The 72,089-nt window shown below is 38.6% G+C and overlaps 3 protein-coding genes across 3 annotated transcripts; all 3 read right to left on the bottom strand.

Moving 5' to 3' along the window:
• Positions 1-38,598: 38,598 nt before the first annotated feature.
• C1H8orf33 (chromosome 1 C8orf33 homolog) lies at positions 38,599-42,551 on the bottom strand. The gene is made up of 5 exons (XM_051988131.1): positions 40,860-42,551; positions 40,565-40,750; positions 40,260-40,356; positions 40,028-40,174; positions 38,599-39,467 (listed from the first exon to the last, which is right to left on the bottom strand). Exons 1-5 carry the CDS (start codon positions 40,863-40,865, stop codon positions 39,304-39,306), a joined length of 600 nt encoding a protein of 199 aa, XP_051844091.1. The 5' UTR covers positions 40,866-42,551; the 3' UTR covers positions 38,599-39,303.
• A 91-nt stretch (positions 42,552-42,642) lies between these two features.
• Positions 42,643-52,202, bottom strand: AMDHD2 (amidohydrolase domain containing 2). Its single transcript, XM_051988119.1, has 11 exons — positions 51,958-52,202; positions 50,245-50,381; positions 49,603-49,742; positions 46,682-46,736; positions 46,318-46,530; positions 46,111-46,199; positions 45,733-45,877; positions 45,535-45,642; positions 45,217-45,285; positions 44,550-44,651; positions 42,643-42,962 (listed from the first exon to the last, which is right to left on the bottom strand). Exons 1-11 carry the CDS (start codon positions 52,038-52,040, stop codon positions 42,874-42,876), a joined length of 1,230 nt encoding a protein of 409 aa, XP_051844079.1. The 5' UTR covers positions 52,041-52,202; the 3' UTR covers positions 42,643-42,873.
• Positions 52,203-52,945: 743 nt separating this feature from the next.
• ATP6V0C (ATPase H+ transporting V0 subunit c) lies at positions 52,946-62,151 on the bottom strand. Its single transcript, XM_051988145.1, has 3 exons — positions 61,885-62,151; positions 54,186-54,369; positions 52,946-53,796 (listed from the first exon to the last, which is right to left on the bottom strand). Exons 1-3 carry the CDS (start codon positions 61,952-61,954, stop codon positions 53,592-53,594), a joined length of 459 nt encoding a protein of 152 aa, XP_051844105.1. The 5' UTR covers positions 61,955-62,151; the 3' UTR covers positions 52,946-53,591.
• Positions 62,152-72,089: the final 9,938 nt, after the last annotated feature.

Below are 72,089 nucleotides of genomic sequence, written 5' to 3'. Positions count from 1 at the left end.
AAAAAGGGCCAGGTGAGAACAATGCAGCTGTATTGAGGGTGTTGGCTTTTAGAATGGTAAGAAAGAGGCTGATGAAAGACATATTTCCATAGCTGAATTGGCACAATTTGGCAATTGAATGGATGTGGAGAAGGAAGAGCCAAAGATGACTCACTAAGAAGTTGGTGTTATTTCATTACAAACTGAGCCAGCAACTCCCACATGGAGGCGTGATCTCTTGCTGGTCCCAATCTGTTTCTGAACTCTAAAAAGATTTAGAGTTTTAAAACTCTAAATCTTTTTCTTTTTAGAATTCTAAATCTTTTTCTTTTTCCACCCATTCTTCCTAAAGCGCCTAACTCTTCTTTAAGCTTGTTAGTCTTTTATTCAACAATTCAAAAACATTTATAGAAATATTTGTAAAATGCTTAACACAGTAGGCACTATATAAGCTAGGCATGATGATGTGCCTATTATGTGTCTCCTGTGATTTTACTGAGCTAAGGAACTATCTAGAGTAACTAGCTAGGTGGCGCAGTGGATAGAGTGCCAGACCTAGCACTAGAAGATTCATCTTTATGAATTCTGGCCTCAGATACTTACTAACTGTATGACTCTAGGCAAGTCACTTCATTCTATTTTGCCTCAGTTTCCTCAATTCTTTTTTTAATAGTATTTTTTTCCCTAAATACATGTAAAGATAGTTTTCAGCGTCCATTTTTTAAAGACTGGGTTCTAAATTTTTCTCCCTCCTTCCTTTACCTTTTCCTTCCCCAAGACAGCAAGCAATTGAAATATTTTTACACATATCATTTCCTCATCAGAAAAATGAGCTGGAGAAGGAAATGGCAAACTATTTCAGTATCTCTGCCAAGAAAACCCAAATGGGGTTCAGGAAGAATCAGACACAACTAAACAATAATAAAAGGAACTTACTGTGATGAAATTTCTTCTTCCCATATAGAATAATAACTCATCCATAATTTATAATTTTAGAGAACTGGCTGGGGGTTCTGAAAGATTAAGCTATTTACCCTGGCCAACACAACAAATATGTGTCTGAGGCAAAACCTATACCCAGATCTTCATAACCCTCTAGCTTACCCTCTTTCCATTGTTCTCCTTTTCTTATCCTGTGCTGAAGATACAAAAAAGAGACAGTTCTTCCCTCAAGGAGCTTACTTTCTACAGAGGGAATAACAGCATAAGTATAACATAAGTTGTAATTCCTAATTTTATTCAAAAAGAAGACAATCCTTCCCTGAAGGAGCTTACATTTCTACCAAGGAAATAATAAACAGCACAAGTATAACATAAATAGTAATTCCTAATTTTATATAGTGCTTTAAGGATTGCAAAGTGCTTTGCGTATATTATAACATTTTGATCTTCACAATGACCTTGGGAAGTAGATTCTAGTATTTCTATTTTACAGATGAGTAAATTGAGGCTAAGAGAGGTTAAATATTTTGCCCACAGTTCCACAGTTAGTATCCTAAGTCTTCCTTGACTCCTAACTGACTTTTCATTGCACCATCAAATTCCACCTGCCTGAGCTGCAAATGAAGCTGAGCTATTCTGCAAAAATATCAAATAATCTTGAGATGAAGGTGGAGTTTGAAGCATTTACAACCAGGCCCTAGAGGCAAGCCTTCAAGGGATCTGGGAGTTCTAAGTCGTGGAATTGAGGAGAGATGGTATTCAGGTCTGACAGCATGACAGATAAGTGTGATATCTTATATGGAGAATACAAAATATGGAGAAAATAGAGTATGTGAAGAGGGGTAATGTGTAATTCATTTGGAAATAGATGTCGAAAATACATTGGGGAGGGATTTGGAAGCAGTGGGAAAACTGCATTTTGATTTAGATACAATAAGGAGAATGACAAGGTCAAATATGTGTTTTAGGCATATCAGATAGTCAGCTAGAGGTTAGATTAGAAGTAGAGAGGCTAGAAGCAGGCAGACCATTTAGGGGGCAATGCATTACCCAGCACTAATTTCTATACTATTCTGGCACCAGTCTTCCAATCTCACAAAACCTTCTATACTTAGCACCATTATACATCCTGTGTACACTTTAATAGTCAAGGCATTTTTAATTCACATGATGTGCTACCTCATCCATATTATGTTTTAAAGTTTGTATCAACTTTTGAAGCTACATTTATTTCTTGGGCAATTTATGAATTGTTGCAATTGCCTGGAGACTTGTGATTGGAAGCTTTTTGTTACATGAAAATAACTTAAAATAAAAACAAAAAAACACCTTTTCCAAGGGGGACAGAAGCAGTAACTTAGAAACAAGGTTTTATGAATTAGTATCCTATCTTTTTGATATATTTCAGTTCTTCTATGAAGTAATTCCCATAGTAGATACAGTTGTGGTTTTGTGTTCTGGAGGACACAGAGTCAGATTTAAGCTAAAATACTAGTTATATGACCCTAAGCAAGTCCCTTAAAACTTCTTTGTAGCTCAGCTTCTGCTACAAAATGGAATCTGTGGTCTCTAATGTCCTTTTTGTCAGAGTACACCAAAGATGTTGGGGTACCAGGGAATAAATTGTAGTGTCTTCTCTGAAAAAAATCAGCTTCAGACAGTCTCCAACCTAAGCAAGAACATTTATTTGGGGTAAGGGGTAATGCACCCTCTGGGTCTCCTCCTTAAGGGATACCGGCAACCCAGCAGAATGAGGCAAGGATTTATTTAGAGAAGGAAAAGCAAAGGGGGGAAAATAGGAAAATTGGGCAGAGCAGGAACATTGGATGATCTGAGGAGATTTTGCATATATTTGGACAATTTCTATGATTGGATTGTTATACACAGAAAAGGTAAAAAGCTCTTTTGTTCTAATGAGGTCCATTACATCTGTGATCTCATGACTCAGTAAATACAAGCAACCCCATGTTGCATATCCTACATTCCCAGACCACATTCTTCCTCTACAACCCCAGCCTCATTTTGGATAACAACTTTACGGATTTAAAGATGAGAAGGACCTTAGAGTTTGATCCTTCATTTTTACCATTGTACAAGTGAGGAAATAGCAGTTCTGAAAGAGAAAATAACTGAACATTACCAAAAACTTCTGCTCTTCTCCCTTCTCATGGTCCTCCATTCCCACCCCACACTTAGCTCTGTAAATATTTCTCTTCTTTATCTTTGCAATTATCCACTAGAGCATAGTTAGGCACAGAATATCTAGATGGCCCAGTGGAAAGAGTGACTGGATTCAAATCTGACTTCAGTCACTTATTATGTGATGCTGGACAAGTCACTTAACCCTACCTGCCTCAGTTCCTCATAATCAGCTGAGACTAAGGATCAGATTAGCACAAAGCCAGTGCACAGTAGTCTTTCAACTCCTCTCCCCTTTGTTTCTTTCTTCCTTCCTTTCTTCTTTCCTTTCTTGACTTGCCATATCTGAACTCGGGTCCTCTTGACTTCAGGGCAAGTAACTGATGCACTGTGCCATCCATGTAGCTATTTCTGTGTTTTATTCTCTACTTAATATCTGGTCAGATTCAGTTTCCCCTAAAAGTGACCTTGAAGTAGAACTCTATTTCAAGAGTGGTGTTTTCAACTAATCAATCAGGATCCCAAACTAAGCTCCTGCACAGCAAGAATGTTTGTCTTTTGTCTATTTTTATATACCAAAATAGGAGAAATTTAAAACATGTTTATTGATTGATTGATCTGTAAATAGCACAGACTACTTCCCAAACTTTCTTTTCTCTTCTTTACAGGAAAGATTCCAGCCCCTTTAAAGCCATCAAGACTTAGGATACTCTTCTTTCTAAAAAAAAACAATAGTAGTTAAAACATGCATAGTCATAAAACAAATTCTCATTCTGCATCGTAACCTCTCTGTTAAGAGTTGAGTAGTATGTATCATCCTTGGTCCTCTGGGAATCATGGTTAATCAATACATTGATAAGAATTTTGAAGGCTTTCAAAACTGTTCATTTTTACAATACTATTGTTATAGTACAAATTGTCCTCCTAGTTCTACTCACTTCACTTTCCCACTTACTCTTCAAGGCTTCTGAAGTTTAAATAAGTAGTGGAACTAAAGTTACAACTCAGGAAAACATCAAAACCTTACCATTTACAAAACAAATAAAGTACAGCTAAGTGACTTTTGCCCCAGGTAGGACCAAAACTTAATTCTCTAGATCCAGGTCTTTTTTTTTTTTTTTTTTTTTAGCTCTTTTACCATTACAACCAGCAAGTAGACTGTGACTAAGTGTTGGACTATAAATTGTTTGGGATAGCTCCCAAACCTTAGGGTGGAGCTGGGAGTTTATCAGAAGGAGAGTTCAATTACCAGTTCTTATTCTGGCTGCATTGCTAAATTTGTTCTTTGTTATTTTGCAAACTTCACCAGTTGCTGAAGTAGCCAGCAAGGAAAAAGCAGGGCCCTTACAGAAAAGTTAAATTTTGATGTTTTCCTGAGTTGTAACTTTAGTTCCACTACTTATTTAAACTTCAGAAGCCTTGAAGAGTAAGTGGGAAAGTGAAGTGAGTAGAACTAGGAGGACAATTTGTACTATAACAATAGTATTGTAAAAATGAACAGTTTTGAAAGCCTTCAAAATTCTTATCAATGTATTGATTAACCATGATTCCCAGAGGACCAAGGATGATACATACTACTCAACTCTTAACAGAGAGGTTACGATGCAGAATGAGAATTTGTTTTATGACTATGCATGTTTGTTATGAGAGATTTTTCTTTTCTTTTCCTGAAGTGTAATGCCGGAGAAACTGAGGCAGGAGAGAGATTAGAGAGTTTTTAATATTTTATTAATGGGAGAGTAAGATTGACTGGACAGGAAGCTTGTCTCAATTTATCCAGTCAGACAGAGATAAAGATATACTGAGACCAAGGAATCCATGTTGGTCCCAGGACTGGAGGAGACTGTCATCTCAAAGAATCCAGCGTCCAACATCCACCCACCAGCCGCCAGCTGCCAGCAATGAATGGAGGAACCCCAACTTCTTAAATATATTTTCTCTGAACAAAGAAAGGGGTGAGAAGTGAGGGAAAACTGTCAGGATGGAAGAGGCTATAAACTCCAAAAAACCCAGAGACAGAGAAATATCTTGGAATATTTTAGAGGTATATTGTAAATTCTTGAGGACAGAAAAGAATCAGGAGGTCTAACTCTCTTGTTTATCTTGCCTGGGCTAACAATTTATAACCTTAGAGTAATTGGTCCTCAGCCTTAATGGACCAGAGGGAGATTTATAGCTTAGGGGAGTAATTAGGGAGACTGAGATAAGAGAAACTTGTACAAGGAAACTGAGTCAGGACAGTTAAAGAGAACTGTGGCATAACAGAAGGAAAGTAGAAGTGAAAAAAAATTAATTGAAAAAATCAAGTGACTCAAAGTAATTGGGGGAAAATTGTTTAAAATATTGAAACCAATCCATGTGAACTTAGATCTGAGGCACAAGCTATATAGTTTTATTTAGTCCTTCCCCATCTGAATGAACGAGATAAGGTGAGATCTTTCAAGACAGTTGTGAAAATCTGAGTAAGGCTTCATCTATTTCAAAGTTTGAGTAGGCCTATAAGGACTTTAAGCATTAAGTCAAGGGCATACTTAAAGTGTCTCCTCCCTGCTATTCTCCTAAGGGCATACTTAAAGTCTCCTCCCTGCTATCCTCCTAAGGACATACTTAAAGTCTCCTCCCTGTAATCCCCTTAAGGGCATACTTAAGCCCCCTTCTTGTTATCTTCCCTAACTGTGCACTTATTGGTCAAGTTCAATTTCTTGAGTAGTTCCCGTGTTTAGAATGTAAGATCCTCAGCCAATAAGGATGAGGGTCAGTAGTGGGAGGGAGAATTTGTGTTAGGGATTAAAAGCATTGACTCTCCCCGATATGGTGCTTCCTCCCTTCGATTGTCTGTTCAATGGGTGTGATACCCGATTCTTGATTCTCGGGAGAAGTATAATAAACTTTGCTTTGCTTCTAGAGATCTATCCAGCTTTTTTTATTAATGGTTTCTGACCCACACGTGAACATCAGAGTAAATAAAAACAAAATAAAAGTCAAGTAGTTCTGTCTTCTCTACACTGTCAGCCATAGTTCCATCCATAGTGAGCAGTGGTCTCATTCCTTTGATCTTCTTACTCCCTATATTGTTACTCTTTTTTGTTTTCTTTAGCAAGTCTAGCCAGACTCAACTTGGATTCAGTCTTTCTAACATGCTAACAGGACTATATCTCTCCTTTGTTTATGTCCTCAGTTACCTGTCCTGGCTTTCAATGCTTATAAATATCCATGGTAAATATGAGTTGGTCAGTGAGCTTTGTTCAGTCTCATTGAGTTCTCTAGAAAATAGCTGCCTGTTTTTTTCCTACTGGATTTACTTTTGGATCACATCATCAGCATTTCATTCTTTTTTTTTTAATTAGAGCTTTTTATTTTCAAAATATATGCATGGATAATTTTCAACATTCATCCTTGTAAAATCTTGTGTTCTAAAATTTTCCCTCCATTCCTCCCATCTTCACCCCTAGATGGCAAGTAATCCAATAAATGTTAAACATGCCCAACTCTTCTATACACATTTCCACCAATATTATGCTGCATAAGTAAAATCAGATCAAAAAGGAAAAAATGAGAAAGAAAATAAAATGCAAGCAAACAACAATAAAAAGTGAAAGTACTCAGTTGTGATCCACAGTCAGTTCCCACTCTCTGGGTGCAGAATGGCTCTCTTCATCACAAAACCATTGGAAGTGACTTGAATCATCTTGTTGTTGAAAAGAGCCATGTCCATCAGAATTGATCATCATATAATCTTGCCATCAGCTTTTCTTTCTTTTTGTTTTCCCTGCTGAGGCAATTGGGGTTAAGTGACTTGCCCAGGGTCACACAGCTAGGAAGTGTTAAATGTCTGAGATCAAATTTGAACTCAGGTCCTCCTGACTTCAGGGCTGATGCTCTACCACTGTTCCACCTAGCTGCCTCTAGCATTTCATTCGTTCATTCTTCTTTTTAAATAGCTTTTTATTTACAGATATATGCATGGATAATTTTTCAGCATTGACCCTTGCAAAACCTTCTTCTAACTTTTCCCCTCCTTCCCCTACTCCCTTCCCAGAAGGCAGGTAGACCAATACATGTTAAATATGTTAAAGTATATGTTAAACACAATATATGTATACATATTCATACAGTTATTTTAGCATTTCATTCTCAAGAGACTCATCTCTTTTTGGACCTTAACCCATGAAAATAATGATAGTTCATAATATAAGGCTTACAAACCATTCTGTATAAATAGATAGGTCTCTCTTTCAAACCATGTTCAAACCATGTAGTTCATCCTCATATGGCATGACCTCAAAGCTTCCTATTTTGCTCTCCTCTCAATGCACATGAATCAACTTGAGACTTGATTTCCTTTGAGCATTAAGTTCCTTTGGAGTGACAGACACAATGGCTCTGTAGCTTTACTCAGAGTGAGACACTTCACTATCTACAAGTGAAGAGGAAAATATTTTTGTATGTATGTATGTCTATATAGGTTATATAGACACACATAAATACAGACATATTTTTTATATAGTATTTACTATATATACACATACATATATATGTATATATACCTTTGTATGTGTATGTGTAATGACTCCATTACAAGAAACAAATTATATATTTGTTTATATTATTAGCCTCTGGTTATCAGAGATAAAGAAAGAATGTATCTTAGTTAAAGCATAGATATTCACAAGAGATAAAAGGGTTATTTACAAAACTTGTAATTAAGAGGTTAAGAAAAGAAGCATAATAGTCCTTAGACAATTAAAAGTCATTAAAGCCATCAAAAGAAGAAAGAAGATTCTGAAGAAAACCTGATATTGCAAATTGATCCTATAGTTTATGCTGGGATTATTTATAGCAAAATGGTGAATTAGGACAAAATGGAGTTGGTTATGTCAACTCTTAATAGCCTATTCAACAAACTACTTTTATTTATTTATTTTATTAAAGCCTTTTATTTTTCAAAATACATGCATGGATAACTCTTCAACATTAACCCTTGCAAAACCTTGTGTTACAATTTTCTTCCCTTTCCCCCCACCCTTTCCCCTACATGTCAAGTAGTCTGATATATGTTAAACATGGTAGAAATGTATGTTAAACCCAATATATACATATATATTTATACAATTATTTTACTGTACAAGAAAAATCAAATCAAACCATGGGAAAAATGAGAAAGAAAATAAAATGCAAGCAAACAATAACAAAAAGAGTGAAAATGTTATGTTGTTAACCATTCTTAGTTCCCACAGTCTTCTCTCTGGGTATAGATAGCTCTTTTCATCACAAGATCAATGGAACTGGTCTGAATCATCTCTTTGTTGAAGAGAGCCACATCTATCAGAACTGATCATCCTGTAATCTTCTTGTTGCCATGTACAATGATCTTCCAGTCCTGCTCATTTCACTCAGCATCAGTTCATGTAAATCTCTCTATCTCTCTGAAATATCCTGCTGGTCATTTCTTACCAAACAATAATATTCCATAACATTCATATACCATAATTTATTCAGCCATTCTCCAATTGATGGGCATCCACTCAGTTTCCAGTTTCCAGCCACTACAAAAAGGACTGCCACAAACATTTTTGCACATGTGGGTCCTTTCCCTTCTTTTAAATCTCTTTGTGATATAAAAGCCCATAGAAACACTGCTGGATCAAAGGGTATGCACAGTTTGATAACTCTTTGGGCATAGTTCCAAATTGCTCTACAGAATGTTTGGGTCTGTTCACAATTCCACCAACAATGTATTAGTGTCCCAGTTTTCCCATATCCTCTCCAACATTCATCATTATCTTTTCCTGTTATTTTAGCCAATCTTAGAGGTGTATAGTGGTATCACACAGTTGTCTTAATTTGCATGTCTCTGATCAATAATGATCCACTTTTAACAGCCTTGATGTTATAAAAGCTTTCCTAACCAACAGTAGGACTGGCTATCTTGGGAGGTTCTCTCTTACTGAAGATCTTCACATTTGAGGTTTTGCAATGATCTTAAGACCTTCACCATCCTGGTTGCATGCTTCTGGGATGCCTTTCAATATCCTTCCTCATATTCTTCCTCAAATGGGAAACCCAGAACCAAATATGTGGTGTCAGATCATGCAAGGTCTTGAGGAGCTCCTTGAGCAGCTTGAATTCTACTCAGAGAGCAGAGATTTAACATTTAAAGATGTTAAATCAGTGACATGAGCAGATCAATGTCTAAGAAAGGTTTTTTTGCTAGTAGTATGGAGGATGTATTTAGTGAAAATAGATAGCAGAGAACATTACAAAAGTCCAAGTAATGAGAGCCAGAACTATGGTAGTAGCAACAGGATAGAGAAGAGTTGACAATTTCCAGAAATGTTTCTGGTAACTAATTGAATATGAGAAGGTAAGAAGAGAGAAATTTTAAAGATAAACCTAAGGGTTTAAATGTGGGAGACCAGGTGAATGGTTTTACCATAAACAAAAAGAAGAAATTATGAAGTTACTATTTCAGAGTAACAAATTTAATGGGAAAAAAATAATCAGCTCAATTGTAGACATGTTAAGCTTGACCTGCCAGTAAGACATCCAGATAGGGATATCCTATAAATAGTTTAGAGAAGCAGTCCTGGACCTCAGAAATGTCAGCACTACTAATACAGATTTGGGGTGAAAGGGTTTGGAAAAGGTAGTTGTTGTTCACTTGTTTTGGTAAGGAAAATCTCTGTGATTTCATTTGGGGTTTTCTTGGCAGAGATGCTGAAGTACTTTGCCATTTCCTTCTCCATGAATGATGAAATGAGGAAGCTGAGACAAACAAATTTAAGTTACTTGTCCAGAGTAAAATAGCTTGTAAGTGTCTGAAGACAAATTTGAACTCAGGTCTTCTTTACTCTAGACCTGGCGCACTATCCACTCTACTACTTAATTGCCCCTTGGAAGAGGACTGGTTATAAATTAAAGAAATGAAAAAGGAATGTTTATAGAGGTAAGAAGAGATCCCCAATGGCATCTCTGAAGTCAACAGATGAAGAGAGTGAATGGTAAGGTAGTAGTGGAGGCATCAGAGGTAGACAACTTTTTTTTTTCCAAGTTTAGCACTGGAGAGGAGGAAAGAAATGAAATAGTACCTGAAGAGGAAAACAAGTTAAAAGAAATCTATTTTTGTATTGGAAAGACCTGAGCATGGTGAAAGGCAGATGAGGAGGAATTAGTAGTAAGGGAGGGATTGTAGTTTTTAATTTAATTTAATTTTTTCACATAATTTTTCCCCTCCCATCTCCTTCAACCTATTGAAAAAAATAAAAAAACAAACCATTTGTAACAAATATACACAAATAAATAAAACAGATTACTTTATTGATCATGTCAAAAAAAAAAAATGTATGTCAATCTGCACTCTGAGTCTATCCCAGAACTTTTCTGTCAGGAGATGGCTAACATGCTTGATTATTGTCCTCTATAATCATGGTTGGATCATTGAATTGGTCAAAGTTCTTGAACCTTGCAAAGTTATTTGACTTTGCAATGATGTTGGTACTGAACAAAGCATTCACCTGATTGTGCTCACTTCATTTTCCATTAGTATATGTAAATCTTTTCAGGTTACTCTTGAATTATCCTTTTATCATTCCTTATAGCATGATTGTATTCCATTATATTCATATCCCATAATTTGTCTATCCATTCCCAACTTGATGAAACCCTTTTTGGTTTCCTTTTCTTTACCACTACAAAAATATCTGTTATAAACATTTTTGCCTAACTGGTTCCTTTTCCTCTTTCTTTGCTCTCTTTGGTTCCCCACCTCCCCATATCCAGAGGACACTGAGGAATAATTTATAAGCCAATTCAGAATGGATGGACAAAAAGAACTTTAAACTTGTAAACTGAAGCATTCTATAGCTTATACAGTTTTGTATGATTAAAGCATTCAAAGATAAGAGAGTTGCTAATCTGTCATAAATTACAGATTACTAAGTAAGATCTTACTAAGATCAATTCATTACCATTCAGGGATCTCTGCTACTCATTTTTGGTGCTGGGACTGTTTAGGCTAATTGTCTTCAATGAAGAACTGCAGCTGATGCAAACTTTTCTCAGCTCCCTGTCTTAAACAAGATTCTGTCTTACCTCGTCTAGGCACTTCTACATTCTTTTTTCCCCTTTCTATGCTCAAGAACTACAATATATTTGTAAGCATAATTAGAAAAACCAAAGACTAAGGGTCAAGGGACCTGTATTATATTTTTACCTTTGTGACTAAAGACTTAGTGACAACTTTTGCATTCTCTTTCCTGAACTACAGTACAATAATAATAATTGTTTGAAAATACAGTACAATAGGAAAACAAATGAAAATATATAAGAAAAAAGACCAAATAAGTTTAAAATAATTTATCCAAATTCTCAGTAGTTAATAATAGATTGAGCTATGGCTAATTGAAGAAAAAAACAACTGGGAAATTTTAAGTTATATTTAAATGATTTGCTTACTGCTATAGTACAGCAATATTAACATCTTCTTGGGTGTTCAAAATAGTAACTTAACTCTTAATAGTTTCTTCATTTGTAAAATTAATGGTTGGAACACTAGATGACCCCAGAGATTCTTTCCAGATCTAAGTCTTGGATCCTTCTCAAATATTATTCTGCTTCTCCTCCAAATTAATTCCTTTAGTTGTAGATGATAGTACTTAAAAAACTTGGCATCAGATTAGCCTTTTATGTTATGTTAAAATATTATCTATTCATAGAATTATAGAGCTAAATGAGATCTTAGACTGTTTTTTTTGTTTCTGTTTTTTTTCTTAGTAAGTTAATTTTAATACACATTATTTTATGAATCATGTTGGGAGAAAAAAAAAGTAAGATCTTTACTTTCTTTGTATATAGGCCTAGTAGTGGTAGAGAGATTGTATCTAATTAGAAGTATATAAAAGACTCCCTTTGCAAGGTTTTAAGGGAAGTATAAGAGAAAGGAATTGGAGGTCCAAATAAAGGATTGGATAAGGGAATATTTTTTATATCTATTCTTCTCTGATCATAGCAGGGGAAAAGGCTATTTTAGTAAGTTGAGAAAATGAAGGCGAGCAATAATGAGAATGCTTGCTGGATACTTTCATCTTCTCATTGAAAGAAAGAACTCATCTATTGGGGTCTTAGAATTAGGGTGGGATTTGTGATGACATGAGGGTAAAAAAAAGGTAGTGACCAGTATTCTAGGGCATGAGATAAGAAGCTGATAAATGCAGAATAAAAAAGATTTCCAGGCTCAATTAAGGTAAAGCATTATAATTTCTAGTAGATGAAATCAGCCCCTTTTTGTAATTTTCTCCAAGGACACTCAATAGCCCTACATTTAGAGAAAAAAATCAGATGGTAGGAGTGAACTATGGCTCAAATGGAGGAAGATTATCTAGGAGAGCGGTGTTAGCTAGTAATTAGTGAAACCTGAGAAAATACTGTTTGAGAATAAACATTATTTAGAAAACCAGTGAGAATCAAGTAGGGGAGATAAACTAGAAGAATAGAGAATGGTTCAAATGAATCATGATTGAGGTCATAATAAGGCAAAAAGTAGCTTCAATGTGAATCAGAGTATAAAAGCTGTAGTTGAGTCATTTATTTTCAAAATTCTGGGTCTTGAAGGTCATATAGAACCAAGGATAAAGTCCAAAGAGTGACCATGTCAGTGTGTGACTTTAATGGACTAGAATGGAGAGAAATACGTGGGGCACAGGAATTTGGGATTCTTCAGGAGGCTGATGAATTGTGTAATCAGGTTGTCTAAGGATTGTTAAATTAAGCATTGAAATGTTGACATTTAGACTTAATCTAAAGTCAGAAAATGGGCTTAGTCAATTTTAAAAATTGAGGAAATGACTTAGATATCAGTATTTGACAATAAGGAGCATAAGAATGGTACATGTTGACAATCCCATCTATTGGGGAGGAGAGAGGTTCTCTCCCACAAAGGTTTTTTTTTTTTTTGTTTTTACTTGGTATGGTCTCTGGCCTTTAGAAATGGTCCCAGTTATATAACCCTTTTAATTTTTTTTCATAGCTTCTGAGGGAAGGAGAAGACTTGTAAGAGTGATTAAAAATGGAAGCTTCATAGAAAAATATTTAATCTTCTTATTTTCCTTTTTACTATATATTTACCTAAGATATGTGGCTGCAATATGTCTTTGAATAAAGTGGTTGGGGAGGTGAAGCCAAGATGGTGGAGTAATGGCAGGAACTCACCCAACCTCTTCCCCAAACTGCTTCTAATTCTTTTAATGACTCCAAATAGATTTTAGAGCATCAGAACATCCCCCCCAAAATGGAATAGAACATTTTCCAATGGAAGGCAACTGAGAAGATCAGTAGAAAAGGTTTGTGACAGTGAGAGTCCAGTGTGCAGTCCTAGGGCAATCCCTGCCCCAGCGCTTGGATCCCAGCCTCAATGAGGCAGGACCTCTGAATCAACAGCAGTTCTAGAGGCTTCTGAATCTCTGGCCCTAGGGACAACAGAGATGACTCAGAAGGTCAACAGAGAGGGTCTGCGGCAATGGGTTGGAGTCTGGTGTGCAGTCTCAGCATGGGGTGAGTCAATACAGCCTTGGGCCCAACCTCAGTAGCCTCAGCATCAGCAAAATAGGACTGTTGCTTTAGCACCTTAGATCTTACTTCTTTAGAGGGACTGGAATACACCTAACAGCTCCAGGGCAGAAAAGAGTGCTTGGGGTAAGATTCCTAGAAGATTTCTGAAAAAAGCTGCAAAAATTCCTTGAAACTTAAAACAATACACCCTCCACCCTGGAAACAGAGCCCTACTTTAACAAACAGTTAAAAGCTGAGTAATCGGCTAAGAAAATGAGCAGATAAAAAAAGTTCTGACCATTGAAAGTTATTATGGTGAAAAGGAAGATTAAAATACACATTCAGAAGATGATAACAAAGTAAAAGCTCCTACATCCAAAGCCTCCAAGGAAAATAAGAATTGGACTCAGATCATAGAAAAGCTCAAAAGGGACTTTGAAAATCAAGTAAGAGAAATAGAGGAAAAATTAAGAAAAGAAATGAGAGAGATGCAAAAGGAAATATAAAAAGCTATAAGAAGAATGCCTTAAACAGAAATTAGGCAAGGACCCACACTTAACACCACATACCAAGATAAGATCAAAATGGGTCCATGACCTAGGCATAAAGAATGAGATTATAAATAAATTAGAGGAACATAGGATAGTTTATCTCTCAGACTTGTGGAGGAGAAAGAAATTTGTGACCAAAGATGAACTAGAGACCATTACCAATCACAAAATAGAAAATTTTGATTATATCAAATTAAAAAGCCTTTGTACAAACAGAACGAATGCAAACAAGATTAGTAGGGAAGTAACAAACTGGGAAAACATCTTTACAATTAAAGGTTCTGATAAAGGCCTCATTTCCAAAATATATAGAGAACTGACTCAAATTTATAAAAAATCAAGCCATTCTCCAATTGATAAATGGTCAAAGGATATGAACAGACAATTTTCAGATGAAGAAATTGAAACTATTACCACTCACATGAAAGAGTGTTCCAAATCACTATTGATCAGAGAAATGCAAATTAAGACAACTCTGAGATATCACTACACTCCTGTCAGATTGGCTAAGATGACAGGAAAAAACAATGATGAATGTTGGAGGGGATGCGGGAAAACGGGGACATTGATGCATTGTTGGTGGAGTTGTGAACGAATCCAGCCATTCTGGAGAGCGATCTGGAATTATGCCAAAAAGTTATCAAACTGTGCATACCCTTTGATCCAGCAGTGTTTCTATTGGGCTTATACCCCAAAGAGATACTAAAAAAGGGAAGGGACCTGTATGTGCCAAAATGTTTGTAGCAGCCCTGTTTGTAGTGGCTAGAAACTGGAAAATGAATGGATGCCCATCAATTGGAGAATGGCTGGGTAAATTGTGGTATATGAATGTTATGGAATATTATTGCTCTGTAAGGAATGACCAGCAGGATGAATACAGAGAGGCTTGGAGAGACCTACATGGACTGATGCTAAGTGAGATGAGCAGAACCAGGAGATCATTATACACTTCGACAACGATATTGTATGAGGATGTATTCTGATGGAAGTGGATTTCTCTGACAAAGAGACTTAACTGAGTTTCATTGGAGAAATGATGGACAGAAACAGCTACACCCAAAGAAGGAATACTGGGAAATGAATGTGAACTATTTGCATTTTTGATTTTCTTCCCGAGTTATTTTTACCTTCTGAATCCAATTCTCCCTGTGCAACAAGAGAACTGTTTGGTTCTGCAAATATGTATTGTATCTAGGATATACTGCAACATGTTTAGCATATATAGGACTGCTTGCCATCCTGGGGGGGGGAGGAGGGAGGGAGGGGAAAAAACGAAACATAAGTGATTGCAAGGGATAATGTTGTGTAGAAATTATCCTGGCATGGATTCTGTCAATGCGAAGTTATTATTAAATAAAATAAAATTTATTATAAAAAAAAAAAAAAAAAAAAAAGAAGAATGCCTTAAAAAACAATGTTGGCCAATTGAAAAAGGAGATTCAAAAGCTCATGGAGGAAAATAATTTTTTTTAAAAAATAGAATTGAACAAATGGAAGCTAATGACTTTATGAGAAATCAAAATATAATAAAGAAAAACAAAAAAAAAAAAAGAAAAAATAGAAAAAATATCAAATATCTCATTGGAAAAACAATTGACCTGGAAAATAGATCCAGGACAGATAATTTTAAAACTATTGGTTTACCTGAAAGTCATGATCAGAAAAAGAATTTGGACATCATCTTTCAAAAAATTATCAAGGAAAACTATCCTGATATTCTAGAATCAGAAGGTAAAATAGACATTGAAAGAATCCACTGATCACTTCCTGGAAGAGATCCCAAAATGAAAACTCTCAGGAATATTGTAGTCAAATTCTGGAACTCCCAGGTCAAGGAGAAAACATTGCAAGCATCTAGAAAGAAAGAATTCAAATATAGTAGAGCCACAATCAGGATAATCTAAGACTTAGCAGCTTCTATATTAAAAGACCAGAGGACTTGGAATATGATATTCTGGAGAGCAATAGAGTTAGGATTACAACCAAGAATCCCCTATCCAGAAAAACTGAGTATAATTCTTCAAAGGAGATCAGAGCTGAATGGAAAATCTGATTTTCAAATACAGGACTCTGAAGAAGCAAAGGAGGTATCAGGGAAATGATATCATAAGGGACTTAATAAAGTTTATCTGTTTACATTTCTATATGGGAGGATGATACTTGTAACTCATTAAAACTTTCTCATTATTATAACAGTTAAAAGAAGTATCTATAGATAGATAGATAGATAGATAGATAGAGGGCACAGATGTGAGTTGCATATGAAGAGATAACATCTTTTTAGAAAAATGATGAAATTAAGAGGTGAGAGAGGAAAAATCTCAGAATTGTATTGTTTTATTATTATTATTATTATGAGTGATTTGGCATATTTTTATATAGCTGTTAATAGTGTACAATTCTTTTGAAAACTTCATATTGAAGGCATAATATCTTTTTTAAAATGATGAAATTAAGGGATGAGAGAGGAATGTACTGGTAGAAAGGGAAAAGGAGAAGTGAAAATGGTGCAAATTATCTGCCATAAAAAAGGCAAGAAAAAGCTTTTGCAGTGAAGGGGAAGAGGGGGAGAAGAGGAGGAGAGAATGAACCTTACTCTCATCAGAATTGGCTCAAAGAGGAAATAACATAGATATTCAATAGAGGTATAAAAATCTATCTTACCTTGCAGAAAAATAGGAGGGGAATGAGATATGGGAAGGGGAAGGAGGGTGATAAAAGAGTATGTTGGGAGGAATGGTCAGTACTAAAACACTTTTGAGGAGAGTCCAGATAAAAGGTAAGAGAGAATAAATGGAGGGAAATATTGTTAGTGATAGTAATTGTACAAAGAATTTCAAAGCAAGTTTCTCTGATTAGGCCTCAGTTCTCAAATTATAGAAGGAACTGAATCAAATTTATAAAAAAATAAGAGCCATGCCCCAATAGATAAATGATCAAAAGATATGATCTGTGCCCAAAGGACTATAAATTCATGCATATCCTTTAACCTAACAATACCAATATTAGGCAGAAATACCAAAAGAGATTCAAGAGGGAAAAAAAAAAGAAAATTACTAATATGTGCAACAAATATTCCTAGCAGCTTTCTTCTCAGGACAGCAAAAACATTGGAAATTGAGGGGATGCCCATCAATTGTGGAAAGGCTCAATAAAATGTGGTATGTGTTTATGATAGAATATTATTGTTCTGTGGGAAATATTGTGAGCAGGATGTTCTTAGGAGAAAAAAAAAAAACACCCTAGAATGAACAAGTGAAATGTATACAAAATAATAGCAAAGTTCTGGAATGACCCACTGTGAATGACTTTGCTATTCTCAGCAGTACAATCAACCAATCAATCAGTTTGAAACATTCTCTCTCTCTCTCTCTCTCTCTCTCTCTCTCTCTCTCTTCTCTCTCTCTTTCTCTCTCTCTCTCTCTCTCTCTCTTTCTCTCTCTCTCTCTTTCTTTCTCTCTCTCTCTCTCTCTCTCTCTTTCTCTCTCTCTTTAACTTAATCTTTCTTAAGGGTTTTATATTCATTAGGGTGTATTTCCTTTTACAATTTGACTTTTATGGAAATCTTTTGCATAACCTCATATGTGATTTTTTAATTGTGGTGGGGATGAGGGAGAGAACCTAGAACTCAAAAAATTTTAAAACAAATGTAAAAAAAGTTTTGCATATAACTGGGGGAAATATTAAATAAATAAAAAAATTTAAAATTAATGAAATGGTTGGGTGGTAGCAGGTTGACTCCACATTTATTAGAAATACACATTTATTAGTCATATCAAGCAACTGCTAAGAGGGCAATTGACTAGCACAGTAATAGTTCCATTCTGACAAAGGAGGTCTGGGAGTTTATTTACCTTTTGTAATGGGGGGTGTGGCATATGTTCAGAATGCCTCAGATAGAATCTCATGTAGAAGGTTCCTAATGATGTAAGGGCAATGCCTTGGAAAGAGCGACTGGGGAATAAGTATAGACATTCATGAAATACTGGTTTCATTTGGCTAACCATTTGTGGCAGAAAAGGGTCTTTAAATGGCTTTGAAGGCATTCAAAAAGACCTGTCCTAAAAGTGCCCAGTTTATGATATGTGAAGATCAAAAGGTCCAGAAAACTCTATATTCTGTCATTTCAAAGCTTGATTTGAATCCAGCACATCATTAATGTCCCTATAAAAGGAGTGGAGCCTTTTTTGGCATCTAGGAATTCAGAGTTCAAATTTGTAGCCAGAGCAGTTTTGATGCCTCAGTAAACAATAAGTGACCTTCAAGATCCCATACCAACAGGAGCTAGTAATAGGGCTCAATATGCTATCAAGGCCATGACTGGATGTGAATTTGGTAAGAACACTCCATTTAGGAATTGAACTGTTTCAAATCTACTTCCCCAGAAATCAAAGTTGGGTAGAGTATAGCCTTCAGATATTGGGAGGAAAATATTTGTACAAATATCTGGTTATATCTTAGAAATAAACATCCCTTTGTAAAAGTTAACTATTGCCAGTCACAGACAGCAATGAGGGCTCTAGCAAGTGGCAGAGAAAAGAGATACCCCAATTTCGCAGGATAACCACTTGTAATTCTGAGAGGCAGCCAATCTGATCCTGAGAGAGTGAGACCAGAGCATATATATTATACTTTACTGAAAGGCTTCTAGAGAATTCTAAGCAATTATTTTATATTACACAAATGGTTTGGGGGCAGCTAGGTATCAGACCTGGAGTCAGACTTATTATCATGAGTTCAAATGTAGCCTCAGATATTTCCTAGTTGTGTGAACCTGGGCAAATTGTTTGCCTCACTTTCCTCATTTGCAAAATGAGGGGGAGAAAGAAATAGCAAATCACTCCAGTATCTTTGCCAAGAAATCCTCAAATAGGATCTTGAAGAGTCGGATATGACTGAACAACAACACAGGTAGCATGAAAGTAACAAATCAATAAGTGTTTAAATAACCTTAAAAGCCATAAGAACTTTTTTTAATTAAACATATGCATGGATAATTTTTCAACATTAACCCTTGCAAAACCCTGTGTTCCAATTTTCCCTCCCTTCCTCTACCCCCACCCCTAGATGGCAAGTAGTCCAATATATGTTAAACATGATAGAAATGTATGTTAAACCCAATATATGCAGACATACTATTATTGCTGCACAAGAAAAATCAAATCAAACCAGAAAAAAGAATAAGCAAGAAAATAAAATGCAAGCAAACAACAACAAAAAGAGTGAAAATAGCTCTCTCTCTGGGTGTAGAAGACTCTCTTCATCATAAGATCATTGAACGTCCGGCCTCAGTCATCTCATTGTTGAAAAGAACCACGTCTATCAGAATTGATCTTTGTGTAATCTTGTTTCCATGTTCAATGATCTCCTGGTTTTGCTTATTTCACTCAGCATCAGTTCTCTCCAGGCCTTTCTGAAATCATCCTGCTGGTCATTTCTTGTAGAACAAGAATATTCTATAACATTCATATGCCATAACTTATTCAGACATTCTCCAACTGGTGGGCATCCATTCAGGTTCCAGTTTCTTGCCACTATGAAAAGGGCTGCCACAAACAATTTTGCACATATGGGTCCCTTTCCCTCCTTTGAGATCTCTTTGGGAAATAAGCTCAATAGAAACACTGCTGGATCAAAGGACATGCACAGTTTGGTAACTCTTTGGGCACAGTTCCAGACTGATTTCCAGAGCCATAAGAACTTGAATATGCAGTTACAGAGAAATGATGAACTCAAGGAATAGGAACAGACATTTTTTGGATATGGTTAATGTGGGAATTTGTTTCGTTTGACAGTGCCTATTTGATACAAGAATTCTATTTTTCTTTTTCTTTTTCCCTTTTCCAATGATAAAGAATAATAGGGAAAGAAAATTGATTTTGTTTATTTTTTAAAATTTAATTTAAAATAGTGTTACCTAATGGGGAAAATAATCTGTTATTAAATCAGAGTAATATGTAGTTACACATAGCCTAAAGGACTCTATCATTAAATAAGGTGTTACATGATCCAAACAAACCATGATTATATTCTGAAGATTGTTATTATCTCCTAGTACCTTACAGCATTTGCTAGTTTGTAATTAATCTTGATTAACGGTCAGTAGCTAAAGTTAGAGGTCTAGTTAATTGTGATAAACATTGAAGCTTTTCTTAATTCTAATTTTCTTATTTCGAAACTCTGAAATTCTACTTCTTCACCTCCTATGTATATTTCAAAACCAATAAATGTGTATTTTAAACTAATTAGCAGATCTGTTTAATCTCAGCCATGGCAAGGTCAGGAGGAACACAACATTGGCTTTTGAAGGTTGAAAATTCTTTGATAGCTAGACTTGATATTATAGCTCTTGAGGAATCTCTTCCATACATGTACCATGGAGACCACTTGACATTTAGCTCAAATGGATTACTACTTGGTAGATAACACATATATTAAATCTCTAACTGAATAGTTAATATGGTGACAAACTACACTTGTGTATGCTTGAGGAAGAGGGGATATGAGTTATTGTGAATAATTTGCAATATAATGCCCCAAACATTATGTGGTACACTCACAGAATTTCACATGTGTACCAGCCTTACATCCCTTACTGAACTGATTTCCTCCCTTAAAAGTGGAGATTGAAAGAGAGAACACTATGGAGACTGAATGTGGATGAAAACATAGTATTTTCACCTTTGTTGTTGCTGTTTGTTTTCTTTCTCATGGCTTATGTCCTTGATTCACCACTCACAGATTGGTCCCCAGGAAGCAACTACTATCTTAAATTCAAGGCACTCTATTAAGTATAAAATATTTTTTTCATTTTTCTTCTTTATTTTATCTTCCTCCTGTAAGTGGCATTTTATCTTTTTCCAATTATATGTAAAGATAATTTTCAACTTCCATTTTTATATGATTTTGAGTTTCAAATTTTTCTCCCTCCCTTTCAACCCTCTCTTCTCTCCAAGGCAGCAAGCAATCTGATATATGTTATACTGGTATAATCACATTAAACATTTCCACATCAATCATTGCAAAAGAAGAAAATGAACAAAGAAAAATATATGAAAAAAAAAAAAAAAACAACCAAGGAATGAAAATAGTATGCTTCTATCTGCATTCAGATCCCATTAGTACTTTCCCTGGATGTGGATAGCATTCTCCATCATGACTCTTTTGTAGTTGTCTTGGATCATTATATTGCTAAGAAGAACAAAATCCTAGTTGATCATCTTCAGTGTTACTGTTACTATGCACGATATTCTCCTGGTGCTGCTCATTTCATTCAGTATCAGTTTATGTACATCTTTCCAGGTTTTTCTGAAATCTGCCTGCTCATCATTTATTATAGCACAATAGCATTACATTACATTCATACACCACAAATCACTACTTGTTCAGTCATTCTCCAACTGATGGGCATCCCCTGAATTTCCAATGCTTTTGCTACTACCAAAAGAGTTGCTATAACTATTTTTGTATACGAAGGTCTTTTTTTCTTTTTTATGATCTCTTTGGAATAGAGACCTAATAATGGCATTTCTGGATCAAAGAGCATACACAGCATTATTGCCTTTTGCTCCTAGTTCCAAATTGTTCTCCAGAATGATTAGATCAGTTCACAACTCATCAATACCCCAACTTTCCCACATCCTCTCCAACATCTATCACTTTTCATTTTTGTCACATTAGCCAATCTGATAGGTATGAGATGGTACCTCAGAGTTGTTTTAATTTGTATTTCTTACTCAGTAGTGATTTAGAGTATTTTTTCATATCTCTATGTCTATAGAGAGATTTGATTTCTCCATTTGAAAAGTGTCTATTCATATCCTTTGACCAGAGCAAAGTATGAACTTTTAAAACTGTAGCTCGTGAGTTCCCACCAAAACATACAATTTTGTTGTTTGTTTTTTTTTCCCCTGAGGCATTTGGGGTTAAATGACTTGCCCAGGGTCACATAACTAGGAAGTATTAAGTGTTCGAGACCAGATTTGAACTCAGGTCCTCCTGACTTTAGGGCTGGTGCTGTATCCACTGTACCACCTAGCTGCCCCAACATTTAATCTCTATTATCAGCCAATAAACATAATTAGCTCAAAGCAAAAGCATCTTCTGAAAGAGATTAGTAAGAACAGTAACAAAAAAAAATTCCCCCATAAACTTGGGGTGTACTTTCATAAATACAATGTGGGAAGAGTAGGCACATACACACTGGAGAGAGAGAGACAGGCAGACAGACAGACAGACATATAGGCAACACATGTGGCCAAAGCAACTATTATTTCAACACTGCAGGGTCCCAATGTTATTTCTCAAATTGGATATGGATAGTATTTTTCATCATGAATCTATTGGAATTGTCTTGGATCATTGTATTACTAAGAAGAGCTAAGTCAATCATAATTGATCATCACACAATGTTGTTGTTACTGCATATAATGTTCTGGTTTTGTTCACTTCATTCGGCATTAGTTTATGTCAGTTTATGTAAGCCCTCAAACTGCTCTCCACTGGACACGCTATCTTCTGGGTAGATTACTAAATTGTAATCTCAAAATCTGTTCCTTTTCTTAGCTTGATTCTCAACCTCCTGAATTCATAACTGCATCTCTTTTCTACTGCCAGGTCATGCTCTTCAAGGGTGTCTCTTGCCTCAACTATTTGTCTGACCTTCTCTCCTGCTAAGTGCTATATTACCTACTAGGTACATAGCTCCACTGATTAATGCCATAGCTAATAATACTAAAGGAGAAGGAAATTGTTCTCTTTGCAACGCAGTGCCCTGGCAGAGGTACAAGGGAAAAGGCAGTTAGGTGGTTATAGCCAATAGGGCACTTAACCTATAAATAAGAATACTTGAGTTTTTAAATCAGCCTTAAATACTTACTAGTTATATGACTGTAACCCAGAAAAGTCATTTCACCAATTTGCCTCAATTTCTTCAACTATAAATTAAGGTTAATAAAAAGCACTATATAAAAGGGAAGGACCAATCACCTCTCAAAAGCTAGATTTTTCCTCTGTAGCTGCTTTTACTTTGGTCTTCCAGGGAGGCCATATTCCTTGAAGCTGCTACCTCAATTGTTTCCAGAGCTGACAAGCTAGCTTTTTTATTTTTATTTTGTGTATCAACTTAAAATTTTTTGGAAACATTTTTATTTAAAGTTCAGAGTTCCAAATTCTATCTCTCTATTCTTCATTCCCCTCTTTCCTTCCTAAAATGGTGATCAGACATTATATAATGTACAATCGTGTAAAACATTTCCATATTAATCATTTTGTGTAAGGAAATTGAAATAAAAAAAAATGAAAAGAAGAAAGTGAAAAGTAGAATCTTTCAGTCTGTTTTCAAACAATATCAGTTCTTTGGAGGTAGAGAATATGCTTCATTATGAGTCCTTTGAGATTGCCTTGAATCATTGTATTGCTGAGAATAGCTAAGTCATTCACAGTTTTTCATCGAACAATATTGTTGTTACCATGTATAACATTCTCTTGGTTCTGCTCACTTCACTTAGCATAAGTTTTTCCAGGCTTTTCTGACATCATCCTACTTGTCATTTCTTATAGCACAATAATATTCCATTATAATCAAATACTGCAGTTTATTTAGCCATATCCTAATTGATGGGCATTCTTTTCATTTCCAGTTCTTAGCCATAACAAAAAGAGCTGCAATAAATATTTTTATACAAAGAGGTTTCTTTTCCATTTTTAATAAATGTCTTTGGGATATAGACCTAGTAGTGGTCTGGATCAAAGGGTATGCATAGTTTTGTAGCTCTTTGAGCATAGTTTTAAGTAGTTCTTCAGAGTAGTTGGATCAGTTCACAACTCTACCAAAATTGCATTAATGTCCCAGTTTTTCCACATTCCTTCATGTTAGCCAATCTGATAGGTATGAGGGGATTCCTCGTGTTGTTTTAATGTGAATTTCTCTAATCAATAGTGATTTAGAGCATTTTTAAATATTACTACAGACAGCTTTGATGTCCTTGTCTGAAAACTGCTTATTCATATCCTTTGACTATTTATCAATTGGGAAATGACATTATATTTTTTATAAATCTATTCAATTCTTAGGGCAGCTAGATGGAGCAGTGGATACAGTACTGGCCCTGAACAGGAGAAACTGAGTTCAAAATTCAAATTTGATCCCAGACACTTAATACTTAACTAGCTTTGTAACCAAGTACAAGTTATTTAACCCCAATTGCCTTGCAAAATAAATAAATAAACAAATACATTTACTCAATTCTCTGTGTAATTGAGAAACAGGGTCTTTATTAGAGATACTTGTTGCAAGTTCATCTCCTCCCCCAGTTTTCTGCTTACCTTATAATTTTGCTTGCATTGATTTTGTTTATGCAAAACCTTTTTTCATTTTATATGATCAAAATTATCTATTTTATATTTTACAATGCCCTCTAAATCTCCTTTGGTCACAAATTCTTCCTTTATCCATGAATCTGACAAATTATTGCATGCTCTCTTAATTTGCTTATATTATCACTCTTTATGGGTAAAGCATGTACCCATTTTAACCTTTCTTGATGTGAGATGTTGATCTATACATAGTTTTTGCCATATTGTTTTCTATTTGCCCAGAAGTTTTTGTCAAATAATGAGTTTTTGTTCCCAAAGCTGGGATCTTTGGCTTTATCATATTTTGAATACCATTCAAGCTAGCTTTTAAAAAACCTTTCATGTTGTGGCCAAACAAACCAGCTAATAGTTAAATATTTTCTAATTTCATCAACAACTTATTTGTAAAAATGGTAACAAAATGGTGCAACTAGGTGGCCCAGTGGATAGAGCACTATTCCTGAAGTCAAGAGGACCTGAGATCAAATCTGGCCTCAGCACTGGCAAGTGCTGGCAACCAGCACTGGTTCTCCTCCGCACCTCCCAGTAGTAATGGTATTTCAACTATATACAAGTACACTTCAACTTGGCCTGGTTCTATCTAGAGATGATCTGAAACATGCTCAAATCCCATTTCTTGATTTAGGACACTTTCCTTCTCTTTCATGATTCCCTCACTCCTAAGATATGACAATCCACTTCTAATGGCCATGTGACTGAATGAAACCCAATAAGGTTATTATGAATTATATCAAACAGATTAAGACATTTTAACTGGTGTGCCACAAGACTAACTCCCCATTTCCTCCAGCCCTTCTCCCTGAGTTGATAAAAGGAAGATTTAGGAGATTCAGCAAATTTTGGAACTTGTTGAGATTTCTTCCAGAGAAACAAGTTGAGAGTAAAGTTGGGTAGAGATCAAGTGGAAGTAATTTGTGCTTGACTTGATTTTATGCTCATCTCTATAGTCCCAACTGATGTACAGGGAAATTCAAAAGATGAAGATGAAGAAGAATGTTCATCACTAATTCCACCAGATTTTTAGTCTTGCTTTGCCAATCTCTTTTTCCCAGACAGCCTCCAGCAATTTGTTGACAATTCCTGTAGGACTCTAGTTGGCAGCCAGGAATTGATAGAAATTATATATTATTTTCTAACAAATACATATAAAGGCATAGAAAGAGACTTTATTTGAGGATGATCAGGAGAAAGTAGGGTCAAAGACATACTAAATACTTTTTGGTTAAACTTAATTGGCTGGTGGTTCAGTGTTTGACATTTGCAGATATAGACTCATGAAGAGAAAAGCTTAACATAGTTAAAGAAGAAATGCCTTTTGACAAGGATTCTTGTCCTAGGTCCATAGACTATGGCTAAATTTCAGGAGGGGCTGTGAATTTGGATGAGAAAAAAATTGCATTATTATTTCAATATAATCTGTTTTATAAAGAAAACTTATATCTTATTTACTCATTAAAATTCTAAGAAGGGGTCCCTAGGCTTCAGCAGGATGACAAAGGGGCCCATGTCACAAAATAGGTTAAGAACACTTGCCTTCTGATAGATAGCTTTTAAGATAGAACTTAAGGTTTGCAAGACATTTTACAAATGTTTTATCATTTTATTTTCACTAATCTGATAATTAGATATATAAGGAATTTTCTCCTTCACTAAAAGAACTGAGGGCAACTAGATGGCAAAGTAGATAAAGCTGTTAGGCCTGAAGTCAGGAATATCCATCTTCCTGCATTCAAATGTGACCTCAGACACTGACTAGCTGCATGACCCCAGGCAAGTCAATTTTCCCATCTGTAAAATGAGATAAAGAAGGAAATGGTAAATCCCTGTCTTCACCAAGAAAACTGCAAATGAAATCATGAAGAATCACACACAAAACTGAACAGCAACAAAAGAACTGAAGCTTGTTCTTCTAGTCTCTAATATAAAAAAAGACATGGCAGAGCCCACTCTTCATTTAGTAAGTAGTATTGATCACATAGTAGGTGCTCAATAAATGTTGTTTGATTGATTGGTTGGGTGGGTGGGGAGTAGTACTTGAGCTAAGAACACCAGCTGAAATGGAAGTTGTTGGGCAAAAAGCAGCCCATATGCTACTGTCTTGTAGCAACTTGTATGACTCTGCAATGCCCTGGTAATGATCGCAAATCCAGCAGAACATCACCTGGAAGAGATAACTTGTCTGAAAGAGATTACCCTACACCCTATAGGGTGATTAGGTAGCAGGCCCAGATGGAGCCATCTAATGACTTCACCAGAAAATATGTGACCTTACAACATCAGAAGTATGAGTTATGTCTCTGGTATGTGTTCTTTTCCCACTGAGGGTTGTGGACTTTCAGGAGTGTGATCCAGTATATGAGAAAATCATTCTATTAATATTCTCCTACCATGATAGATTATTTACTGTTATTGTGTTCTTTAGCTGACTAGTAAAATTAAATACCTTGATTTGGGGCCGTTATGTGGTGCAGTGGATAGAGCACCAGCCCTGAAGTCAAGAGGAAATGAGTTCAAATCTGATCTCAGACACATAACACTTCCTAGCTGTGTGATGCTGGGGTGTTCATTGGAGCGTTAATCATTGGAGTAATTGCTTCATCGAAAAAAAAAAAAAATTCCTTGTTTTTTGCATGGATATGGACTTTCTTTTTTTTTTAATATTTTATTTTATTTTATAATAACTTTATATTGACAGAATCCATGCCAGGGTAATTTTTTTTTTTACAACATTATCCCTTGCACTCGCTTCTGTTCCGATTTTTCCCCTCCCTCCCTCCACCCCCTCCCTTAGATGGCAAGCAGTCCTATATATGTTAGATATGTTGCAGTATATCCTAGATACAATATATGTTTGCCGAACCGAACAGTTCTCTTGTTGCACAGGGAGAATTGGATTCAGAAGGTAAAACTAACCCGGAAGAAAAACAAAAATGCAAATAGTTCACATTCGTTTCCCAGTGTTCTTTCTTTGGGTGTAGGTGCTTCTGTCCATCATTGATCAATTGAAACTGAGTTAGGTCTCTTTGTCAAAGAAAATGGATATGAACTTTCAAAATACTGTGAACCTAAAATAACTTTCTTGGGGTGTCACAGGGTCTACATTTGCAAAAACTTTATATTCCTTATCTCCTTTATGTATTATTCCCATTTTAGATATAAAGAAATTGATCCCCAAAGAAGTTAAGTGATTTTCCTATAGTCTCTCATCTGGTGTCCAAAAAAAAAAAAAAAATGGAATTTAAGTCTTCCCATTTCCAAGTCTAGTTTCTTTTTTATATCAGTGAAAGGATAAAGCTGACTGGAGTACTCAGGTTAGTTCTGCAGCTTATATTTACTGAGGTAGTAGTCTTGATTCTAGCCTCATTCCTATTTCTATTATCCAATGGTATAGGTCTTCTTTCTCTCTGATACCCAGGAGGAAATAAGTTTAGAAATGATAGGATGAGGACCACAGTGGGAAAGGAGTGATACATAATAAAGTTGAAAAGAAATGCTGCTTCAGTCAAGAGGATACAAAGATGTAAAAACAACAGCAACAGCCATGAGATAGACCAATCAAATTCTGCCTTGAAGATAAAGGTAAGTGAAGAAATTGGAAACCAAAACTTTCTAAATTTCAAGAAGCCAGAAGAAGAGCCATTCAAGGTCCAGGACTTCAAGAAATCTTCAGTCAAGCTCATACTGCTTTCTGTAAGCAGCCCAGTTTCAACTATCCAAAGAACTACCTTTCAGTAACTAAGAGAACACCTGGCAGTAATGATACATTTGAAGCAGCTAGATGGCACAATGTATAAAGTTGCTAAACATAACTGAAGGAGAAACCATAGTTTCATGGTTATAAAATATACTTTTATAAATGTTATCTTGTTGGAATTTTAAAATAATGGATCTCACAGAAATTAGTTACAAATCAGAGAAGGTCTCTTATAGACATGAGAGGATTGGATACATAAAATAATTTTCTCAATATCACCATCAGGTATTATAATACATATATATATCTCTTCATCTCTCCTTTCAATGTTTGTTCCATTATGGCACACTATCACTATAAAGGGTTTTAAAATCTTATGTGTGAAAAGAGAAAGATTAGACTGAGAGTAATTCAGCCAAGCAGTAAGGAGGAATATGAAATGAATGACATGGCTAATAAAGCTGAACACAGAGAGGGTTAAAAATCAGACCTTAACAAGAAAAATTAAGATTAAAAAGTTATGGTTTATTGAGTAATACTGTAGACTTCTCAGAAATTGTTATGTCTAAAATTGTGTTAGGGAATATGATCTTTGAGAAATGAAATTACATCCAGATAAGATGACAGAGCATTTTGTAGCATAATTAAGGAAATTACTTAATGTATATTTTTAATCAAAAAAGTTCAATATAATGGAATATGACAAATGGATAGACCGAAAAAAATAGAAAGGATAGGGTGCAGTGGGAAATGGTCAAAATGAAAAGGACAAATGCTTCCTTTCAAAGTTCAAGTACAACTCTAAAAGTAACTATACATACATAACATACATACATAACATATATATATGTCAGTCCTCACATTAACACACAAGACAAATCATTCATTTTCACTAAGTTTTCAAGCAAAGCAATGAACTCTGGGGCAAAACTGAAGGACTAATTAGATCAGTAGTTTTGAATCTGGGAGGTGATACTGATAAAAAGCATTCAAAGTGACTAACGATCTTAGAGAATTTGGGAATTTATACCAGAAGAACACATTTTTGAAAGAAATGGAAAGGTGCTGAAAGATTTTATGAAGGATACTCAGACTGGACCCTGTTTTAGGAAGATTATTTCATCAGCTGGGTGAAGTAAAAATAGATTGGATACCAGAAAGACTGTTAGCAAGAGAGACTGATTAGGAAACTAGTACAATGTTCCATACAGGTAACAAATAGGAGCAAATATCATGGAAAGAATGCAAGAGAGCAGAATCATAGATTTTTAAGCTGGAAGGAACCCTACAGGTCATTGAGTTCAAGCCTACATTTTACAAATTAGGATACTGAACGAAGGGCAAGAGATAAACACTCTAGTTAACATCTGAGTTTAAGCTAAGTCTTCCTGATGCCACATCCAGTGTCCTATATGCTAGACTGAATGGCCACAAGACTTGAAAACTGATTTGAATATGGGGAAAAGGGAAGTCAGGAAGAAGGAAAAGTTGAAATTAATTCAAGATACAAACCTGGATAAATTTGAAATTTGTGGTGCTTTCTGTAGAAATGCACAATTTTGGGAAAGGGGCTGTTATGAGTGGTTAGGGAAGGAAAGGTGAATACTATTTTAGATATACTGCGTTTGTGATGCCATCTGATTATCAGATACAGGTAAGCAGTAGGTGGCTAGAGATAAGGAAATAATAATAAAAGCTAACATTTACATAGTGCTTACAATGTGCCAGGCCCTATGCTAAGCATTTTACAATTATTATATCATTTGATGCTCACAACAAACCTGGGGGGTAGGTACTTTATTATTCTCATTTTATATATGAGTAAACTTGAAAAAGACAGAGGTAAAGTGACATAGCCAGGTCACATAGCTAATAAGTGTCTAAAATAGATATTAATTTAGGACTTCCTGAAGTTCTGGGAAAAGATATATTTTGGCAGTGGGCTGAATACAAATTTACTTAGTTCACTATACCATGCTTCAAAACCCTCATCTTCCCTGATCCACCTTCCACACATCCTTTCTGGGCAGTAATCAAATCAATCGCATCTTAGCTTCTATCACTTGCCTGCCTCACACATCAATTTACAATCCCAGTGATTTCTCCTGCTCAAAATGTTCCCTGGCTACCATTTCCCTAAACATGCAATCCTCTATTATAATACAAGATCTTTAAGGGAAAGGAGTCTCATTTTAAAAATATTTTCCTCCAGAACTTAGTACAGACAAAGCCTGGTGCATAATACTTAATGGTTTTTTATTCAAATGTAGCTCTGTTATCCATATATATATATATATTTAAATTTAAATTTTATTTTATTTAATAATAACTTTGTATTGACAGAATCCATGCCAGGGTAATTTTTTACAACATTATCCCTTGCACTCGCTTATGTTTCGATTTTTCCCCTCCCTCCCTCCACCCCCCTCCAAGATGGCAAGCAGTCCTATACCATATATATATATATTTTACACACACACACACATATATATATATATTAGTAACCCAAGAAGTGATTAGATCCCCAAAGGCAAGAGAGAATAGAAGACAATAGAGCAAAATCTTGAAAGGATATCCGTAAGAAATGGATGATAATCTAATTGATACAATGGAGATTGGTCAGAAGAGTATATTCAGCAAGGAGCAGTGTCAATTGAAGGGAAGGGGATGAGATAGTATACATGAGGAGGTGGTGGTAAATAAACCAAAAAGAAGTTATTAATTATCTACTATCTACCAGGCACAAGCCACATAAAGACAAAAATCCCTGCCTTCAAGGAATTTATGTTCCGTGGCAGGAAACAATATATACTTATGAATGTGCACCCACACACATTAAAAATAATTTGGAGGTAGGGATGACAATAGTAACTGGAGAAATCAAGAAAGGTTTCATGTAGGCAGGTGACATTTGACCTGAATGATCAATTCCAAGAGGTGCAAGTGAGGAAGAAGTACATAAAATAGGCTCTGCAAAAGTACAGTCAGAAAATGGGAGAATCTTGAATGAGGAATGGTCATAAGACTAGGTTGGCTGGGCCATATAAATTAGTGAAGGGGGATGAAAGGAAAGGGTATATAATAAAGCTGGAAAGGCAGGTTTGGGCCACGTTGTGAAGGACTTTTATTAAACAGGAATGTTTCGATTTGATTTTAGAGGGATTAGGGAACCACTGGACTTTATTAAGGAGGGAAATTACAAAACTGGACTTCTGCTTTAGGAAGATCACTTTAGCAGTTGGATGAAGGATGAACTGGAGTAGGGAGAGATTGTAGGCAGGGTCCAAAGTTGTAAGGGTTAAGAAAAATGTGGATGAAGAAAAAGATATCAGATTCAGTTGGCACTCTGACAGAAGAGTTTCACTACATTGATAGGATTGGACATCAGATTTTGTGGCATTGAGAAATGAATGGGTTCTGAGTAAGTTGAAGCAGGGAGCACGGAATACTCTATATTTTAGCAGTGAGGGGAGAAACATAGGATACAGCTTGGGTTCAAGGGTCAATAGGGTCCCTGAATACTTTTTAAGGGTAGAGAAGTCCTGTGTACATTTGTAGGCAAAGGAGAAGGAACAAAAGACAAGGAAGCACTATCTCTAGATATTTGCCACAGAAGTCATCAGAGGATCTTCCCACTGGGAGACTGCCTGGCTCAGCTTCGTTTATGCTCCAATATGATCAGTAAGCAAAATAGAGAGGAGATAGTATATAAGTTTCTTTGAACCTGAGCAAATGGTACCAATTTTTCCTGAGATGGCAGACTTTTCTGTGATTCTGTGATTAGGAAAACCCCCTCCATGACCCTATCCTTCCCCATTATGTGGAGTCTGGATTGGAGTATGGAACTTTGCCCTTGTATTTTAGCAATCCTCACAAATAAGAGAATGTAATATTCACACAGAAGCTCAATCCTGGTGAAGCTGTTGGTTGTGACAGCTGCAACTTGAAATGTCTTTTACCACCTTAGCAGGTTCAGGTAATCAGCCAAGATAGAAAGCCTCTGCTTTAACCACATTATCCTTCAGGTTCCTCGGAACCTGCTTTCTTAGGAGGCACTTCCTCTCAGTCTGTGGTCATTGAGAGAGAATCCTTATTTTCTAACTACTCCATAATTTCATTCAGCAGCCATCCTCTGCATGTCACATGCAGGGTATCATTAGCCCCCTGGCTTGTCACTTCCACACAATTCCACTATCTCAGCTCCACCATCCCTTCAAGAGCCAAAGATAATCAGCTGGCCATATTAGTGAAGGGGTTTGTTTTGACCAGCATAGCACAAATGGGCTAGTGGTGGTTGAAAAGAAGATGGGATTGCTGATAATTCACCAGAGAGATTTATTAAGAGAGATCATGCTTAGCTACCTTAAAACTATATGCTATTATGAAAAGCATTGTTCTGTGACCATTTCTGGTTTCTGTTTTCTATGATCTAACTTTCTGGAGCATGTTAGTTTCTAGAGACTCAATCTTGTGTAAAGTTCACAATGCCCCAGTAATCATGCCAGAATTTTATGTTTTCTCATAATTTCAAGCTGAAATGCACTTTGATTAATCTTAGGAGGAGAGGAACATGCCAGTTACCAAAGTCTCTAGCTTTCTGGGGGTTCTGTACAGGAATTCTTAACCTTTTTTGGATCATGGAGTCCTTGGCAGTCTGGCAAAGCTGAAGACCCTTTTTAGAATTTTTTTTTTTAAATTTCCATTAGCTATGTTAAAAGAAGATAGACTAAAAGAGAAAAAGCATGCTTCAATCGATATTCAGTCTTCACCAAGTCTTTCTCTAAAGATGGAATTGTTTTGTGTTGTTATATTGCTGAGAATAGTTGTACAATATTGCCATTACTATGTACAGTGTTCTCCTAGTTCTGCTCATTTCACTTTGTATCAGTTCAAGTATGTCTTTCCAGGGTTTCTGAGATCATTCTGTTTTTCATTTCTTATGGTATAATAGTATTTCATCATAATCTATAATTCATTCAGCCATTCCACAATTGAGAGGCATTCTCTCAGTTTCCAATTCTTTGCCACCATAAAAAGAGCTGCTATAAATATTTGTGTAAATATAGGTGCTTTTCCTTTTTTATCTCTTTGGAATAGAGACCTATTACTGGTATTGCTGGCTCAGAGTATGCATGGTTGTCTAGCCCTTTGGGAATAGTTCCAAATTGTTCTCCAGAATGGCTGAATCAGTTCCCAACTCCACCAAAAATGCTTTAAATGTCTCAATTTGCCACATCCCCTCCAACATGTCATTTCCCTTTTCTGTCATATTAGTCAATCATATAGGTATGAGATTGTACCTGAGTTGTTATAATTTGCATTTCTCTACCAATAATGATGTAAACTATTTTCATATGATTATAGTTTATTTCATCTAAAAACTGCTAGTTCATATCATTTGACCTATCCATTAGAGAATAGTTTATTTTTAGAAATTTGATTCAATTCTCTATATAGTTAAGAAATGAGGTCTTTCAACTCTGAGATACCACTACACACCTCTCAGATTGGCTGACAGGAAAAAATAATGACAAATGTTGGAGGACATGTGGGAAAACTGGGACACTGATGCATTTGTTGATGGAGTTGTGAATGGATCCAATCATTCTGGAGACCAATTTGGAACTATACTCAAAAAGTCATCAAACTGTGCATACTCTTTGATATGGAAATGTTTTTTCAGTTATGGTCATTGTGTATTTCTCTTGTTTTCCCTGTTTATTCTACTTTTTCTCTCCTTTCATGCAGGTCTATCCTCAAATTTTGCATCTGACTATTCTCTTCCCCATTTCCCCTTCTCTTATTTCACATATGCCCCCCTCTTCTTATTCCCTTCCCTTCCCTTCCTACTTTCTGTAGGATTTCTATATTTCTGTAAAGATTTCTATTCCCAAGTGTCTGTTATTCCTTTTTTGAGCCAATTCCAATGAGAGTAAAGTTCAAGTACTTCCCCCTATTTCCCCTCCACTGTAAAAATTCTTTTGTCTCTTTTATATGAGAATTTATCCCATTCTGTCTCTCTCTTTTGCCTTCCCCAGTGCAATCAATCCTCTCTCCTCAACACTTTTTATTAGATATAATCCCATTATAGTCAAATCACACTTGTCTCCCTGTCTATTTCTCCCTGTCTGTTCATATTCTGTCTTAATAAAAGTTCTGAGGATTTACAAATCTTCTTCTTATATAGGAATGTAAACAGTTTAAACTTATTGAATCCCTCATGATTTCTTTCCTATTTACGTTTTTATGCATGAGTTTCATATTTGAAAGTCAATTCAGCTCTGGGCTTTTCATCAGGAATGCTTAGAAATCCTTAATTTCTTTGAATATTCATTGTCCCCATTCTGAAGGATTATATTCAGTTTTGCTGGGTATTCTCAAAGTAATCCTAGCTCCTTTTGCCTTCTGGAATTATCATATTCTAAGCCCTTCTAGCCTTAGAAATTGTAAAATAAAAACAAACAACAACAAAAAAATTGTGCTATCCTGACTGTGGCTCCACAATATTTGAATTATTTCTTTCTGGCTGTTTGCAATGTTTTCTCCTTGATCTGGGAGCTGTAGAATTTGCCTATAATATTCTTGGGAGTTCTTATTTTGAGACATTTTCCAGGAGGTAACCAATGGATTCTTTCAATTTATATTTTACCCTTGATTGGCTGTGGAAAATGAGTTTTCCTTGTTAATTTCTTGAAAGATAATGTGTAGGATTTTTTTGAAGGGTGGGGTGAAATGGATCATAGCTTTCAGCTAGTCCAAGAATTTTAAAAATCATCTCTCTTAGATCTATTTTCCAAGGTCAGTTGGTTTTCTGGGATATTAAACATTTTTTCTATCTTTTTTTCATTCTTTTGATTCTTATTTCTTGTTGTCTCAGAGAGATAATTCTCATTTTTAAAGAAATATTCTCTTCAGTGAGTTTTTATCCCTCCTTTTTCACTTGGCCAGTTCTGCGATTTAATGAGTTCTCTTCAGGGGATTTTCGTACCTCTTTTCACCACTTGGTCTATTCTTTTTTTTTTTTTTTTTTCCATTATTTTCTTGCCTTACTCTCATTTCTAATGTTTTCTCTCTTATCTGAACACTCCAATGAATTCCTTTTTGGGCTTGAGACCAATTCACATTTTCCTTGAGGCTTTGGATGTAGCATTTTTCATTCTTGTCTTTGAATTTGTCTTTTAATCTTCTCTATCACCATAGTTAACTTTCTATAGTCAGTTTCTTTTTTGTTTTCCAGTCCACTTTTTGACTTTGAATCCTTATGTTAAGATGGGACTGTTCCCCAAATGGAAGGGGCACTGTCCCAAGCTTCAGGCCTTCTTAGGTGCTGCTGTCAGAGGTACTTCTGAGGGCCCTTAAAAGTTTTCAGTTCTTCCAAGGTGGTATGATCTAAGAACAGGTGGGGTCACTGCTTTCTTGACTGTGCTATGGTCTTTTCTGTGGTTTGAGTCTCCACTCCCCTGCAGCTACAAACTCTGTTGTGCTAGTGCTTCTCACCTTGAAACTGAGACATGGACAATGGAATATTATCCTGTACCAAGTGTCAGCAAAGGGACCCATTACCATCTGTGGACTGGCCACAGCTGATTCAGTCATCTCCCCAAGACTTGCTTGCTCATCTCTTCCTGGGGTGTTGACTGCACTTTACTCTCATCCTGGTGAGATTGATCTTTTCTACTGACCTCAACCCATCCTTTTGTGAGTTCTGATGCTCCAGAATTCTTTTTTAAGTTGTCTAGAAGAGTATTTGGGATAGCTCAGGTTTTAAGTCCCTGCCTTTTCTCTTATCTTGGCCTTACACCACACCCCCAAAGTTAGCATAAAATACATAAGAATACAAAGAAAACCAACTCTGTTGAAAACAACTTACTAAAATATTTTTTTAAAATTTTAATAGCTTTTTATTTTCAAAATATATGGATAGTTTTTGACATTCACCCTTGCAAAACCTTACATTCCAAATTTTTCTCCCTCCCTTGTCCCTACTCTCCCCTAGACAGCAAGTAATCCAATATAGGTTAAATGTGTGCAATTCTTTTTTAAATATATGTATAAATTTACATTTAAGTTTTAAATTTAAATTTATGTTTGTATTTTTTATGTGTAGAATTGAATAAAATATATAATTTTTTTTTAAATTAAAGCCTTTTATTTTTCAAAACATATGCATGGACAGTTCTTCAATATTAGCCCTTGTAAAATCCCGTATTCCAATTCTACCCCACTTCCCTCTCGCCCTTCCCTAGATGGCAAGTAATCCAATATATGTTAAATATGATAGAAACGTTAAATCCAATATATGTATACATATTTATACAATTATCATGCAAAATAAAATGCAAGCAAACACCAACATCTAAACACAAAATATTTTTTCTAAAAAGTTCCCAGATCCCAGGTCAAGAAGCCTTGCCTTGGTGCATTTATCAAATCTGGATTTAAATCCCAGTTATGACACTTGCTGTGACCTTAACTCACTTAATTTCTCAATTTTTAAAATGAATAAGTTAACACTATTCCAATGAACTTATAATTAAGAACACAACATACATTCTATCAATGGCTTAATGTAGAATGAGACATTTTTAGGCATAGCTAAAATAGGAATGTTTACATGACTGTTTATCACAAAGGTTTTGATTTTTGATTTTCCTTCTGGGAAGGGGGGAAAGAAAAGCAATATGAAAGAAATTTAAAATGTTTCATAATTTTTTAATAATTAAAATTAAGGGGTTGAAATAAATGATTTCTTTAAACTCAATACTTACAATCATCAAAGTATTACCACTTAAAAGAAAAATCTTTCTTTCTAGTTACATTCTTTGTGGCCTCGATTTAAAAAGCAGTTTCCAAGGAGCTCGGCTTTCTTTCAAAAGATTATTCCTTAGCAGTGATTATCAAAACCATATGGGTTTGGGCAATGCAGCCAAGATTAGAAAAAAAGCAGAAAGCTGGCAATTTTTACAGTCAGTATTTCTGATAAAAGGCCTCATTTCTACAAATTGCAGAGAATTTATTTAAATTTATAAGAATAGAAAACATTCCCTAATTGTTAAATGGTCAAAGGATATGAACAATTCTCAGAGAAATTAAAGCTATTTCTAATCATATGAAAAAATGCTCCAAATCACTATTAATTAGAGAAATGCAAATTAAGACAATTCTGATGACAATCAATCTGATAATCTCAGATTGGCTAAGACTATAGGAAAAAATGATAAATGTTGGAGTTGTGGAAAAAATTGGGGACACGAATGCATTGTTGAAGTTGTGAACTGATCCAACTATGGAGAGCAATTTAGAACTAAGTCCCAAAAGTATATCCTTTGGATCCAACCAACAGGGTCTGTATTCTAAAGAGATCACAAAAGAGGGAAAAGGACTCCTAGGTGCAAAGTTTTTGTAGAAACTCTTTTTGCAGTGGCAAGGAAATTGAGTGGATGCCTACCAGCTGAGGAATGGCTGAATAAGTTATGATATATGAATGTAATGGAATATTATTGTTCTGTAAGAAATGAGTAGGTTGATTTCAGAAAGAGCTTTTAAAAAGACTGATATGTTCCTGTGCAACAAGAGAATTGTTGCACACATATATTGTATCTAGGATATACTGTAAAATATCTAACATGTACAGGACTGCTTGCCATCTGGGGGAGGGGGTGGAGGGAGGGAGGGGAAAAGTCAGAACAGAAGTGAGTGCAAGGGATAACGTTGTAAAAAAAATTACCCAGGCATGGGTTCTGTCAATAAAAAAGTTATAATTATTAAATAATAATAATAATAAAGTTTTTATGTTATTAAAAAAAACCCCGATATGAACTGATGCTAAGTGAAGTGAGCAGAACTGAGAACATTGTATACAGCAATTATGTGATGATCAACTGTGACAGTTGCCATCCACATCCAGAGAGAACTATGGATCAAAGAGTATTTTCATCTTTTTATAATTCTTGCTTGTTGTTTTTTTCTTCCTTGTGTTTTTTCACCCTTTTGATCTGATTCTTCTTGCACAGCAAGATGAATCTGGAAATGTATTTGGAACAATCACATACTTAACCTATATTGGATTGCTTGCTGTTTAGGGGAGGGAGTGTGGGGAAGAGAGGAAGATTTAGAACACAGGGTTTTGCAAAGGCAAATGTTGAAAACTATCTTTGCATGTATTTGGAAAAATAAATATAAATATATTTATATGTTATATATATATATAAAAATATATAATATATATATATAAATATAAATTATATATAAAATATTTTAAAAAGATAATTGCTTGAGAGGGGAAAAAGAGTTGGGAAGGGTAAAAATCCACACTTCAGCTGGCCTGTCTTCCCCAAGATCAAAGCGTACAATGAGGGTGATAACAAAAAATTTTTAGAGAAGGCAAATAACTGACCAAAATGGAGCAAGGGTGCCACTTTTAATCCTTTAAATTCTTAGAAGCAGTTTAATGAGGAAACTCATAAGTGCAAAACTCCCATGGGATGAGCCTTGCCCCAAACCCTGATCCAAGGAGAAAATTTGGGATTTTCCTTTGAGAAAGAGTGTGAGGGCATTTAGATTGAGAAAAAAGGGTTATACAATCTTTTAGAGACACCCTGTGACTGATGGCCCCTAAGCCATGCTGTCCCTACCCAGTTTCTAAAATCCATCCAATAAATACCCTTCTGTGATCCATGCTGTGGTTCCGAAGAGACACTCAGATAAGAAAGTTGGAAGGGAAGATTTTACTGAAGACCTCTTTCCTACTAATAAATAGAGGCACCAAAGCAGCCTCTTTTTCAAGTTGCCTCCATCTTTACCCTCTGATCAGGGCATGGTACAGACTAGCTTCACCTGTCTTTAAGAATTCAAGATAGGGCAACTACATATTTACTCCACAAGTAGTCTGATGACTTCCATATGTCAAGTAAGGGCTTCAGTGACAATGACCATACATATGAAAAATAGCCAGTCTGAGCCATCCTGATCATGTATCTGATACCCATCAGATGAATTTCCCAAACCTTTCTGATACTCTCTCCAGCCCCTAAACTGTGCTGCCAGTGGTAGTGATAGTAGCTTTTCTGGCAGAAATTAGGGGGATTCCTGATGAGCAGAGGATAAAATAAAGTTAAACTTAAATTCTTCCTCTGGAAGAGATACCGAATTCATCCTTCCACCTGGGCGATGCCTGCAGATCCGGCTACTCTTCCTTCGGATGGCCTCTTCAACAGGGATCACCCGAGCTGATCGAGCTGCTACAGAAGAGAGATCAAACACAAGGTCAGAGCTGGAAAAGCTGAACTAAACAAGTGTTAGTCACCAAGTCTCAGGGCACACATTGGAAAGAAAAAAGTTCCTTGCAATTCTTTGCTCATCTCCTCTACCTTTCCTTTCTCAAAGGCTCTATCTCTACCCTAATGCTGGAGTAGGGCCAATACTCCACTATTAATAAGTTAAGACTAGAAGCCTATAAAGTCAATTTCAACTTTAATTTTATAATAATATGAAATCCAGTAAAGCAGGGCCTCTATTACTTCCCACCTGATGGGCAAGTATCTGTAGATCTGGCCTTTTGTCTGTAGGAGCTCAACTGTCCATCAACAGCATGTTCATGATCTCAGAAGTAGTAAATGTGGGATCTTTTCAGCCCAAGCTACTGGGTTTCCCATGAGTCCTCCTTCTAGAAGTTACTGTGATGCATTTGAATCCTAGCTCTTCCACTAATGATTCACACGGTGGTGACCTAGAGAGTCATTAGGAGGACTTGATAGAGTAACGCTGGGAGTGACCAGAGAACAGCTCCTGCCCGGCTCACCAGCTTCCATGGCCTTCAGGGCTGCTTTCCGATCCTCCTCCATGCGGGCCCGGTAGTCCCCAAACAGTGACCGCATCACTTGACGTTTCTTGGGCAACTCGGCTCGCTGACTTCGTAGGGTCTTGACCGCTCGAGCAACCTGTTCAGCTAAGAGGAGAGATGGACACTGGTTGATCCTGCCGAGGCCTCTGAACACCTTCCCATAACCTGGGCCAGGCCTCCTGCTGCGTACCTTGCTTTGGGTTGGATTTCTGTGTCTTCAGGCCCAGCTCCAGCTGTTCCACGCACCAGTCCAGCTCCCTCTGCAGCCGCAGCTGTTCGTCCTGCTCCTGTGCATGAGAAATGGGGGGTTTCTCACCCGCAGTCTTATTTCAGTGAGTTAACAAGCAATGATCCACAAGGACGCTGTGCTAGTTCCCGCCCTCCAGGACCTTCGGTTCCAGCCCTGGCAGGCCCTTCCAGCGCTTGTCCCTCCACTCCCACGAGAACATCCCCCACCCTGAAGTTGTACACAGTTGGTAATTGAAGCCCACCCACCCCATCCTCTGATCTTCTGCTGACTGGCAGCCCGGCTAGCTCCTCAGTATCCCGCTTATGGCCCAGCGCGCTCGACCCGGTCCCGGGACGCGGCGGCTGCTTCTTGCCCTTCTTGTTGGCCCCGCGGCCTCCTCCGACAGCCTCCAACTTCCGCTCCGGCCCCTTTAGGCCCTTCGGCCGCGGCGCCTGGAGGAGGGAGATATCAGAAGTCACTGGGAGACCCGAGCATTCGAGAGCTTCCCGCTCAAGTCCGCGCTCCTCCGCTCCGCTTAGCCCAACCCAGCCCAGCGCTCACCGCCATGCGCGCGACCAGTCACCGTGCGTTCTGCAGTCAGTCCCGGGTCCGCCGCGGATTCCCTTCCTCCCGGAAACGCGACTTCGCTATTCAGTTCCGCTGCAACTCCTCTGCTAGTCGCTGGGGCTCCGGGACAGAGAGGTCCAGGAGACACTGCGCGGGGCAGTCTGCGCACAGGAGGGAAAGGGAAGGCGCCCGAACGTTAGCAAGGTAAGACGGCCGTGGCCGCCTTGAGGTCTCTCTGAGGGAGGCGGGCACATGCTCCCAGGACTCATCCATTCCGGCAGCCCTGACTCCCACCACAGTACGGTCCCCGCCTCCGTCCCCGTTCGTTCTTTTTCTCCCTGCGTTAAAATGATCTACCGTCTTTGCAGAAGCACTGTTACCTGTCGAATGGTCGTTTCTTGCTTTAATTTAGTTGACCCCCCAAACTCCCCCGCTCTATTACTATTTCTGCTCGTCTCAACCCCTCTAGTTTCAGTCCTACACTTCTCTACCCTTGGAATAGCACACAAGCACTTCACGTCTCAACATCCCTATTCCTCACTCCTAAATTAGCCTTCCCTCCTCTAATAGCATTCATGCCTGAAACTTCATTTTCCTCTGATTCATTCTTGTTCACTGATCCCTTGTACTTCCCCATTCTTTTATTGCCTCACAGCATCTCTCCCCTCCTTCGCACTTCTCCCCCTTTCACTTTTTAGAATTGTCTCGACTCCATTCTCTTTCTTCTCCCAGCTTCTCAAAGCCTTGCTGTTTTGTTTCCACACTACCACTTTTTTTTTTTTAAACAAGCTGGCATTTTACTGAGCAATAATAAAGCATGGTAAGAGGTAAACAAGAGTTGTCAAATATAAAAAGTACCACTGCATTTCAAAGTCGGAAGTGATGCACCGTTCACCAAATCCAATGGCTTGCCACATTTGGAAAATTACTATCTATTAATTGGTCATTAACATATCTGGAGTTCACATCACTGTTAATTATATTCATTGGATGCTTTCCATTCTATAGGATTCAGGTTAACATTATTCCCAAATCTATAAACACTCTTGTGTAACACCTTAATAGAGTTTTGCCCTAGGATTTCTCCTTGGCCTTTTTACCAACATCCTAGCAGATTCCCCTCATTCCCATTTGTCAGGACTCCTTATGTAGCTTCTTGCAAGATTTCTTTAATTCTAATTCTGATCAGGTCATCACCCAATGATCTGCTAAACCACCCATTCATCTTAACAAAGTCTTCCACAGACTTAGCTCTCTGACTTTATTCCCTTATCTTGTGGGCAAATTCTCTCTGAAGCTCATCTCATTTTCTTCTGCTTCAAAGCTCTTATTCTACTATTCCCATCTTGAGTAGCAGAAACCTTTCATATTTTCTCTAACTACCTGACTCCTACCCAATCTTCAGGACCCAAGGTCAAATATTACTTTTTTTCCCAGACAGTTCTTTCATCTAACCTTGTTAAAGTTATTATACTGTCTGAACCTAACATTAACATTCCTAACTACTTCATGTTTGTTAATCTTTGCTCTCAAGTAAGACCATAACCTCGTAGTACAAGAATCACAGCTGCAAACTCCTCCAGGAGGAAAGCCAGGTTGACTGAAAGGGCCACACCCATGCTTAAGCTTAATTAAAAACAAAATAAGGAACCCAAAACACTCTTAAGGTGCATGTTCATCTCTGTTGTTGATTCAAGAGGGAGGGGACCTAATTGTCAAAGGTCCCAATCAATACTCATCATGATTCATTATGGAGCAAGGAGTGGTAGCAGAAGGATTAGTAGTAGCCATTTTATTTCGGAGAGTAGAAGACTACAGAAGAGATCTTCCTGTGGAGTCCATGTTCAAGTTCAAGACTTTGACTTAGTACTCCTTCAAGTATAAGGTCTAAAAGGGCCAGGAACTTCTGTCTTCTCAGATATTTAAGACACCAAGGAAGCTGCCAACTTCAATGTAGATGCAACATCTAGTGGAGGGCTGAGCAGAGTCCTGTCCTGACTCCTGGCCATTAGCAACTGAGAGTCTTGTCCTGCCACACCAGTTCCCCTGCAATGTATGTGGCTTTGACATTCAGGGAGTCATCGAGGACCACGAAGTCTGCAGACAAAACACGATGGAAATGTCCTTGTGAGGCATCAATCTCCCAGTATGTAGAGGGTTCATAGGATCAATTACTATTGCCCCCCCATGGTTTTCATCTGGCCAAGATAATCTTCACAGCATTTCAGAACTGAGAGGAACTTCAGAGGCTTTGGACTTCAGCCCAACTCATACTTGGGGAAAAAATCCCTTCTACAAAATAACTGACAGGTGCTGCTCAGCCTTTGGTGAAAGACCTTCAGGGGAACCACTGTCTCCTGCAGCAGCCTCTCTCAATTTCAGATAGCTTCCAGAGTTAGGAATTTTTTCCATTTATCTGGTCTAAATTTGCCTTGTTAACCCCACTGTAACCAAGCACAACACCTCTAATCCCTCTTCCAATGCCTTATTTAGTCAACTATCATGTCTCCTCTAAGTCTTTTCTTCAGGCTAGACAACCTTAGTTTCAAATGGTCATCACACTGCCATCTTCACCCAGTATCTCATTTATCACCATTCTTCCTTGAGAATTCAACAGAGGACTATCCCCATCTGACAGATGAGGAAACTGAAGCTTAAAGAGTATGTCAGGTATAACTGATAACACATTTCTTGGTTTCTCAAGAGGTAGGGAAGAAGAAGGAAATAGGAAGAGAATCTGGAACTCAGAATTTTTAAAAATGACAAGATTTTAGAAGTTGTGAAATGTTTAATGAAATATTAACATTATATGTATATATATATACATATGTACACGCACACATGTTTGTTGTGTATGTGCGTAAATTGAGTGAGTTACCCAATATTAAAAGCATAATTTAAACTAACATACACTTAGGATGAATACCCAACACTAGAAACCAGAGTGGGAAGGGAGGAACGCTTCAGAAAGATCCCAGGATATTTACTCTTAAACTATTTTTTAGTCAATAGCAGGAGGGTTTATGCATGAAGGGAAACTTCCATTGTTCTCCCTTAAACACGGCCTGCTCCTGCCTCTCTCCTTTTTCTCTTATTTCTCTTTATGAGCCTCCTAGAAATACCATGGCAACACAGAGCAATAATATCTGGGCCCTTATCCATCTTTCCTGTGAGGGCCTCAATTTCTCATCAGTAAAATAAGATACTGAACTAGTTATTAGGTAGGAAACTCCCTAAATAGTATTAGGGAGAGAAAACATCAGGGAGAAGGACTCAGCCAAGAGAATAGCAAGAACCTTCTGGAGCTGAAAGCTTCTTCCCATTCAAGGAGACAATAGTTGTGATAATAGCTTTTGATTTTCATTATCTGGTTACCAGCTTAATCTCTCAGCACTACTGGCAATAAATTCTAAATTAGCTTTAGCCAATGTTGGTTTCAGGATGGCAAAATAGAAAAATTGGTTTAGTTGATGAGCAGATGTGGTATCCTACATTCAAAAACAGCAGTGAAGATGTTCCAGCTATTGAGGCCAGAAAGGAAGAAGGGAGATTTCATTTTTGAGTCTTGGTATTAGTATCACAGGAAACTGTCTTGAGATCTTAAAGACCTGAGACTACAGGAGAAGGAAGATTGTATCCTTTCACCCCAGAGTGCACTCCACCACATTCCCAAACCCCAGGTACCTGCATCAGAGCCAAAGTCCAAGGTCCCCTTTTGTTTTTCTATCCCTAGCAGCTGGGCTGGGTGCAGGGTTGCAGCCTCAAGCGCCATCTCCACACTGCAACCTGTTGGGCAAGTGATGAGTATGAGCAAACTTCTTTCCTCTGGAACTATTTCTGTGATGCTGCCTTCCAGTTTGGCCAGGATGGCGGATATCTGGCTCCAGGAAGTAGGCAATAAGCAGGAGAGGACAAAGGGGTGTCTTCCCCACTGGAACACATGCGTTTTTCATTCCCTGGCCTAAAAGTTTCCTGTTGTATTCTGTTAACATTGAAAACCTATATGCATCATCCTACTTCTGAAATTAACCAGGCACACCTGCCTGAATAGCCGAGAGAACAGAGCTACAATATTTCACCTAAGGTCTCAGGGACCAAGACCCCCTCAGTTGTTGACTTCCTGAGGCAAACAAACAAGAGCATATTCAGGCCCAGAAGAATAGATCCAGAAATTCAATGGCATTGCAGCCAAAAAGGTTTATCCCCTGATTGGAGGAGGAAGAAAATGCAAAAGTAGAGAGCCACTGGAAGTGCTAAGTCACCCAAATCCCACTTCCCACCTCCACCCCTATATTTAGACTTCTTGGTCTCAGGCTCAAAGAGCATCTATCTTTTTCCCCACTCTGAGGACCTGTGGCATGGAGGAAGTGCCGGACACAAGCATCCAATGGGGCCACACTGCCACAAAGTGTCTTGGTACCTATAGGAAAAGAGACAAGATAGATGGAAACAAAAAGTGAGAGAGAGACATGGATGGAGGTAGTTGAAGGATTCTAGAAAGGGTTGGATTTTAGTGGTAGATGCTACCACTGGTCAGGGTCACTGACCAGAACGAGGTGTTTCATGGGATATTAGAGCTGTTTCAGTTTTATTTTATTTTTCAAGGGGAAGGGAGGAAGTTGACTAGAAATGAGCCATTAAAACATAAATCTCTACCCCCCGCCCTTACCAGCCACACAGCACGTCAACCCATCCACCTCAACATCTTGCTGACCCAATGTGTGTCGACCATTGCCCAAGCCCAGGGCAGGAATAGCATCTGTAACCAGCACAAGCCCTAGAAGAGAGAAAGACCACAGCTTCTGTCACACACTGGGTTCCTGAACTCTGTTTTCCATCCCTGTGGTTCTGGCTTTTTCCTCCCCACCTTTGGGATGGGCGCGGTGTGCAATCCTTAAGGCTGCAGGATTGGTATGGATACCATCTGCGATCATTCCAAAGAACACTTGCCGTCCAGGTGGGATCTGGTCACTAGTCAAAAGACCCACAATGCCAGGATCACGATGATGAAACTGAAAGGACAACAGGGTATGTGGGGGAGGGCCAGAGGCCAAAGGAAGAGGCAGACTGATGGAGTGTTCCAGGCTGCCAGTGTCCCTACCCTGGACGGTGTCTCAGAAACCCTCCCGCATGCTCGCGAGTTCTCTCCCTAACAATAATACTGCTGCTTTTCCTCAAGCATGTCCTGCACCAGAACATGAGACGCCAGAGTTGCCCCAGAGAGAATTAAGAAGAGGTTACTCACAGGTAGCATGGCATTGAAGAGGTGAGTGATAAAAGTGGCTCCATTCTGGACTGCTTCTTCAGCCTCCCTCAAGTGAGACACTGAATGACCTGGGGGAGTGGTTTATAAGAAAAAGCAATTGGTGTTGGCAATTGTGGGGGTCACTTGGAGAAGGGAAAATTCTGATTTTTTGGGGGGAACTTCCAGGTAACAGAAACCTGCTCTCACCCACTGACACACAGATGCCACGGGAAGTGATTTCTCTGATGACCTCATAACTGCGTCTAAGTTCAGGGGCCAGGGTAATTATGGCAACATTGTCCAGGGATCCATATGTTTTCAGCAATTCTTGGAATGCATCAGTCTCAAAGGTGCGAAGATGGGATTCAGGATGTGCCCCCCTTTTCTCATGGCTAATGAATGGTCCTTCCAAATGCACTCCTGAACAACAGAGAAAAGGGATTCAAGGAAGGCTCATTGTAAAGTCCTCTCCCTTTAGCCCTCTACCCCATCTTTCTCCCCAAGTAGGCAGATAAGGAATACAAAAATATGATTGTCAAAGAGCCCTAAAGGTAAAAGATTAGTTACTCACCAAGGATTCCTGCTCCTTGGGAGCTACCGTTTCTCACAATGATCTGAGGAAGGACCTGGAAGAGAAGAGCAACTAAAGCTCTAGAGCATTCTGGATCCTCTTGTCTAAAGCCCAAAGCTGTGTGGCCCAGCTGACTACTTGCACATCCTGGCGCCGAGGATTCCAGCCCAAGCATAGAGCTCAGAGTCCAGAATCAAGCCCATCCCAGAACCCACAGCACAGAGCTCAGAGTCCAGAGTCCGGAGCCCCACCCAGCACCTAGCCCAAAGCCAGGACCCTAAGGACCGCGGCTCAGAACACAGCCCAGAACCCAATACCTTACACATTTCATAGTTTCTCCCTTCTCCCAGGAGAAGAACTGCATGGCTGGTGGGACTAAATGGGCAGGAAAGAATCAGAAAATCAGTGAAGAGAACTCCCGAGGGCCTGAGTCAAGGAACAGGATGGAATTAGATATGAAAGCAAAAGTAGTCACAGAAAGTGAACATCCGGACAGATCCCTACGAAATATGAAGCAATAGCAGGATACAGCAGGAAAACCTGAGGTATAAAAAAGTTCAGGGCACAGGAAAATCAAGCCTAGAAATGGATTGAGTGAATTTTCCTTTCAACTACTCCTTTACAAAAATAGGGCTAAACAGTCTCTACAATATCTAAAAGATGCCACAGGACATTAGGCCTAGGAGTGAGTGATCTTAAAGAATCAGTCCAGCGTCTTCATTCAATAGAAGAGGAAACTTCCCAGAATGAAAATGAGTTATCCAAAGTCACATATCAGGGTGGAAGCAGAAGCAAGCTTCCCCCACCCAACAGCAGTGAGGTGGCTCAGTGGAGAATGAGGGTCCTGAACTCAAAAGACTCAATTTAAATACTGTAAGTGCTGCTGGGCAGGTCACTTCAGCAACCCCTCCTAAAGCTACTGTGAAGATCAAATCAGTTAACATTTGTAAAGCACTCAGCAGAGGACCTGGCACTGCTTTCTCCCTCCCTCCTGGGCTTTCTGGGTGCTGAGGCAGAAGTACCCAGACCACAGGGCAGCAGTGATCTGGGGGTCTCGGTTGGTAGCTCTCAAAGCAAGAGCTGGCCCTAAGGAGAAAGAGCCCACTGGACAAGAAGAACATGTCCTGAGGCCTAAGGAGAAAAGTTATAGCTAAGACTGGAACTACATCTACAAATCTGAATTAAGGAGATGGAGAGAGGAATCTTCTCCAACGTCTCTCCCCCCAAAACGATCTCTCATATCATTACCAGATTAATCCTTCTGTTCAGAATTCTCCAAGGACTACATATCTACAATCTAAAAGCCCAGGATAAATCCACACTCACCTCCTCCCAAGTTTAATCTTTCCTTTATAAACCCTATGTTCTAGTCAGACTGTTCAATACACTTGCTCTCCTCCTCCCCCATCATCATCTCCATATATTTGTATGGCAATTTACCATCACTGTGCGTTAGCCCAAGGTACTCTCCATCCCCAGAATGGCTTCAGCTCCCAATTATACCTTTTAGAGATGTTATAGCTCCCTCAGGACCAGTCTCAAATAAATGGAATACCTCAAATAGAATAGTGAGGGCAGGGACCATACTTTAAGCTCTGTATCTTTATTTGTGTTCATCAGTCATCTACACAACTGAATACATAATAGAACTAAGACCAAGGCAAAGAAATTATGTTAAGTGATATTAAATGCTCTTATATACTTTTTTAAATGGTCAATATGATGCTGCCTTAGAAGTGCTAGTAGGAATGATGTGAACCATATGAAACAACCAGAATCCTGACTTTTATCCAGATTGAAATTGAAATCCAGGAATTCTACACTTAGGTCAGATATCTAGGGAAGTATTAAATACTTAACCATTACAAAGGTTAAGAGAATTAGAATTGGCTAAAAAGCTTAACAGGAAAAGGCAAGAGTATGAAAAGACAGAAAAGTGTCTTCCTTTTTGGAAACTGAGTAGAAACATGAGTAATGACAATAAGTCAAGGGGATGAAGAATTAGGAAGCAAAAGATCCAAATGCCATACAGAGAAGAAATAACACAAAATAGAGAGGCTACAAATAAGAAGACTTTGAACAAGGCAAAGTTCAAGACTTTCTGGATCAAACTAGAAACTCTGGTATTAAAGATAAATCAATGGGCTACCCAAACTTAGGTCTTGTATTATATGTAGACTGCAGGTCTACATGATACTACTTGGGAAGAGTGAAGAAGGACCCCAATCCTCAGGTGATGTTCTATGTCTGAAACTGTACATGGCTTTGGGAAGGTAGTGCACTTGTTTTGCAAAACTTATAAGTGCTCTACAATCTTATAGAACACTATGCCAAGTCTTTACAAATATTTATATCATCTAATGGGGAAAGAGAGTCCTGAAACCATATAGTTAAGTATGGTTGTTTGCTGTTACTGTTCAGTGAGAAAGCACAAGCCTCTCAAAGAAAAGCCAATAAGTAATAAAATTCATCCATACATCTATGGCTCAAGTCAAGAGTCTTCATACCCTGCAAAACCTTCCCAAATCCAAAAGAACCTGTTTCATTACCAAAATAAATAGGAAAAAAGAAAAAGAGTTACTTTTCACTTTGTCTAAGACCTTCAACTTATATTTTCTTGTGTTGGTGATTCTGATGAATTTTTTACTCATTCTCAAAGGCCAAATAAAATACAACTAGTTAGTAGGCGGGTAACTAGCCAGACACAAGAAATGCCTAGACAATAAAAATGGAAGGGGCACCTCAAAAATAATCATGACCATGGTCTTTATGGTAAAAGCTTCAGTTAACGAAAGGGAGTTTCGGCAACATGCCTGAAAATAGGGCCCTAGATTTGAACGCCTCTGAGATTTTAGTATTGCCCAAGAGTTCTTTGGATGAAAAAAAGCAATGACAATACCAAAGGACCCCAGCTTACATACCTTGTGATAAATATCCGGCGGTGAGGTGACCAGAGTTGGACAGAATGAAGTAACCCCGTAAGCCAGGAGATTCTTGGCAACCAAAGCAATCCCTGAACCTACATCTTCACTGGGCAGGGAGAAGTCCACCCCAAATCCACCTGTGGCCAGAGAAAGAAGCTGACGCTCACTACCCCATCCACTCCACCAGTCCCTGGGCTAGAACTTGTATCAGGAGACTGTTCTATCAGTGTAATGGATTAATTTTATCTGTATTCACCTATTGAGTGACCCACAGAAACCAGAGTCCAATAATAATGGAGCAAGACTCCCTATGGGTTAAGGAATTAAGAAGTCAAATGAATTGGCTCTGCAGAAGTTGAGGACTGGCCCACAGCTTAGGGAATATGTCTGAGGGGGGAACTAACAATTGAATAGACAAAGACCATTAGTCAGAAAGATTTAAGGGAAACAAAGCAGATTTCATCCTGGAAGTGAGGGGTTGGGGATTCATTGAAAACGATAAGGCTCTTAAGCCTCCCTGTTGGAAGATGGGAATTGAAGGGACAAATTCAATTGGAAGCTCCCAGTTCTGTGGTAGAAGAGCTGGGGAGTGTACAATTGGGGCTGGGAGAGGAGGGAAGGGAGGGAACTTTTTCCTACCATTTATTTGAACATCAATGAAGCCTGGAGCCAGGATGTGACCCTCACAGTCCCTCTGCTCATCAGCTGATCTCTTCTCTTCAAAAAAAAGCTTCTCTGGATCCAGAATTCGGCCTCCTCGAATCCACAGGTCCTCCCTGAAAGTGCAGAGCTTAAACAAATAGATTGGGAATAAGGGTGATGGGGCCCTCCCCACAAAGAATCCTACCTTTAAGGGGCAACTGGATAATTCACTAGATATGTGAAGTGCAGGCTAGCATTTGAGTAGTCAAGGAAGACTCATAAGCCACATACAAGATTCAAGAAAAGCATAAAGGTATATAGGAAAGAAAAAAAAAATTCTTTAAAGGTTAAACTGTTTATATCCCTACCTGGGAAGATGATACTTGAAACTCTTGAGAACTGTTTTTTACTAGGGCAGTTAGAAAGGGTATATATAGACAGAAGGTATGGATATAAGTTGATTTTGATGTGATGATATTAAAAAAAAAATTAAGGAGTAGAAAAAGGATTGTACTGGGATTAGAGGAATGGGGAGATAAAATTAGGTAAATCACATCATATGAAGAGGCACAAAAGACCTATCACTACAGTAGAGGGAAAGGAGGGATGAACATTGTCTGAAGCTTAGGAGATAAAAACTTATCTTACTCTATAGGAAAGTAAGTGGAAAGAAAAGGGAGGGACTGATAGAAGGGAGGGCAGGTTGAGAGAAGCAGTGATCACAAACAAAACACTGGTGAGGAAGGACAAGGTGGAAAAAGACAAAAAAGTATACACAGGGGAGAAAATGATGTTGAGAAATACAGAGCTGGTAATCAGAATTGTGAATGTGAATGGGATGAACTCTCCCATAAAACAAAAGCGACTATCAGACAGATTAAAAACCAAAATCCTACAATATGTTTACAGTAAACATATATGGAACCTAAAGATGCACACAGAGAGTAAAAGTCTGGAGCAGAATCTATTATGCTTCAGAGGGAAAAAAAAAAGCAGGGGTACAATTCTGATCTTGGGCAAAGCAAAAACAAAACTAGATCTAATTAAACAAAGAAAAAAGCTATATCTTGTTAAAAGGTACCATAAACAATGAAGTAATATCAATACTAAACCAGGTGGTACAGTATCCAAATTCTTAAGTCAAATCTGGCCTCAGACACTTACCTAAGTAACCTAAGTGACTATGGACAAGTCCCTTAACCCCGTTTGCCTCAGTTTCCTCATATATAAAATGAGCTGAAGAAGCAAATGGCAAACCACCCCAGTATCTTTATAAAGAAAACCTCAAGTGGCGTCAGAGTCAGAAAGGAGTCAACAAAAACCTCAGGAAATTCAGCCCTTACTCCCTCAGATTTCCACCTCTCACCAAAACTCAGGAACTCATCCTTCTCCAAAACCTGGTCTCCCTTGAAAACAAAGGGGTCCATTTTCCTTCAGAACAGGATCATCTCTCCCACTCTAGATAGAAGTCCTTTCTCCTTTTCTCGGATCCTATAAGTTCTTCCACGTTCCAACCCTTTCCCAACCCAAAATAAGGAGTCGTTGCCCTTTGGGATTCTAGGAACTTACAAATAACCTCAATTCCCCCCTTCCTAGCTCTCCTGCCCACCTCATGGCTCTATTGCCCCTTGTCCCCCATCTCCAAATTCCCTCCCGGCTACACTGGCCTCTATCCCCTTATCCCCCCTGCTCCCTCTCCCAGCTCCGCACCTGAGCAGCGTGTGTCCGCGCAGAATGCGGCAGTTAGTAAACTGTACGATTCGGGTCTCAGCCCCGACCTTCTGGGGTGGCATCCTGGCCAGGGACACAGGATCGAGGTGGTGCTAGGGAAGGAGATCTCGGCTCCGAGCGAGAGTTCCACCTCCCGCGATCCTCCGCACCCAGAACTGGGGACCCTCCGCCACTGGGTCGCTTCCTCCCGGGCTGTAGGGCCCAGCCTTGTTGTCATGTGATCACTGATCAGCTGACGACACGTGACTAGACTCCAGCAAGCGACCTCGCCCCCTCATAGCCACGCCCATAAACATCCCCTCTAGCGGTCATTCACTGACTTCAGCCGCTCCTTCCGACCCTGACTCAGCCTCAGACCGGTTGAGTCGGGAGAAAGGAGCGCGGGATAGCGGAGGCGGCTCCACCCCACGGGTGGCATGGGGTGCGTATAGCGAATGATCAAGGGTCAGAGCAGGTACATGACTAAGGGCACGAGTGGGGCTGGCGAGTGACCCAAGAGGTCACTGGACTAGGTATGGGCGGTCGTGAGAGCGACGGCAGGTCGGCCCCTCCTCTTCAAACACTAACTGCAAGACTTAAAAGGCTTCTGCAGGAAGCTGTTGTGTGACCAGTCTCTCCCGCTTAGGTTGCGTCTGAAGCCCCCTCCGCCTCTATCCCGGAGCTCCGTCCAAGCCGGAAGTGTCCCGTCCCTCTCCCTCCCCTCCAGCTACCCAACGCTTACCAGCCCCATCTCCAACCCCCAACACCCGCCCATAGATACTGTAGTCTTAACTTTTGAAACCGATAGCTATCTCAGAGTGTTTCCTTTGTAATCTCTGCATTTTATCCTCTTCTTAATATGATTCCGAAAGGGATCCATAAAAGGTCAGATTGCCAAAGGCATCCAAGACCCAGAAAGTGGTGAGGAACCTTGGCAGCAAAGGCTGCCCCACTCATGCACAGATCGACGACACACCACACCAGCCCCTCCAGTCAGATTTTTATTTGGAAACATCACTGTGAGCCCTGGCCCCGTGCTACACAGCACCGCTGGAAACATATGGTCAACATGTTCCCAAGTCATACAGTTTTTACTAACACCAGGACACTACAGCAATTGTGAATTTCAAATTATCACATCCAAGGAATTCTCAGCACTTGACATTTAACCCCACAGTGCAATAATCTACCTATATTTAAGATTAATATATAGCATGGGAAATTGAAAATTCTTGCTCCATAAACGTTATGAACATGTCAAATCTTTATAAATAAACATCCAGTGAAGAGAAAAATGACAATTCTAATTCATCTTTATACACAGAGTACTAACAGCAAATGGGTAAGGGAGATTGAACGGCTGCCTGGCGGAACCCAGGAGGCCTCAGCCTCAGGCAGGCCCAGTCCAGGTGCCATCCAACCTGGTGCGGTGCGACATAGACAGAAGAGTCACTAAGACATTGCGCATTTACAAGACCAACTACCGACTGGACAACTGCACCAAGTGTCAGGCCATTCGTTCTGGAGCGAATTGGGAGGGATGGGGTGGTTCAAGACAGGTCTTTACATCATACTCTGTGGCTGCAGGGAAGTGGGAGTAGGGTAGGGCACTGGGAAGAATGGGAAAACAGGATCTACTTTGTAGAGAGAATGAGGGCCACAATCAGGCCGTACAGGCCGAGCACCTCAGCGAAGATCAGAATCAGGATCATCCCCACGAATAGTCGGGGCTGCTGTGCTGTCCCCCGAACACCAGCATCACCTACAATGCCAATGGCAAAGCCAGCTGCCAGCCCACTCAGGCCCACGCTGAGGCCTGCTCCCAGCTGAAGGAAGCTCCTAGAAAAGTCAAAGGTCAGAAGTCAAAATCTCAAACAGGCTAACTACACACATGCAAAAGGAGAGGGAATATCAAGGGGGGAAAATGCTGACCCGAACATTCCTCCCTTCCTCCACTAGCTCTCCCCAATCCTCCAAAAAATTCCTCAGAGGCCACCCTGGCTAAGTTAATTACTGAATGAATAGGGTCAACAGTCAGAATTGTAAATGTGCACAGTCAGAAAGGGAGCAAGAAAAGGAGAAGGATCTTGTTACTGAGGAGGTATGGGTGCTAGATAGATGATAGATAAGTGCCCTCTAAATTATTCATGAGAATTTCTTCTGTGACCTAAGTCTGAGCAGAAAGAGGCAGGAGGGGAGAGAGTGGGAGGTTCAGGACTGGCACTCACTTGAACAGGGTGATTCCTGGTGTCAGAGAGTTGGCGATGAGAACAGCCACCACCAGACCATAGATAGCGATGATACCAGCCATGACGACGGGAATGATTGACTTCATGATCAGCTCAGGTCGCATAACTGACATGGCTGCAATACCTGTTCCACTTTTTGCTGTACCATAAGCTGCACCAAGAGCTGAGAAAGGAAAGGAGGAAAGCAGTCAATCAACAAACATTTATTAAACCTTTCACTATCCTTAAAAGGTTAAAATTCTAAAAGGGAAGGCCAATATGGGAAAAAGTGCACACAAAGGATACAGTGTAAATGGGAGCTGATCATGGAGAAGGTGTTTGCAGTTTGGAGTGGGAATGATCACTTGTAGTAGGAAGGTTTAAGCAAAGTTTTAAAGGAAGTCAAAAGGGCAAACTAAATTCAAACCCACTTACAGTCTCATGCTTCAAATGAATTATCTGCTCTGCTTCTAGTTTGAGAACTATTAACACTGTCCCCCTCTCCTCCATATACAGTTTTCCATATACAGCTTTCAAGAATGGAAAAAGATGGTCTAAATGTTATAACTCACAGCTATAATTCCTACATCCAAGGGTCAAACTGCATAATAGAGAAAAGGCAAAAATGTGATAGAAATCCCATTCTTCATTGTGGGCCCAAAAGATCAGCATACAAAAAAAAAAAAGCCTTTAGCATCTAAGAAAATAAATATTTCTTTCTTAACTAGTTCTTAATCTGAGACTCATGAAGATGAAATGTTAAAACTATTTTGATAATTGTATAACAACTCTTGCTCTATATACTCATGGAAACACAAACTGTTTTATTATCTGCTTGGTGCCAGCGTCTGATATCCAAAACCTAAGAGAAAAATGGAAAGACTTGTTTCTCTCAAAGATTTTTTTAATAGAAGAAAATGATTAGCTTATCAAGGGAATGTGCATCAAGGAGGAGCAATTTAAAGTTTTACTTCAAAGGTTATACCACCTTAGGCAGATACCACCAAGTTTTTACTAAGTTGAGAGCAAGAAGGGGAGATTGGAAGCTTAGGTGTACAAAGAAGAAAAACTGTAGAAATAAAGAGGAAATACTGGAGACTATTGGGCTTGGATTCAAGATCAAGAAGTTAAAATTTTGTTCTAACAGCTACAGAAACAATTAGATGAATGACAAATGTGAAAAACCAGCAAAGTGGGCTAGTTTTCTTCATTGTAAACTCAGGACCTTAAATATTCACCGTCATTCATGGCTCCTAAGATAGGAAATATAAATCCTTTCTTAGTCCAAAAGTCCAGGTTGCTACCATCTAAAAACCAGCACCGGTTCATCTGGTGAGAGTCCTCTGCGCTAGTTTGGCAAAACTCAAACTCTGCTGTCTTTCTTTCATTCTTCTTCTTTTTTTTTTTTGCTGAGGCAATTGGGGTTAAGTGATTTGTCCAGGGTCACACAGCTAGAAAGTGTTGTGTCTGAGGCCAAATTTGAACTCAGGTCCTCCTGACTTCAGAGCTGGTGCTCTATCCACTGCGCCACCTAGCTGGCATAACTCTCCCTTCTTTCAATCCAAAATGCCTTTTGTCTCATGCCCCACATGGAAGTCCTATTCCAAATTGCACACTGAAAAGACAGAATCCAGGAGAAAGTGACAAACAGTATCAGATATTTCAGATCATAGAAAGCCACTGGTCTGTGGATAAGTGATGTTACCTTGGAGAAAGAAATGTGCATAGAATGGTGAGTAAGAAAGAAAAGATCTGGAAGAAAGTTGAGTATCCAAGAATTTGAGATAAACTGGATAGATGATCTCTAGAGGTCAAAAGATGTACACAATGATGGGATGAGGGAGAAGGGAAAGAAGACTGGCAGGGTGAATAAAGGGAAAATCTCTATGGGCAGAGATACAGAAAAGATATTAAAAAACTGATCATTGGGAGAATAAAAGCAAATCATATACAAATGAAATCTTATTCAAAGAATGCTTCTGCACTTAACTTCAGGTCAAGATGTTAAGAAAGACAAGGAAGTAGCAGAAAATACCAAGAACTCTGGGAAGAGTTGTGGACTGAAGACCAACTTCTATTCTAGATTTACAGTATTGAATACCACAAGGTTTTTGTCAAGAATTCAGACTCAAAGAAAATACTTGCCCTTCTGACTACCAGTCTTAATTTCCAAGTGGCTTCTTTGCTTGGTCAAGTAAAATAGATAATACAGAGTATTACAAAGCAGTATACGACTCCTATTCTACTCTGCTCTCAATCTAGTCTTCACAGGCTGCTTGACTAATCATCCCAACGGATAGCTCTAATCATATTGCCTACATTAAGAACACATTCCCTAATATTACAATAGAAGGTATTCTGGCCCTACCTCAACTCTACCAGGATCTTTTACTGCTCCTTAAAATTCTAAGTTCATTCATGATTTTGTGCTTTCATGCTGCCTATAATATAATATAATCCCTTCTTACATAGTTATACCTTAAAGGACAAAAACCAACTCAAATTCTATCTTTCCCAGATCACTCAAGTCCACAGTGGATTCACTTCTCTGAAGGACTACAGTATTTCTGGTGTTTACTAACTCAAAGATTTGATGCACTGCTTGAGGAAGAGTTAGGCCAAAGTTCTGTATTCTTCCATTTCCAGCTTTTTGAAGATGGATCCTGGGTGACTTAGGTTGATTAATACTAATTAATAATTAATTAATAATTGTAACTAATTAACATGGCATGTATAAGACAGCAAGGAAATTGGCTTTATTTGATGTTTCATGTTGAAGGAGATGACAGTGAACCAGTCTAGCTGTTGAATAAAGTAAGGCTTTGAATATCAGGTTCATGAATTTGAATTCCTATACCAATAAAAACCAGTGATACTCCTGTGTCAGAAGGATACCCAATCCTGTGTCAGTAAGGAAGCCCAATAGAAGGTGTGTATAGCCCAAGAAGATGATGAGGACTTAGTCAAGTTTTCTCTTTTATAAACTAGGAAAAATCGCAATGACAAAATGGTACTGAACAAAAAAAAGGTTAGGAATCTTATAAGCAATCGACAACATAAACACTCAGGACAGCAGATTAAGAGTACAGATAAAGATTTAGAGGACATTTACTCAGATGCAAAATAGTTGAACCATATGAAAATCTGCACCCTACAAGGGAAAGCCCTTGGACAAAGCTTTGAGGAATGGTCAAGTTTTTGAGGGAGACAAAAAATCCAGCAGAAGAAATTTAAAAAGACAGGACAAAGGTTGGAAAACCAGGGGAACTGGGTGATCAGAGTAGGAGTATTGTTTCAATGAAGTGGTTTGCATTAAATGTTACAAAGTCAAGGAAAATGCAAAAAGAAAAAAAAAATCACTGGATTAGGCATTGGTAACCTTGGAAAGAATAGTTTCAGTAAAGTGGTAAGGGTAAAAGTCAGATTGAAAGAGTATTAAAGGAGTAGGCAGGAAGCTTTGAATATCTAAGATGTTAGATTGTTCCTAGATTAGGCAGATTGTAAAATGTTTGTAATTGTTTAAACCAGTAACAATGCAATACCTCCATATATACAGAAAGAACCAGTGCTTAAAAGACCCTGAAGATGTAACAAGATACATGTAAGGGAGTAAGATTCCATAGCATTAGGAAAACCCTAAGGTTTGGGCTTCAAAGTACAGTAGAAAGAAAATGATATTTGAGTTAAAGGACTTGGGTTCAAAGCCTATCTTTGCAGTAGAACCCAACCTATGAAACCTCAAGCACGTAATTTCATTTTTTCTGGATTCCAATTTGCTCCGGATGGTGTCTATCATCTTTCTGAGTCTAAATCTATGATGAGGGAATAAGACTTTCACTTTCCTTCCGTACTGGAGAAAAACATATGTAATAACCACCTCCAATTGCTTTATATTTAGTATTAACTTTTTTCTGTATCCATGTTCTCCCTGCCCTACTCCCAACAGAATGTAAGTTCCTTGAAAATAAACATTTCTCTTTGTCAGGACTTTTAGAGCCTGACATGTTTTAAATAAATGCTCTCTGAATGAACATAGGAAACAGTAGCTGTCTCCTAATTTGTTCACAAGCACACAATAGCCAACATAAGATCTGAGAAGACTAGAATGAACAAAGCGTACCAGCGACCACTTCATTGCATGAATCTAGGCCAGCTAAGAGAAGCTAATGGAGCAAACACAAAATGGAGGATGGCTAAGAATTGAGCAGCTAAAAACCAAGGGGAAGAAGCTCAGGAACACAGATTGTTGGGCCACCACCCATAAAGCTATTGCTAAAGACTGAAGGGTGGGGTTGGAACAATCTTTTGCTTCGGTGGTGGCAGAGACATTTTAAACCAGTGGCTCAGGTTTGTCAGAAGTCAGGACACATTTGCCAAAAAGTCACATACACACTCTATTAGGGTGTCTCTTATTAGCAGCTAATGCATTTAATGTTATGATGTCAAATTACTTGTAGAGTCAATGAAAGGATGGACACATGATTTGGAAATAGCAGAAGTTGCTTCTTAGATTCTGAAGACAATGAGAAATGATTTCCTAAGGCTTTTGCCACAAATTAAACCCCATGTGAAAAGGAAGGAATGACCAGTCAATAGCATTTGACACTGAGACACCACGGAGAGACACACACTTGGACAAGAGACAGGCAACAGGGTGAGCAGAGTATGAGTCAGTATGTGGGAGCTGCTGGAGACCCTAGGAGTTTATGACTGGTTCAGTCCAGGTTTCCACTGATGAGGTATTTACAGTCAGCAGATACTATTTAGTGTTCAAACCCTTCACATACCTATAAACATACTTGAATCAGTCACTAAAGCAGGGCAAGACAGGGCTTGGTTACTGAAGCCAAAATCCAAACCCACTAGATGAGGATAAGACCAGGCAAAACCAGCCAGAGACTGCTGAATAGTAATCAATCTCTTTACTAAACTCTTCATTCTTTATGTGATTCCTTACCCCTGCCCCTCTTTCTTGCTCAAGCCTAGATCAGCAGAACATTTGGTCTTCAGAGGATAAGTATGGAAGGAAGCACCTATAGACCCTGCTAGTCTTCCAAGGATATGTAACTAACTAAAGTGACCTAGTTCTCTCTAGCATTTTCAAGAGAAACAAAGTTTAGCCTTCAAAAACAAAAGGGTATGGGGCCCTGTGACAGCAGTTAAGTTATACCCCTCTCTCTTACTTCTCCATACAACATGACTCAGTGACTTATCTCCACAATCAAAAATAAAATCCTTCACAACCTTGTGCCATTCCTGCCTTGATGCTTTTCAATCCAGTTATATTAATCTCCTTGTTGTTTCTTGAATAAGACCTTCTATCTATCAGATCTAGGCATTCTTACTGGCTGCCTTGCCTTCCTTAAATCCCAGCTAAAACCTCACCTTCTATAGGAAGCCTTTCCCATTTTCTTAATTCTACTGACTTTCCTCTTTTCTCTGTATAGCTTGTCTGTTATTTCATCCAAGAAATTAAGGGCAGCAGGTGGGGGTGGGGGGAGTGACACAAGGAGCCTCAGATCCAGGGTGACTTTGGACATGTCACTTAACCTCTCTGCTTCAGTTTCCTCATCTGTGAAATGAGGATAATAATAGCTACCTCTTAGGGATTTTATGAACATGAAATGACATAGTAATTGTAAAGTGCTTAGTAGTGCCTGGCATATAATATGGATTATAAACATTAGCTGTTATCGTGAGCACCTAGGAAAAAGGAACTGTCTTGCTTTTCTTTGTATCAGGGGTTAAGGTTAATACAATGTCAGGCAGTATTCAGTAAGTGCTCCACAAAAGCTGACTGACAGGTCTCTTTCAGAGCCCCAGAGAATGGTACACACCCAACTTTCAAAAGAATTTGGAAATTATTCTCTTTTAAGAGTGGGGACATCTGGCAGTCATCCATTATTTGGACCCCTTCAGGCAAAACAAAGTAAAAGGTCAAATTCTTCCCATTTACATCTTAGGTAAGAGGACCCCCTAAGGCATTCTTCCTCCATTCCAGTTCAGAGGCATGCTCTGGGTCATATAGCCTCAAGATTACTATTTTTGTTAATCCAATTCAGCAAGTATTTGTTATCAGGTTCTGGGGTACACCAACAAAAACTTAAACAGGGACCAGCTTATTGTAGGAGCTTATATTCTATTTAGAGGAAACATACACAGAAGACAAAATACAAAAATTGAAGGGAAGGGAGGAGAGATTACCTCTAAGGGCAGAAATATGTATATAAATGAAAGTGGGAGATGGAATGAACAGGAATAGCAAGTAGCAAGTGTGGTGGGAATGTACTTGAGTGTGTGAAGAAGGGTAATGTATGATTAATCTTGTGCTAGAATCTGAAGGTTTTTAAAAGCCAAAATTATATTCTACAGGAGAAAAGGGAACTTCTTGAGAAGAATGGGAAGAGCTGAGGATAATTGGAAAGATGGTAGTGCCTCAAAACATTAACAGGGAAGTTTAAAAAAAAAAATCCTTAAGAGGAAATAATGACTTGCTTTGGACATGCTGATGTCTCATAGGCTTTCTGGAGCAATACTAGAATTAGATAAGAGATTTGGGTGGTGAGAACATGGAGTGTAAAGAAAGAACAGGGTTTGAAACATGAATAATAATCCAACAAAGAAAAAAGCAGCCAGATATAAGCAGAATATAATCACAAAAGCTGAGTATTTGATAATAGATAATTGTCAAGGATTGAGGAGTTTCAGTTAAATGATTAGGTCAATTCAAAGAGTAAGGCGATTGAAAAGCACTACAGTTTTTTCCAAGGAAAAACAGGTACAGGAGGCCACAAAGGAAGAAAAAGGCACACCAATTCATGCGGTTTGGGAGACAAGAGCTGCTAGGAATGAGAATTGTCTCAAGCAGCTTAAGGCCCTTGGTCAGCATTTGCAGCAGAATAAGCTCTCTTTACTTGCTCTTTCACACCTCCAAGCTTTTCTAAAATTCCCAAACCATTGTAGTGGGGCAACAGATGACATTCAGGTCAAACCTCCAAAAACACCAAAAGGCCATACTAAAGTGAGACAGACCTCCACGAGACGAGTGAATGCTGTCTTTGGGGCGAATGCCAGCATTTCAGAGGCAAAGACAGGAATGGGTAGAATGATTAATGATCCTCTCTGGACAAAAAGAGCTTCCAGCAGAGAACGAATCTGTGAGCTGCCTGCCCTCCAACCTGTTACACCAGTCGGGCACCCCTGCTCCTCTTCCAGGGATAGGCTCTAGGTGGCCGAGTGGGCCAAGCCTTTTTAATGAGGTCACCCACAGCACCATACTGAAAAAGGTAGGGCTCCAGCATCCCGACATCTCCAGAAGCTAAAATGGCAGCTCCGCAAAACGCAGCTCTCGCCCCTCCCCACCCCAGATCTGCGGGAGTCCGCAGAAGCGCGGAGGGGGGAAGGAGAAGGAGCAGCCGCCCTGCATAGTGCGGGGGATTCGCTGCAGACCCCGAACCCACTGACGGCTAGGAATCACCGGGACCCTCCCGTGTCATCCATCCCCGAGACAAGATACCCACCACAAAGACCCCCGAAAAGGAGGGGAACCCCTCCCCGCAGTCACATGACGTGCCGGGGGGGGGCGCCCCAGCTGGCTGGAGCTTTCGTCAGCCTATGACGTCACCAGGCCTAAGCCCCGGATGGAGAGGCCCGAGACCCCCAAGACCGCGCGTTCTCGACCCCACCCTGCCCTTCTCACCGCTGAAGACCATGGCGGCCGAAGCGCCCATGACAGCGAAGAAGGACGCGTATTCCGGACTCTCAGACATGTCTGCGCGGGGTCGGTAGGCCGGAAGGTAGATGGGGCAAAGGGAGAGAAGCAAGGGCACGGGGTTGGGTAGTGGGTAAAGGACTGGAGGGTGGGCAGGCGGGTGGGACGGCGTGAAATCGAGAGGCACCGGCTCCGCTCCGCGCTGCGATCTAAATACCACCACCGCAGAGCAAAATGGCGGCCGCAATGGCGTCACATGATCTGAAAGCCCTGCCCCTGGTCTGCACCATTTGGCACCTATGGGAGGGGATAGATGGGGTGGGGCTGACCAACCTACGTCCCATCCGGCCATTCTAAGAACGTCACTACAAGCATATATTACTAATTCCTTTTTTGATTGAAACAAGTGTAGATTCCTGGCAGGATTTCTTTTGTTTTTCTATAAGTGCAGTATTGGACTCTATCAGTTCCCCCTTCTGATTTAGATTCAAGTGAGTCCGCCCGACCACCTGACTCCGGGGGCAGGTCCATAGCTCCGCCTTCAGCCGCAGGATTCGCTTTTATTAGCATAAGGGGCGTGCTTAGGGACTTAGTTCCGCCTCCTCTGCGGACTCTACTTCTCCGCCTCTCTAGACTCGGGGACAGTCTCTAGTTTTGGTAACAGGCTGGGTCCCTGCCCAGGGCTCCCGAACTCCTGGCTTCCCTAGATGAAGCGCCCGCCTTGGTTTTCGCAGGTCCAGGTTACTTAGCTTTGTATCATTTTAGTATGTCTTCTCATCAATGGTTCTCCTTTCCCTGCCGGCACTCCAATGTAGTCTCTCCCTCCTTCCGGTCCCTCCCCCATCTCATTCTATGCTCCCTCTCTTCTCCTCCCCCGGCAAAGATGCTCCCCATTTACAGCCTCCCTGCCCCGAAAACCTGAGGGTAGGGCGAAAAGTCATTTCAGTGGCTATGTAGGTCTGGCGGTGCAAGAAGTTGTCGATGGAGGGGGTTAGGTCTCCGGGGCCAGGGTTTCCAGGCAGGAGTGAACCTACCGTAAAACTCGGCTTTTAAGACCCTTAGCCAGACTAACATCCCCATTTTTCAGATGGAGAAACTGAACTGCGGCTAGGCGGAGGCCTATCCAAGGTCATGCAAGGAAGGAAAGTCCCATTTAGAGGCAGAAAGGGGAACTTCTTTCCGACCAGTATTTCCCAACTTAGGAGGCGTGTCCCAGAGGGCAGCTGCAGCCTGATCCCTCCTAGGCAGATCTAGTCTGCTCTTCTCCCCTTGGCTTGATGGGTAAATGAGTGCTAAATTTTAAGTGTATATTCCTGTGCTCTTTTGAGATTTCCTAAGTATTTTTTCCAAAACAGCACCACGGTAGTGCAAGTATTCATGTCAGACTAGGAATTTGACCCAAGCCCCACAGACCCCTAAACGAGGCCACAGTCCGTGAGCAATGGGCATAGTTCATCTAATGAACTGAGAGGACAACTTTGAGGGGCCCGCTAGCTAGGGAGCATATACTTAATAGGCAGTGCTTCTTAATCCAAGATTCATCTATCTCTCTCCCGTTTCTTGCTATCTTTTCCTTCATCCGTTTCTTTCTGGGATCTCAAACTGCTGACAAAATGTTCTCCTGCGTTGCTGTTTGTGAGGAGGAGGGGAAGGATACAATGCCTTCCCTTCATCCTCCATTGGAGCCACTTCCTCCTAGTGAGAAATCACGGGTTTCAGACTGAATCACAGGACCGGCTCTAGCACAATATTAGGGATGTTTGTGGGTGGGGGAAGGAGAGCACGTTGTCCTTATATAGGTACATGTGGGGAGGGGAGATAATATTGACTCTATGGAATCATAGGATCATAAATTTAGATTTAAATAGACTTTAGAGGTGATTTAGTTCAGAGGAGGGCAGAGCTTAAGTGTCCAGATACACATATAGTGACAGATCTAGCGTTTAAACCCAAATCATCTTGCTCTAGTCCATTACTCTTTCAACCTGTAGAATAATTTGCTCGCCTAACTCACCACTCACCCAATGTTAACTTGAACCTTCCTTTCCAAATCCCTAAGTCCTGGTTCCCCAATTCTAATCAGTGTAAGTGTAAGGGGTTATAGGCTTTTCTCTAATATCCTGCTCCTATGTAGATCAACCCTGATTGGATTTTTTGCCTTTTCTATTAAACTGAGGAATCTCTCTTTGTAATTTTACCTTGATTACTCATCTCTTCCTTATATAATGGAAGCAGGTAGGTAGCCTAGTGAAGCACTGAATCTGGAGTCAGAAAGACCTGAGTTCAAATATCAACTCAGACATTAGCTTTATGACTGTGGACAGACAAGTCACTTAACCTTCTTTGCCATAGTTTATAATGAGCTGGAGAAGGACATGGCAAATCACACTACTATCTTTGCCAAGAAAACCCCAAATGGGATCACAAAAAGTTAGACATAATTGAAAGAAAAAATTTCTTCTAATCCTACTTTCCTGATTTTGATAAAAATGTAGACTTGCTGAGAATACCACATTCTTTTTTCCTAGTATTCTTTATGAAGCTTCCTATTATTCTTGCTCCTTTTCCCCACCTGTTCTCATCTATATTTCTTGCTTCACTCCCCACTATTACTGCTAATTCCATTCCCCTGTCATATCTCAATTGTCTTTTTCATCCCTTAAAGTTAATGCAGTTCAGTAAATATTTGTTTATCAGTCTCATACATGGCACTGTGCTAGATGCTAAAGATAGAAGCTAGCAAATGAAGACTGTCTGCAAAGTGTGTGTATGTGTTGAGAATAGAATACAACATAATTTAACCTCTTACAGGTTCAGTTTCCTCATCTCTAAGTCAGTCAAAAAGCATGTGTTAAATACCTGTTATGAGCCCGATACTTTGCTAAGTCTATAGATACAAAAAGAAGCAAAACATAGTCCTCAAGGAGCTCACGATCTATGGGGAAGATAAGAAGAAAATAGCTAAGTATAAATTAAACTATAATACAAGTTAGATGTGAAATAATTAAAAGGAAGGCATTTGAGTTGAGAGGAATTTGTAAATACTTTTAATTGAGACTTGAGGGAAGCCAGTGGGTAGACATGAGGAGGGAGAGCATTCTAGGCATGGAGAAAATCAGAGAAAATGCTTAAAGCTAACAGGTGGAGCATCTTGTTTGTGGAAGAGCCAGGGGGCCGGGGTCACTGGATCAAAGAATACATGTTGGAAAGTAAGAAGACTAAAAAGGCAGATGGTATTATGTTATGAAGGACTTTGAATGCCAAACAGATCCTGGAAGTGATAGTAAGCCTATGTTTGAGTGCGGGGTTTACCTAGTTCGACCTTCACTTTAGGAAAATTACTCAAGTAGTTGGAGGAGAGTTGGAGCAGGAAAAGACTTAGAGCTGATAGATCCAGTAGCAGTCTCTCTCCAAAATCCAGGTGTGAGGTGATGAGAGTCTGCCCTAGAGTGGTGGCAAAGTCAGAGAAGAGATATCAGTATAGAGATGGTAATTAAATTCCGACATCTTTAGAGTGCCTAGCACTGAGCCCTGAGGGCAAACCTAAGGTAAGATAGGGAAGAGGATCCAGAAGAGGGGATTAATATTTTAGTGCCTCCTGAATGTTGTGATAATCAAATGAGAATTTTTTTGTCAAGTACTTTGCAAACATTAAAACTTTTTAAATGTCAGTTATTATTACTATCCTAATTAATACAAGGTTACTTAGAAGAAAAGCATTAACAACTGGGGAAGGTCAAAGAAGGACTCATCTGAGCTGAGCCTTGCAGGAAGATAAGGATTCTGAAAGACAGAGATGAGCAAAGAGTATGCTACAAATCTGGGGTGGAGGAGGTGGGTCAGTTTGTACAAAAGCATGGTGGCAGGAGATAACATGTCACATTTAGAAAACACCTAGTTTGACTAGGAGGACTCAATCAATCATTAATAAGTATTTATTAAAGGATTACTATGTTCCAGGCAGTGTGCTAAGTGCTAATGATACAAAGCAGTTCCTACCCTCACATTCTAAAGGGGACGAGCAACAAGATACACACAGAGTAGAAACAAAATAACCTTAGAGAAGGGACTAGCTGTTGGGAGGCCTGGGAAAAGTGGGGTTTTTTTTATTTGTTGTTTTTTTGATTTGAGAATTATTTAAGATTAATCCTAAAAGAAGTTAGAGCCTTCCTGACAAGATGGTTCTCTGAAAGGAGGCAGACTACTGAGGTCCCATATAAATACTTTAACCAAACACTACAATTCATACCAGATCACATAAAGATAACAGAAATCCAATGAGAAACTATAGTAAGTGATTTCTTAGAACTGCACAAAAGGTCAGCCAGAAGCTGGAGGACAATAGGAGAGGGGGGCCCCTTCTAGCAAGCAACTTTCAGAGCAGAGTAGCGTCTTGGCCAAACCAGAACATGCATTCTACAAGGCTCTGTTCCCTGAGATAGCAAGAGCTGAAAGCTCCCCAGAAAAACCTTAGAGTGAGATCCTGGGAGAGGTGCATGGTTAGGGCTAGGGGAGTGAGAGAGTGGGAGGTAGTAATTAGAAGGAAAATAGATAGCTTAGAATAGAAAATGGGAAGCCTTAATCAAGAAATAAACTTCCTGAAAACATGAAATTGCAAGAAATGTCAAAGACACCCCAAAAAAAAAAATGTTAGATCAGATTAAAAAAAAAAAAAAAAAAGGTCAGAGAGAGAACAGAAGAACCATTAGACTTCCGGAAAACCATGATTTAAAACAAAACTAAACCTGTTAAGAAATCATAAATGAAAATTTCCCATATTATTAAAACCAGGAGGCAAAACAAAGATAGAAATAATTGCTGATCACCTCCTGAAATCCCCAAAGGAAAAGTCCCAGGAATGTCAGAGCCAAAATTCAGAGCTTCTATATCAAATAGAAAATACTGCATGGATCCAAAAAGAAGCATTACAAATGAACCCCAATCAGAGTCACACAGTCATAAGTACTGGTTACTGCCAGTAACCTGGCAGTTATTAAAAATAAGAAATCTAGGAATAATATTCCAGAAGGCAAAAGACATAGGCTTACAACCAAGAATAAATAATTTAATAAAAGTGCATATAATTCTATATGGGTTAAACATGGATCATAAATGGAAGGACTTTCAAGCATTTATAATGAAAAGTGCTAAGTGGGACATTGAAATACAAACACAATAGTCAAGTCTAGAAAATTAAACTTATTTGAGCAATCAAAAGGAGCTATATGATGACATACTGCTAATGTGTTCTAATGTCTTTTCAGAACCATAATATCTTCAAAGGGTATCAGATAAATTAAAAAGGAGAAATAGAAATTTTGGGATGTGTTAAAATTGTAACTTGTTATGAATGTCCCCCAGCCACTCCTCCCTCCTCCTAGTTACTATAAGTAAGTAATCGAGTTTGATAGGTAGCCAATATTAAAAGGACAATAGCAGGACATAAGATTGTAAAAGAAAGCCTGAAATTTGAGGACAAAGTGTCTCAAAGGTGAAAGGAACATAATTTGCAAATTATATATTAGCCAAAATCCATACCTTACTAACTTGTATTGGATCAGGAAATTTAAGTGCTGTTTGTCAAGATTCGTGTCCTGTGATATGCAAATTCTAGATAAACTCCAGATTTCCACAAATCCAAATCAACAGAACATCAAAAAGGTGCTGATAATTTGGAAATGTCTTTGAAGTCTTACTGATGATTATGGATTTATTAATGAACCAACCCAAAGTGTCATAGAGAGTAGTTGGTCTGTTTCCCCTTCAAACTCTATAAAAAATTAGACCTCAGAGTTCTTCCCCACCCACCAGCACTCTTCTATCTCTAAAGGATCCGTGCTGCTCAAGGTTTTCCAACTCTATTACTGCAAATGACTCATCCCCTCTCCATTTCTTTTCTTCAGTTTGCTGACCTTTCATAATTCCATTCTCTTATCCCTTCATTGTCTGCCTCTGTATTCCCACTTTTTATTTCTTGTCTTTGTGTTGTTTGACCTTATATTCATGAAGGTTACTAAAATGTGATAACTGTCTTTGGTACTACTTGCTGTCTCATAATTAGGGTTCATAAGAAGAAAAGTATGCAAACAAGGAGGAAGGAGTTGGAAACACGGGCATCACATAAAACTCTTATTTGAATCATTTGTTTTGCTTGATTGTGCTTACATGTATATATATTTTCCTGATGCTTAATATGTTTTTAAAGCAGTTAAACAGTTATCATTTCATTTGTTCATTTAAAAAAATTTTTTATTCATTTTGAATTTAAATACAAAAAGAACCCCCAAATTTCCATGTATAAAGCTCAACATAAGGAGGGAATTCAATAGAAAACAATGAATTTCCATTTCAGATTTTAAAAAACACAATAAAAATTACTTAATAAATACTACACATTGTTTTCAAAGCTACTCTGCTTTTCTGTGCTTCTTTCTAAGTTTTCTTTTGTGTCTGTGCACTTTTTTTGCTTCTTCCCTTTCCAACCTACCCTAGAGAAAGCTACAATTAAACACAAACATATGCACACACACATGTGTGTGTATATATATATATATGCATATATATATACACACATACAAAACTATATCCCACATAATTCTATTTTATCAGGTTTTGTTTTTTCAGGAAGTAGATAGCATCTTCCTTCATACATCCTCTGTAATTAGTTTAAATATTTATGATACTCAAGATAAATGTCATCCAAAGTTGTATTCAGAATAATATTTCTGTTACTATGTAAATCACATACTGCTCATTTTACTTCTCATTCATTCATTCTAGTCTTTCCATGTTTTTCTAAAATCAACCAGGTAATCATTTCTTATAACACAGTAGTATTCCATCACAATCATAGTCATCATTTCTTATAACAGTGGTATTGAATCACAATCATATGTCACAACTTGTTTAGCAATTCCCCACTTGAAGGTCAACTATCATTTTAACCACCTAACAGATATAAGATTATCTCTCAAAGTTGTTTTAACTTACATTTCTAATCAAAGATTTAGAGCCTTTTTTCATAAAGCTATAGTTCTGATTTCTTCATCAAAAACCTGCCTGTTCGAGACTTACATGAACTGATGCTAAGTGAAATGAGCAGAACCAGGAGATCATTATACACTTCGACAACGATATTGTATGAGGACATATTTTGATGGAAGTGGATTTCTTTGACAAAGAGACCTGAGTTTCAATTGATAAATGACGGACAAAAGCAGCTACACCCAAAGAAAGAACACTGGGAAACGAATGTAAACTATCTGCATTTTTGTTTTTCTTCCCGGATTATTTATACCTTCTGAATCCAATTCTCCCTACGCAACAAGAGAACTGTTCGGTTCTGCAAACATATATTGTATCTAAGATATACTGCAACATATCCAACATATAAAGGACTGCTTGCCATCTAGGGGAGGGGGTGGAGGGAGGGAGGGGAAAAAAAAAATCGGAACAGAAACGAGTGTCAATATAATGTAATTATTAAATAAAAAATTAAAAAAAAAACCTGCCTGTTGTCTTTGACCATTTATTAACTAGGCAAAGTTGTTTACATATTTAAGAAATGAGACTTTTATCTGAGAGACTATGTATAAAGATTTTTCTCCAATTTTTCTGCTTTCCTTATAATCTTGGTTTAATTGGTTTTATTTATGTAAAACTCCTTTAATTTTATGTAATTGAAATTATTCATTTTATACCTTATAATGTGCATGTTCCCTCTCTGTCTTGTTTATAAATAAATAGTTTTGATAATTACTGTCCTATAATATAATTTAAAATATGGCACTTCTAAGCCTCTTTCCTTTACAGGAATTACAGGAACATAATTATAAATTACTCTTTATACAGATAAAGTCAGATGTAAATAACTGGACAACATTCATTCACAAAGCCAATATTATAAAAATGAAAAAATTCCTAATTTATTCAATGCCATCCCAATTAAATTACCAAAAAATATTAGAAAAAATAACAAAATCACAAAATTAAGAATTTCAAAGAAACTAATGAAAAATGTAAAGGAAAGAGGCTTAGCCATAATTATCAAAATTATATAGGCAGCTATAGACCCAGGATTTTTTAGACTATCTATAATTAATTTAAAGAGGGTATCTCTTGGTATCTCTTCTTGTCAGATTTTGTTGGTGATAAAAAGTGCTGATGATTTGTGTGAGATTTTTTTTTACCCTACTATTTTGTCAAAATTATTGTTTCAACTAACTTTTTAGTTGAATCTTTAGGATTTTCCAAGTATATCATGGTGTTGTCTCAAAAAAAGAAACAATTTATCACCTCTTTTCCCATCCTGATTCCTTCAATTTTTTTCATCTCTTCTTGTTATTGTTAAAAATTTCTAAAATAATATTGTATAATGTTGGTGACGATTTCCCTGTTTATCTCTTTTAATTAAATCTATTTTAACTTCAACTTTGATTATCATTGCTAATCTTGATTTTTTTCTCCTAATAGCTGAAGTTTAATAAATTCAACTTCAGCCCTTTAACTTTGTGTATCTCTCATTTTGATTTATTTCTTGCAAACAATATACAACAGATTCTGGTTTTTAACCCATTTTGCTATCCATTTCCATTTTATGAATGAGTTCCTCCCATCTACATTCAAAGTTATAATTACTAGTTTCCCTACACCCTATTTTTCCTCCCTTATTTACCCCATTTCTCCTCATGAGTCTTTCTAACTACTACTTTAATCCCTTTCTTATCCTTTCCCCTCCACCTTTCCATTCCTTAATCTGCCTATCCTTCTAAAAGTTCCTCCCTTATCCTGTTCCCACACTCTTTTATTTCTTTAAACATTTAGACTTTTATATCTTTCTAGTTGTACATGTTCCTTCTTTAACCCAGTTCCACCTGTTTACTTTCACCTCTTTTGCTTTTCCTTTTCATGTCTCATTTGTACGATACCCCATGTGGACAGAGGGAAGGGAAAGGAGAGGAGAGGAGAGAAGAAAAGAGAGAAAAGAAAAAGAAAAAAAGGAGTTGTGTTGCCCAAATGTCCAATTGCAGTTGGGTGCCTTGTGAGGCAAGTCCAACTACTCAGAGTTTGTGGTGGAACAAAAAGCCTACTTAAGAAATAAAAGGCCCACTTAAGGCTAAGAGGGTCCCATTGGTGCCCTTCACTGCTTACCCCTTATATAGTGCCCCTTCAGGTTTCACACTGGGCACAGGTCTGAGGGAAGCATGAACCTCCATGACTGAGGCCCTTCTGGGTCCTGGATACAATGGTAACCAAAACCTGAGCCAGTTATCTGTTCCTAGCCTTGGTCCCCTTTGTTAGTCTCCAAAAGCTGTTTCCAGAAGCTGGACCTGGGGAGTTTGAGGACCCCTTGGCTAACTTCTGCTGTTCTCTCCAAATGTCTGGGGCTGACTGGCTACTAAACAAACAAACAGTGGCCCTTTCAGGAGAAGTGGGTACAAGTTTGTATAATTTTTTAGAGCCTCTACAAGTTGCCCTTGAAAGAGAATGGGGTTTTCCTCAACTTTCTGAGTAACTTCTTTTAAGTTTCTCATGATTAACCAGCTTCTTAATTCCCATCTTCATACCCTCAGTGAGACAAGTCAGCATGTAATCCCTTCTTTCCTTGTCTCTGTTCCCTTCTTGGTAATCCCACTCAAGATCTGCAACTGACACAGCAATAGCTCCTGAAGGATATCTGCCTGAGAGGGAAGACCACCATAGCACTAGGGAACTTCTACTCACTTAGCATCCTGTGAGTTTCTCCGTGCCTTTCTGAAATCATCTTGCTGATTGTTTTTTATGGAACAACAATATCTTATAACATTCATATACCATAGCTTATTTAGCCATTTCTCAATTGATGGGCATCAGTTTCCAGTTTCTTGCCACTACAAAAAGGGCTGCTATAAACATTTTTGTACATGTAGGTCCTTTTCCCTCCTTTATGATCTCTTTGGGATACAGACCCAGTATAAACATTAGTGGATCAAAGGATATGCACAGTTTGATAGCCCTTTGGGCATAGTTCCAATTGTTCACCACTATGCTTGGATTAGTTCACAACTCCACCCACAATGTATTATTATTGTCCCAGTTTTTCTACATCCTTTCCAACATTTATCATTATCTTTTCCTATCATCTTATCCAATCTGAGAGGTGTGTAGTGGTACCCCAGAGTTGTCTTAATTTGCGTTTCTCTAAGAGTGATTTA

Source organism: Antechinus flavipes, chromosome 1 (assembly GCF_016432865.1).
Source record: "Antechinus flavipes isolate AdamAnt ecotype Samford, QLD, Australia chromosome 1, AdamAnt_v2, whole genome shotgun sequence".
NCBI classification, from domain to species: domain Eukaryota; kingdom Metazoa; phylum Chordata; class Mammalia; order Dasyuromorphia; family Dasyuridae; genus Antechinus; species Antechinus flavipes.
This window is presented reverse-complemented; position numbering and strand designations above follow the sequence as displayed.

What these genes read in the sequence shown, in the direction of transcription:
- C1H8orf33 (XM_051988131.1), bottom strand. An exon ending in GCAGAAGATCAGAGGATGGG is followed by an intron (nt 40,357 to 40,564) that starts GTGGGTGGGCTT and finishes TCTCATGCACAG; the next exon opens with GAGCAGGACGAACAGCTGCG. An exon ending in GAAATCCAACCCAAAGCAAG is followed by an intron (nt 40,175 to 40,259) that starts GTACGCAGCAGG and finishes CTCTCCTCTTAG; the next exon opens with CTGAACAGGTTGCTCGAGCG.
- AMDHD2 (XM_051988119.1), bottom strand. Translation starts at nt 52,040, where the DNA reads ATGCCACCCCAGAAGGTCGGGGCTGAGACCCGAATCGTACAGTTTACT. An exon ending in CCAAGGAGCAGGAATCCTTG is followed by an intron (nt 46,531 to 46,681) that starts GTGAGTAACTAA and finishes TCTGTTGTTCAG; the next exon opens with GAGTGCATTTGGAAGGACCA. An exon ending in GGACTTTGGCTCTGATGCAG is followed by an intron (nt 42,963 to 44,549) that starts GTACCTGGGGTT and finishes TTTTGTCTGCAG; the next exon opens with ACTTCGTGGTCCTCGATGAC.
- ATP6V0C (XM_051988145.1), bottom strand. Translation starts at nt 61,954, where the DNA reads ATGTCTGAGAGTCCGGAATACGCGTCCTTCTTCGCTGTCATGGGCGCT. An exon ending in GGCCGCCATGGTCTTCAGCG is followed by an intron (nt 54,370 to 61,884) that starts GTGAGAAGGGCA and finishes TTCCTTTCTCAG; the next exon opens with CTCTTGGTGCAGCTTATGGT. An exon ending in CCAGGAATCACCCTGTTCAA is followed by an intron (nt 53,797 to 54,185) that starts GTGAGTGCCAGT and finishes TGACTTTTCTAG; the next exon opens with GAGCTTCCTTCAGCTGGGAG.